Source organism: Ovis canadensis, chromosome 8, assembly GCF_042477335.2.
Source record: "Ovis canadensis isolate MfBH-ARS-UI-01 breed Bighorn chromosome 8, ARS-UI_OviCan_v2, whole genome shotgun sequence".
Classification (NCBI taxonomy): Eukaryota; Metazoa; Chordata; class Mammalia; order Artiodactyla; family Bovidae; genus Ovis; species Ovis canadensis.
Window position 1 is genome coordinate 8563476 of NC_091252.1, and position 69934 is coordinate 8633409.

Sequence of the window (69934 nt, forward strand, 5' to 3'; positions counted from 1 at the left end):
GTTTTCCCTTGAGTCTTTCCCACGAGGCTTTCCCCCAGGGCTGTCCCACGTGCACACGTGGTGGGAGTCGATCCTCGGCTTGAACGTCAAGGCAGTGCAGGGAAAACAGGTTCCTCTGGAATGGAATGACACATCTGGGGGACTCTTGGAATGGTGTCACGACCCTGGAGTTCCTCTCGCCTTTCCTGTGGAGAGCGCCTCCTCTTGAGATGCGACGGGAACGCCGGGAATTCTTTCCCTACGAAACAGGGAAAGGATCCCTCATCTCGAGGTAGGAGGCGGAAACGGGGCTCCCCTGGATGTGTGCGGGATCCCACGTGCTTCCTCTCGAGTGGAGACGGGTATGTCGGGGAACTTATTGAGTTGCAGCAATGGTGTGAAGGACCCTTTGGAAGTTCCAGTGGTTAGATGTGATTGGCCTCGAGAAGCCTCAGCGGAAATGGGCCTCATCTCGCCTGGAGGGCAAAACCTCCTGGATTTTCTCGAGTTGCGGCAGGTGATCTCGACTTAGGACGGGGACCTCAGGGACCCGCTCTGGTGGCCTCAGGAAAGGCCAGTCCCCATGCGAGTTCCTCGGGGGCGTCTCGGGATTCCTCTCCCGTCTATGCCGGGGCCTAAGACCTTGTGTGGAGTCGGGGCCGGAACCTGAGGATTCCTCTCCAGTGCTGACATGGATCTTGGGGTACTTCTGGAGTCTCCCCAGGGGAGTCAGTCCTCGTATCGAATGCGGGCATGCACTTGCGCTTTCCTCCAGAGCGGTAGCAGCAGTGTCACGCAGTCTGCCGCGTGGATCAAAGGATCTATGGTTTTCCCTCGAGTCTTTCCCACGAGGCTTTCCACGAGGCTTTCCCACAGGGCTGTCCCACGTGCACACGTGGTGGGAGTCGATCCTCGGCTTGAACGTCAAGGCAGTGCAGGGAAAACAAGTTCCTCTGGAATGGACTGACACAACTGGGGGACTCTTGGAATGGTGTCTCGACCCTGGAGTTCCTCTCGCCTTTCCTGTGGAGAGCGCCTCCTCTTGAGATGCGACGGGAACACCGGGAATTCGTTCCCTACGAAACAGGGAAAGGATCCCTCATCTCGAGCTAGGAGGCGGAAACGGGGCTCCCCTGGATGTGTGCGGGACACCATGTGCTTCCTCTCGAGTGGAGACGGGTATGTCGGGGAACTTCTTGAGTTGCAGCAAGGGTGTGAAGGACCCTTTGGAAGTTCCAGTGGTTAGATGTGATTGGCCTCGAGAAGCCTCAGCGGAAATGGGCCTCATCTCGCCTGGAGGGCAAAACCTCCTGGATTTTCTCGAGTTGCGGCAGGTGCTCTCGACTTACGACGGGGACCTCAGGGACCCGCTCTGGTGGCCTCAGGAAAGGCCAGTCCCCATGCGAGTTCCTCGGGGGCCTCTCGGTATTCCTCTCCCGTCGATGCCGGGGCCTAAGACCTTGTGTGGAGTCGGGGCCGGAACCTGAGGATTCCTCTCCAGTGCTGACATGGATCTTGGGGTACTTCTGGAGTCTCCCCAGGGGAGTCAGTCCTCGTCTCGAATGCGGGCATGCACTTGCGCTTTCCTCCAGAGCGGTAGCAGCAGTGTCACGCAGTCCGCCGCGTGGATCAAAGGATCTATGGTTTTCCCTCGAGTCTTTCCCACGAGGCTTTCCCACGAGGCTTTCCCACAGGGCTGTCCCAGGTGCACACGTGGTGGGAGTCGATCCTCGGCTTGAACGTCAAGGCAGTGCAGGGAAAACAGGTTCCTCTGGAATGGAATGACACATCTGGGGGACTCTTGGAATGGTGTCACGACCCTGGAGTTCCTCTCGCCTTTCCTGTGGAGAGCGCCTCCTCTTGAGATGCGACGGGAACGCCGGGAATTCTTTCCCTAGGAATCAGGGAAAGGATCCCTCATCTCGAGCTAGGAGGCGGAAACGGGGCTCCCCTGGATGTGTGCGGGACCCCACGTGCTTCCTCTCGAGTGGAGACGGGTATGTCGGGGAACTTCTTGAGTTGCAGCAAAGGTGTGAAGGACCCTTTGGAAGTTCCAGTGGTTAGATGTGATTGGCCTCGAGAAGCCTCAGCGGAAATGGGCCTCATCTCGCCTGGAGGGCAAAACCTCCTGGATTTTCTCGAGTTGCGGCAGGTGCTCTCGACTTACGACGGGGACCTCAGGGACCCGCTCTGGTGGCCTCAGGAAAGGCCAATCCCCATGCGAGTTCCTCGGGGGCGTCTCGGGATTCCTCTCCCGTCGATGCCGGGGCCTAAGACCTTGTGTGGAGTCGGGGCCGGAACCTGAGGATTCCTCTCCAGTGCTGACATGGATCTTGGGGTAATTCTGGAGTCTCCCCAGGGGAGTCAGTCCTCGTCTCGAATGCGGGCATGCACTTGCGCTTTCCTCCAGAGCGGTAGCAGCAGTGTCACGCAGTCCGCCTCGTGGATCAAAGGATCTATGGTTTTCCCTCGAGTCTTTCCCAGGAGGCTTTCCCACGAGGCTTTCCCACAGGGCTGTCCCACGTGCACACGTGGTGGGAGTCGATCCTCGGCTTGAACGTCAAGGCAGTGCAGGGAAAACAGGTTCCTCTGGAATGGACTGACACATCTGGGGGACTCTTGGAATGGTGTCTCGACCCTGGAGTTTCTCTCGCCTTTCCTGTGGAGAGCGCCTCCTCTTGAGATGCGACGGGAACGCCGGGAATTCTTTCCCTACGAAACAGGGAAAGGATCCCTCATCTCGAGCTAGGAGGCGGAAACGGGGCTCCCCTGGATGTGTGCGGGACCCCACGTGCTTCCTCTCGAGTGGAGACGGGTATGTCGGGGAACTTCTTGAGTTGCAGCAATGGTGTGAAGGACCCTTTGGAAGTTCCAGTGGTTAGATGTGATTGGCTTCGAGAAGCCTCAGCGGAAATGGGCCTCATCTCGCCTGGAGGGCAAAACCTCCTGGATTTTCTCGAGTTGCGGCAGGTGCTCTCGACTTACGACGGGGACCTCAGGGACCCGTTCTGGTGGCCTCAGGAAAGGCCAATCCCCATGCGAGTTCCTCGGGGGCCTCTCGGGATTCCTCTCCCGTCTATGCTGGGGCCTAAGACCTTGTGTGGAGTCGGGGCCGGAACCTGAGGATTCCTCCCCAGTGCTGACATGGATCTTGGGGTACTTCTGGAGTCTCCCCAGGGGAGTCAGTCCTCGTCTCGAATGCGGGCATGCACTTGCGCTTCCCTCCAGAGCGGTAGCAGCAGTGTCACGCAGTCCGCCGCGTGGATCAAAGGATCTATGGTTTTCCCTTGAGTCTTTCCCACGAGGCTTTCCCACAGGGCTGTCCCACGTGCACACGTGGTGGGAGTCGATCCTCGGCTTGAACGTCAAGGCAGTGCAGGGAAAACAGGTTCCTCTGGAATGGAATGACACATCTGGGGGACTCTTGGAATGGTGTCACGACCCTGGAGTTCCTCTCGCCTTTCCTGTGGAGAGCGCCTCCTCTTGAGATGCGACGGGAACGCCGGGAATTCTTTCCCTACGAAACAGGGAAAGGATCCCTCATCTCGAGCTAGGAGGCGGAAACGGGGCTCCCCTGGATGTGTGCTGGACCCCACGTGCTTCCTCTCGAGTGGAGACTGGTATGTCGGGGAACTTCTTGAGTTGCAGCAATGGTGTGAAGGACCCTTTGGAAGTTCCAGTGGTTAGATGTGATTGGCCTCGAGAAGCCTCAGCGGAAATGGGCCTCATCTCGCCTGGAGGGCAAAACCTCCTGGATTTTCTCGAGTTGCGGCAGGTGCTCTCGACTTACGACGGGGACCTCAGGGACCCGCTCTGGTGGCCTCAGGAAAGGCCAGTCCCCATGCGAGTTCCTCGGGGGCCTCTCGGGATTCCTCTCCCGTCGATGGCGGGGCCTAAGACCTTGTGTGGAGTCGGGGCCGGAACCTGAGGATTCCTCTCCAGTGCTGACATGGATCTTGGGGTACTTCTGGAGTCTCCCCAGGGGAGTCAGTCCTTGTCTCGAATGCGGGCATGCACTTGCGCTTTCCTCCAGAGCGGTAGCAGCAGTGTCACGCAGTCCGCCGCGTGGATCAAAGGATCTATGGTTTTCCCTCGAATCTTTCCCAGGAGGCTTTCCCACGAGGCTTTCCCACAGGGCTGTCCCACGTGCACACGTGGTGGGAGTCGATCCTCGGCTTGAACGTCATGGCAGTGCAGGGAAAACAGGTTCCTCTGGAATGGACTGACACATCTGGGGGACTCTTGGAATGGTGTCTCGACCCTGGAGTTCCTCTCGCCTTTCCTGTGGAGAGCGCCTCCTCTTGAGATGCGACGGGAACGCCGGGAATTCTTTCCCTACGAAACAGGGAAAGGATCCCTCATCTCGAGCTAGGAGGCGGAAACGGGGCTCCCCTGGATGTGTGCGGGACCCCACGTGCTTCCTCTCGAGTGGAGACGGGTATCACGGGGAACTTCTTGAGTTGCAGCAATGGTGTGAAGGACCCTTTGGAAGTTCCAGTGGTTAGATGTGATTGGCCTCGAGAAGCCTCAGCGGAAATGGGCCTCATCTCGCCTGGAGGGCAAAACCTCCTGGATTTTCTCGAGTTGCGGCAGGTGCTCTCGACTTACGACGGGGACCTCAGGGACCCGCTCTGGTGGCCTCAGGAAAGGCCAGACCCCATGCGAGTTCCTAGGGGGCGTCTCGGGATTCCTCTCCCGTCGATGCCGGGGCCTAAGACCTTGTGTGGAGTCGGGGCCGGAACCTGAAGATTCCTCTCCAGTGCTGACATGGATCTTGGGGTACTTCTGGAGTCTCCCCAGGGGAGTCAGTCCTCGTCTCGAATGCGGGCATGCACTTGCGCTTTCCTCCAGAGCGGTAGCAGCAGTGTCACGCAGTCCGCCTCGTGGATCAAAGGATCTATGGTTTTCCCTCGAGTCTTTCCCACGAGGCTTTCCCACGAGGCTTTCCCAAAGGGCTGTCCCACGTGCACACGTGGTGGGAGTCGATCCTCGGCTTGAACGTCAAGGCAGTGCAGGGAAAACAGGTTCCTCTGGAATGGACTGACATATCTGGGGGACTCTTGGAATGGTGCCGCGACCCTGGTGTTCCTCTCCCCTTTCCTGTGGAGAGCACCTCCTCTTGAGATGCGACGGGAACGCCGGGAATTCTTTCCCTACGAAACAGGGAAGGATCCCTCATCTCGAGCTAGGAGGTGGAAACGGAGCTCCCCTGGATGTGTGGGACCCCACGTGCTTCCTCTCGAGTGGAGACGGGTATGTCGGGGAACTTCTTGAGTTGCAGCAATGGTGTGAAGGACCCTTTGGAAGTTCCAGTGGTTAGATGTGATTGGCCTCGAGAAGCCTCAGCGGAAATGGGCCTCATCTCGCCTGGAGGGCAAAACCTCCTGGATTTTCTCGAGTTGCGGCAGGTGCTCTCAACTTACGACGGGGACCTCAGGGAACCGCTCTGGTGGCCTCAGGAAAGGCCAGTCCCCATGCGAGTTCCTCGGGGGCCTCTCGGGATTCCTCTCCCGTCGATGCCGGGGCCTAAGACCTTGTGTGGAGTCGGTGCCGGAACCTGAGGATTCCTCTCCAGTGCTGACATGGATCTTGGGGTACTCCTGGAGTCTCCCCAGGGGAGTCAGTCCTCGTCTCGAATGCGGGCATGCACTTGCACTTTCCTCCAGAGCGGTAGCAGCAGTGTCACGCAGTCCGCCGCATGGATCAAAGGATCTATGGTTTTCCCTCGAGTCTTTCCCACGAGGCTTTCCCACGAGGCTTTCCCACAGGGCTGTCCCACGTGCACACGTGGTGGGAGTCGATCCTCGGCTTGAACGTCAAGGCAGTGCAGGGAAAACAGGTTCCTCTGGAATGGACTGACACATCTGGGGGACTCTTGGAATGGTGGCACGACCCTGGAGTTCCTCTCGTCTTTCCTGTGGAGAGCGCCTCCTCTTGAGATGCGACGGGAACGCCGGGAATTCTTTCCCTACGAAACAGGGAAAGGATCCCTCATCTCGAGCTAGGAGGCGAAACGGGGTCCCCTGGATGTGTGCGGGACACCACGTGCTTTTTCTCGAGTGGAGACGGGTATGTCGGGGAACTTCTTGAGTTGCAGCAATGGTGTGAAGGACCCTTTGGAAGTTCCAGTGGTTAGATGTGATTGGCCTCCAGAAGCCTCAGCGGAAATGGGCCTCATCTCGCCTGGAGGGCAAAACCTCCTGGATTTTCTCGAGTTGCGGCAGGTGCTCTCGACTTACGACGGGGACCTCAGGGACCCGCTCTGGTGGCCTCAGGAAAGGCCAGTCCCCATGTGAGTTCCTCGGGGGCGTCTCGGGATTCCTCTCCCGTCGATGCCGGGGCCTAAGACCTTGTGTGGAATCGGGGCCGGAACCTGAGGATTCCTCTCCAGTGCTGACATGGATCTTGGGGTACTTCTGGAGTCTCCCCAGGGGAGTCAGTCCTCGTCTCGAATGCGGGCATGCACTTGCGCTTTCCTCCAGAGCGGTAGCAGCAGTGTCACGCAGTCCGCCGCGTGGATCAAAGGATCTATGGTTTTCCCTCGAGTCTTTCCCACGAGGCTTTCCCACGAGGCTTTCCCACAGGGCTGTCCCACGTGCACACGTGGTGGGAGTCGATCCTCGGCTTGAACGTCAAGGCAGTGCAGGGAAAACAGGTTCCTCTGGAATGGACTGACACATCTGGGGGACTCTTGGAATGGTGTCTCGACCCTGGAGTTCCTCTCGCCTTTCCTGTGGAGAGCACCTCCTCTTGAGATGCGACGGGAACGCCGGGAATTCTATCCCTACGAAACAGGGAAAGGATCCCTCATCTCGAGCTAGGAGGCGGAAACGGGGCTCCCCTGGATGTGTGCGGGACCCCAAGTGCTTCCTCTCGAGTGGAGACGGGTATGTCGGGGAACTTCTTGAGTTGCACAAGGGTGTGAAGGACCCTTTGGAAGTTCCAGTGGTTAGATGTGATTGGCCTTGAGAAGCCTCAGCGGAAATGGGCCTCATCTCGCCTGGAGGGCAAAACCTCCTGGATTTTCTCGAGTTGCGGCAGGTGCTCTCGACTTACGACGGGGACCTCAGGGACCCGCTCTGGTGGCCTCAGGAAAGGCCAGTCTCCATGCGAGTTCCTCGGGGGCGTCTCGGGATTCCTCTCCCGTCGATGCCGGGGCCTAAGACCTTGTGTGGAGTCGGGGCCGGAACCTGAGGATTCCTCTCCAGTGCTGACATGGATCTTGGGGTACTCCTGGAGTCTCCCCAGGGGAGTCAGTCCTCGTCTCGAATGCGGGCATGCACTTGCACTTTCCTCCAGAGCGGTAGCAGCAGTGTCACGCAGTCCGCCGCGTGGATCAAAGGATCTATGGTTTTCCCTCGAGTCTTTCCCACGAGGCTTTCCCACGAGGCTTTCCCACAGGGCTGTCCCACGTGCACACGTGGTGGGAGTCGATCCTCGGCTTGAACGTCAAGGCAGTGCAGGGAAAACAGGTTCCTCTGGAATGGACTGACACATCTGGGGGACTCTTGGAATGGTGGCACGACCCTGGAGTTCCTCTCGTCTTTCCTGTGGAGAGCGCCTCCTCTTGAGATGCGACGGGAACGCCGGGAATTCTTTCCCTACGAAACAGGGAAAGGATCCCTCATCTCGAGCTAGGAGGCGAAACGGGGTCCCCTGGATGTGTGCGGGACACCACGTGCTTTTTCTCGAGTGGAGACGGGTATGTCGGGGAACTTCTTGAGTTGCAGCAATGGTGTGAAGGACCCTTTGGAAGTTCCAGTGGTTAGATGTGATTGGCCTCGAGAAGCCTCAGCGGAAATGGGCCTCATCTCGCCTGGAGGGCAAAACCTCCTGGATTTTCTCGAGTTGCGGCAGGTGCTCTCGACTTACGACGGGGACTTCAGGGACCCGCTCTGGTGGCCTCAGGAAAGGCCAGTCCCCATGTGAGTTCCTCGGGGGCGTCTCGGGATTCCTCTCCCGTCGATGCCGGGGCCTAAGACCTTGTGTGGAATCGGGGCCGGAACCTGAGGATTCCTCTCCAGTGCTGACATGGATCTTGGGGTACTTCTGGAGTCTCCCCAGGGGAGTCAGTCCTCGTCTCGAATGCGGGCATGCACTTGCGCTTTCCTCCAGAGCGGTAGCAGCAGTGTCACGCAGTCCGCCGCGTGGATCAAAGGATCTATGGTTTTCCCTCGAGTCTTTCCCACGAGGCTTTCCCACGAGGATTTCCCACAGGGCTGTCCCACGTGCACACGTGGTGGGAGTCGATCCTCGGCTTGAACGTCAAGGCAGTGCAGGGAAAACAGGTTCCTCTGGAATGGACTGACACATCTGGGGGACTCTTGGAATGGTGGCACGACCCTGGAGTTCCTCTCGCCTTTCCTGTGGAGAGCGCCTCCTCTTGAGATGCGACGGGAACGCCGGGAATTCTTTACCTACGAAACAGGGGAAGGATCCCTCTTCTCGAGCTAGGAGGCGAAACGGGGTACCCTGGATGTGTGCGGGACACCACGTGCTTCCTCTCGAGTGGAGACGGGTATGTCGGGGAACTTCTTGAGTTGCAGCAAGCGTTTGAAGGACCCTTTGGAAGTTCCAGTGGTTAGATGTGATTGGCCTCGAGAAGCCTCAGCGGAAATGGGCCTCATCTCGCCTGGAGGGCAAAACCTCCTGGATTTTCTCGAGTTGCGGCAGGTGCTCTCGACTTACGACGGGGACCTCAGGGAACCGCTCTGGTGGCCTCAGGAAAGGCCAGTCCCCATGCGACTTTCTCTGGGGCGTCTCGGGATTCCTCTCCCGTCGATGCCGGGGCCTAAGACCTTGTGTGGAGTCGGGACCGGAACCTGAGGATTCCTCTCCAGTGCTGACATGGATCTTGGGGTACTTCTGGAGTCTCCCCAGGGGAGTCAGTCCTCGTCTCGAATGCGGGCATGCACTTGCGCTTTCCTCCAGAGCGGTAGCAGCAGTGTCACGCAGTCCGCCGCATGGATCAAAGGATCTATGGTTTTCCCTCGAGTCTTTCCCACGAGGCTTTCCCACGAGGCTTTCCCACAGGGCTGTCCCACGTGCACACGTGGTGGGACTCGATCCTCGGCTTGAACGTCAAGGCAGTGCAGGGAAAACAGGTTCCTCTGGAATGGACTGACACATCTGGGGGACTCTTGGAATGGTGGCAAGACCCTGGAGTTCCTCTCGCCTTTCCTGTGGAGAGCGCCTCCTCTTGAGATGCGACGGGAACGCCGGGAATTCTTTCCCTACGAAACAGGGAAAGGATCCCTCATCTCGAGCTAGGAGGCGGAAACGGGGCTCCCCTGGATGTGTACGGGACACCACGTGCTTCCTCTCGAGTGCAGACGGGTATGTCGGGGAACTTCTTGAGTTGCAGCAAGGGTGTGAAGGACCCTTTGGAAGTTCCAGTGGTTAGACGTGATTGGCCTTGAGAAGCCTCAGCGGAAATGGGCCTCATCTCGCCTGGAGGGCAAAACCTCCTGGATTTTCTCGAGTTGCGGCAGGTGCTCTCGACTTACGACGGGGACCTAAGGGACCAGCTCTGGTGGCCTCAGGAAAGGCCAGTCCCCATGCGAGTTCCTCGGGGGCCTCTCGGGATTCCTCTCCCGTCGATGCCGGGGCCTAAGACCTTGTGTGGAGTCGGGGCCGGAACCTGAGGATTCCTCTCCAGTGCTGACATGGATCTTGGGGTACTTCTGGAGTCTCCCCAGGGGAGTCAGTCCTCGTCTCGAATGCGGGCATGCACTTGCGCTTTCCTCCAGAGCGGTAGCAGCAGTGTCACGCAGTCCGCCGCGTGGATCAAAGGATCTATGGTTTTCCCTCGAGTCTTTCCCACGAGGCTTTCCCACGAGGCTTTCCCACAGGGCTGTCCCACGTGCACACGTGGTGGGGGTCGATCCTCGGCTTGAACGTCAATGCAGTGCAGGGAAAACAGGTTCCTCTGGAATGGACTGACACATCTGGGGGCTCTTGGAATGGTGTCTCGACACTGGAGTTCCTCTCGCCTTTCCTGTGGAGAGCGCCTCCTCTTGAAATGCGACGGGAACGCCGGGAATTCTTTCCCTACGAAACAGGGAAAGGATCCATCATCTCGAGCTAGGAGGCGGAAACGGGGCTCCCCTGGATGTGTGCGGGACCCCAAGTGCTTCCTCTCGAGTGGAGACGGGTATGTCGGGGAACTTCTTGAGTTGCACCAATGGTGTGAAGGACAATTTGGAAGTTCCAGTGGTTAGATGTGATTTGCCTGGAGAAGCCTCAGCGGAAATGGGCCTCATCTCGCCTGGAGGGCAAAACCTCCTGGATTTTCTCGAGTTGCGGCAGGTGCTCTCGACTTACGACGGGGACCTCAGGGACCCGCTCTGGTGGCCTCAGGAAAGGCCAGTCCCCAAGCGAGTTCCTCGGGGGCCTCTCGGGATTCCTCTCCCGTCTATGCCGGGGCCTAAGACCTTGTGTGGATTCGGGGCCGGAACCTGAGGTTTCCTCTCCAGTGATGACATGGATCTTGGGGTACTTCTGGAGTCTCCCCTGGGGAGTCAGTCGTCGTCTCGAATGCTGGCATGCACTTGCGCTTTCCTCCAGATTGGTAGCAGCACTGTCACGCAGTCCGCCGCGTGGATCAAAGGATCTATGGTTTTCCCTTGAGTCTTTCCCACGAGGCTTTCCCACGAGGCTTTCCCACAGGGCTGTCCCACGTGCACACGTGGTGGGAGTCGATCCTCGGCTTGAACGTCAAGGCAGTGCAGGGAAAACAGGTTCCTCTGGAATGGACTGACACATCTGGGGGACTCTTGGAATGGTGTCACGACCCTGGAGTTCCTCTCGCCTTTCCTGTGGAGAGCGCCTCCTCTTGAGATGTGACGGGAACGCCGGGAATTCTTTCCCTACGAAACAGGGAAAGGATCCCTCATCTCGAGCTAGGAGGCGGAAACGGGGCTCCCCTGGATGTGTGCGGGACACCACGTGCTTCCTCTCGAGTGGAGACGGGTATGTCGGGGAACTTCTTGAGTTGCAGCAATGGTGTGAAGGACCCTTTGGAAGTTCCAGTGGTTAGATGTGATTGGCCTCGAGAAGCCTCAGCGGAAATGGGCCTCATCTCGCCTGGAGGGCAAAACCTCCTGGATTTTCTCGAGTTGCGGCAGGTGCTCTAGACTTACGACGGGGACCTCAGGGAGCTGCTCTGGTGGCCTCAGGAAATGCCAGTCCCCATGCGAGTTCCTCGGGGGCCTCTCGGGATTCCTCTCCCGTCGATGCCGGGGCCTAAGACCTTGTGTGGAGTCGGGGCCGGAACCTGAGGATTCCTCTCCAGTGCTGACATGGATCTTGGGGTACTTCTGGAGTCTCCCCAGGGGAGTCAGTCCTCGTCTCGAATGCGGGCATGCACTTGCGTTTTCCTCCAGAGCGGTAGCAGCAGTGTCACGCAGTCCGCCGCGTGGATCAAAGGATCTATGGTTTACCCTCGAGTCTTTCCCACGAGGCTTTCCCACGAGGCTTTCCCACAGGGCTGTCCCACGTGCACACGTGGTGGGAGTCGATCCTCGGCTTGAACGTCAAGGCAGTGCAGGGAAAACAGGTTCCTCTGGAATGGACTGACACATCTGGGGGACTCTTGGAATGGTGTCTCGACCCTGGAGTTCCTCTCGCCTTTCCTGTGGAGAGCACCTCCTCTTGAGATGCGACGGGAACGCCGGGAATTCTATCCCTACGAAACAGGGAAAGGATCCCTCATCTCGAGCTAGGAGGCGGAAACGGGGCTCCCCTGGATGTGTGCGGGACCCCAAGTGCTTCCTCTCGAGTGGAGACGGGTATGTCGGGGAACTTCTTGAGTTGCACAAGGGTGTGAAGGACCCTTTGGAAGTTCCAGTGGTTAGATGTGATTGGCCTTGAGAAGCCTCAGCGGAAATGGGCCTCATCTCGCCTGGAGGGCAAAACCTCCTGGATTTTCTCGAGTTGCGGCAGGTGCTCTCGACTTACGACGGGGACCTCAGGGACCCGCTCTGGTGGCCTCAGGAAAGGCCAGTCTCCATGCGAGTTCCTCGGGGGCGTCTCGGGATTCCTCTCCCGTCGATGCCGGGGCCTAAGACCTTGTGTGGAGTCGGGGCCGGAACCTGAGGATTCCTCTCCAGTGCTGACATGGATCTTGGGGTACTTCTGGAGTCTCCCCAGGGAAGTCAGTCCTCGTCTCGAATGCGGGCATGCACTTGCGCTTTCCTCCAGAGCGGTAGAAGCAGTGTCACGCAGTGCGCCGCGTGGATCAAAGGATCTATGGTTTTCACTCGAGTCTTTCCCACGAGGCTTTCCCACGAGGCTTTCCCACAGGGCTGTCCCACGTGCACACGTGGTGGGAGTCGATCCTCGGCTTGAACGTCAAGGCAGTGCAGGGAAAACAGGTTCCTCTGGAATGGACTGACACATCTGGGGGACTCTTGGAATGGTGGCACGACCCTGGAGTTCCTCTCGCCTTTCCTGTGGAGAGCGCCTCCTCTTGAGATGCGACGGGAAAGCCGGGAATTCTTTCCCTACAAAACAGGGAAAGGATCCCTCATCTCGAGCTAGGAGGCGGAATCGGGGCTCCCCTGGATGTGTGCGGGACCCCACGTGCTTCCTCTCGAGTGGAGACGGGTATCACGGGGAACTTCTTGAGTTGCAGCAATGGTGTGAAGGACCCTTTGGAAGTTCCAGTGGTTAGATGTGATTGGCCTCGAGAAGCCTCAGCGGAAATGGGCCTCATCTCGCCTGGAAGGCAAAACCTCCTGGATTTTCTCGAGTTGCGGCAGGTGCTCTCGACTTACGACGGGGACCTCAGGGACCCGCTCTGGTGGCCTCAGGAAAGGCCAGTCCCCATGCGAGTTCCTCGGGGGCCTCTCGGGATTCCTCTCCCGTCGATGCCGGGGCCTAAGACCTTGTGTGGAGTCGGTGCCGGAACCTGAGAATTCCTCTCCAGTGCTGACATGGATCTTGGGGTACTCCTGGAGTCTCCCCAGGGGAGTCAGTCCTCGTCTCGAATGCGGGCATGCACTTGCACTTTCCTCCAGAGCGGTAGCAGCAGTGTCACGCAGTCCGCCGCGTGGATCAAAGGATCTATGGTTTTCCCTCGAGTCTTTCCCACGAGGCTTTCCCACGAGGCTTTCCCACAGGGCTGTCCCACGTGCACACGTGGTGGGAGTCGATCCTCGGCTTGAACGTCAAGGCAGTGCAGGGAAAACAGGTTCCTCTGGAATGGACTGACACATCTGGGGGACTCTTGGAATGGTGGCACGACCCTGGAGTTCCTCTCGTCTTTCCTGTGGAGAGCGCCTCCTCTTGAGATGCGACGGGAACGCCGGGAATTCTTTCCCTACGAAACAGGGAAAGGATCCCTCATCTCGAGCTAGGAGGCGAAACGGGGTCCCCTGGATGTGTGCGGGACACCACGTGCTTTTTCTCGAGTGGAGACGGGTATGTCGGGGAACTTCTTGAGTTGCAGCAATGGTGTGAAGGACCCTTTGGAATTTCCAGTGGTTAGATGTGATTGGCCTCGAGAAGCCTCAGCGGAAATGGGCCTCATCTCGCCTGGAGGGCAAAACCTCCTGGATTTTCTCGAGTTGCGGCAGGTGCTCTCGACTTACGACGGGGACTTCAGGGACCCGCTCTGGTGGCCTCAGGAAAGGCCAGTCCCCATGTGAGTTCCTCGGGGGCGTCTCGGGATTCCTCTCCCGTCGATGCCGGGGCCTAAGACCTTGTGTGGAATCGGGGCCGGAACCTGAGGATTCCTCTCCAGTGCTGACATGGATCTTGGGGTACTTCTGGAGTCTCCCCAGGGGAGTCAGTCCTCGTCTCGAATGCGGGCATGCACTTGCGCTTTCCTCCAGAGCGGTAGCAGCAGTGTCACGCAGTCCGCCGCGTGGATCAAAGGATCTATGGTTTTCCCTCGAGTCTTTCCCACGAGGCTTTCCCACGAGGATTTCCCACAGGGCTGTCCCACGTGCACACGTGGTGGGAGTCGATCCTCGGCTTGAACGTCAAGGCAGTGCAGGGAAAACAGGTTCCTCTGGAATGGACTGACACATCTGGGGGACTCTTGGAATGGTGGCACGATCCTGGAGTTCCTCTCGCCTTTCCTGTGGAGAGCGCCTCCTCTTGAGATGCGACGGGAACGCCGGGAATTCTTTACCTACGAAACAGGGGAAGGATCCCTCTTCTCGAGCTAGGAGGCGAAACGGGGTACCCTGGATGTGTGCGGGACACCACGTGCTTCCTCTCGAGTGGAGACGGGTATGTCGGGGAACTTCTTGAGTTGCAGCAAGCGTTTGAAGGACCCTTTGGAAGTTCCAGTGGTTAGATGTGATTGGCCTCGAGAAGCCTCAGCGGAAATGGGCCTCATCTCGCCTGGAGGGCAAAACCTCCTGGATTTTCTCGAGTTGCGGCAGGTGCTCTCGACTTACGACGGGGACCTCAGGGAACCGCTCTGGTGGCCTCAGGAAAGGCCAGTCCCCATGCGACTTTCTCTGGGGCGTCTCGGGATTCCTCTCCCGTCGATGCCGGGGCCTAAGACCTTGTGTGGAGTCGGGACCGGAACCTGAGGATTCCTCTCCAGTGCTGACATGGATCTTGGGGTACTTCTGGAGTCTCCCCAGGGGAGTCAGTCCTCGTCTCGAATGCGGGCATGCACTTGCGCTTTCCTCCAGAGCGGTAGCAGCAGTGTCACGCAGTCCGCCGCATGGATCAAAGGATCTATGGTTTTCCCTCGAGTCTTTCCCACGAGGCTTTCCCACGAGGCTTTCCCACAGGGCTGTCCCACGTGCACACGTGGTGGGACTCGATCCTCGGCTTGAACGTCAAGGCAGTGCAGGGAAAACAGGTTCCTCTGGAATGGACTGACACATCTGGGGGACTCTTGGAATGGTGGCAAGACCCTGGAGTTCCTCTCGCCTTTCCTGTGGAGAGCGCCTCCTCTTGAGATGCGACGGGAACGCCGGGAATTCTTTCCCTACGAAACAGGGAAAGGATCCCTCATCTCGAGCTAGGAGGCGGAAACGGGGCTCCCCTGGATGTGTACGGGACACCACGTGCTTCCTCTCGAGTGCAGACGGGTATGTCGGGGAACTTCTTGAGTTGCAGCAAGGGTGTGAAGGACCCTTTGGAAGTTCCAGTGGTTAGACGTGATTGGCCTTGAGAAGCCTCAGCGGAAATGGGCCTCATCTCGCCTGGAGGGCAAAACCTCCTGGATTTTCTCGAGTTGCGGCAGGTGCTCTCGACTTACGACGGGGACCTAAGGGACCAGCTCTGGTGGCCTCAGGAAAGGCCAGTCCCCATGCGAGTTCCTCGGGGGCCTCTCGGGATTCCTCTCCCGTCGATGCCGGGGCCTAAGACCTTGTGTGGAGTCGGGGCCGGAACCTGAGGATTCCTCTCCAGTGCTGACATGGATCTTGGGGTACTTCTGGAGTCTCCCCAGGGGAGTCAGTCCTCGTCTCGAATGCGGGCATGCACTTGCGCTTTCCTCCAGAGCGGTAGCAGCAGTGTCACGCAGTCCGCCGCGTGGATCAAAGGATCTATGGTTTTCCCTCGAGTCTTTCCCACGAGGCTTTCCCACGAGGCTTTCCCACAGGGCTGTCCCACGTGCACACGTGGTGGGGGTCGATCCTCGGCTTGAACGTCAATGCAGTGCAGGGAAAACAGGTTCCTCTGGAATGGACTGACACATCTGGGGGCTCTTGGAATGGTGTCTCGACACTGGAGTTCCTCTCGCCTTTCCTGTGGAGAGCGCCTCCTCTTGAAATGCGACGGGAACGCCGGGAATTCTTTCCCTACGAAACAGGGAAAGGATCCATCATCTCGAGCTAGGAGGCGGAAACGGGGCTCCCCTGGATGTGTGCGGGACCCCAAGTGCTTCCTCTCGAGTGGAGACGGGTATGTCGGGGAACTTCTTGAGTTGCACCAATGGTGTGAAGGACAATTTGGAAGTTCCAGTGGTTAGATGTGATTTGCCTGGAGAAGCCTCAGCGGAAATGGGCCTCATCTCGCCTGGAGGGCAAAACCTCCTGGATTTTCTCGAGTTGCGGCAGGTGCTCTCGACTTACGACGGGGACCTCAGGGACCCGCTCTGGTGGCCTCAGGAAAGGCCAGTCCCCAAGCGAGTTCCTCGGGGGCCTCTCGGGATTCCTCTCCCGTCTATGCCGGGGCCTAAGACCTTGTGTGGATTCGGGGCCGGAACCTGAGGTTTCCTCTCCAGTGATGACATGGATCTTGGGGTACTTCTGGAGTCTCCCCTGGGGAGTCAGTCGTCGTCTCGAATGCTGGCATGCACTTGCGCTTTCCTCCAGATTGGTAGCAGCACTGTCACGCAGTCCGCCGCGTGGATCAAAGGATCTATGGTTTTCCCTTGAGTCTTTCCCACGAGGCTTTCCCACGAGGCTTTCCCACAGGGCTGTCCCACGTGCACACGTGGTGGGAGTCGATCCTCGGCTTGAACGTCAAGGCAGTGCAGGGAAAACAGGTTCCTCTGGAATGGACTGACACATCTGGGGGACTCTTGGAATGGTGTCACGACCCTGGAGTTCCTCTCGCCTTTCCTGTGGAGAGCGCCTCCTCTTGAGATGTGACGGGAACGCCGGGAATTCTTTCCCTACGAAACAGGGAAAGGATCCCTCATCTCGAGCTAGGAGGCGGAAACGGGGCTCCCCTGGATGTGTGCGGGACACCACGTGCTTCCTCTCGAGTGGAGACGGGTATGTCGGGGAACTTCTTGAGTTGCAGCAATGGTGTGAAGGACCCTTTGGAAGTTCCAGTGGTTAGATGTGATTGGCCTCGAGAAGCCTCAGCGGAAATGGGCCTCATCTCGCCTGGAGGGCAAAACCTCCTGGATTTTCTCGAGTTGCGGCAGGTGCTCTAGACTTACGACGGGGACCTCAGGGAGCTGCTCTGGTGGCCTCAGGAAATGCCAGTCCCCATGCGAGTTCCTCGGGGGCCTCTCGGGATTCCTCTCCCGTCGATGCCGGGGCCTAAGACCTTGTGTGGAGTCGGGGCCGGAACCTGAGGATTCCTCTCCAGTGCTGACATGGATCTTGGGGTACTTCTGGAGTCTCCCCAGGGGAGTCAGTCCTCGTCTCGAATGCGGGCATGCACTTGCGTTTTCCTCCAGAGCGGTAGCAGCAGTGTCACGCAGTCCGCCGCGTGGATCAAAGGATCTATGGTTTACCCTCGAGTCTTTCCCACGAGGCTTTCCCACGAGGCTTTCCCACAGGGCTGTCCCACGTGCACACGTGGTGGGAGTCGATCCTCGGCTTGAACGTCAAGGCAGTGCAGGGAAAACAGGTTCCTCTGGAATGGACTGACACATCTGGGGGACTCTTGGAATGGTGGCACGACCCTGGAGTTCCTCTCGCATTTCCTGTGTAGAGGGCCTCCTCTTGAGATGCGACGGGAACTCCGGGAATTCTTTCCCTACGAAACAGGGAAAGAATCCCTCATCTCGAGCTAGGAGGCGGAAACGGGGCTCCCCTGGATGTGTGCGGGACACCACGTGCTTCCTCTCGAGTGCAGACGGGTATGTCGGGGAACTTCTTGAGTTGCAGCAAGGGTGTGAAGGACCCTTTGGAAGTTCCAGTGGTTAGACGTGATTGGCCTCGAGAAGCCTCAGCGGAAATGGGCCTCATCTCGCCTGGAGGGCAAAACCTCCTGGATTTTCTCGAGTTGCGGCAGGTGCTCTCGACTTACGACGGGGACCTCAGGGACCCGCTCTGGTGGACTCAGGAAAGGCCAGTCCCCATGCGAGTTCCTCGGGGGCCTCTCGGGATTCCACTCCCGTCGATGCCGGGGCCTAAGACCTTGTGTGGAGTCGGGGCCGGAACCTGAGGATTCCTCTCCAGTGCTGACATGGATCTTGGGGTACTTCTGGAGTCTCCCCAGGGGAGTTAGTCCTCGTCTCGAATGCGGGCATGCACTTGCGCTTTCCTCCAGAGCGGTAGCAGCAGTGTCACGCAGTCCGCCACGTGGATCAAAGGATCTATGGTTTTCCCTCGAGTCTTTCCCACGAGGCTTTCCCACGAGGCTTTCCCACAGGGCTGTCCCACGTGCACACGTGGTGGGAGTCGATCCTCGGCTTGAACGTCAAGGCAGTGCAGGGAAAACAGGTTCCTCTGGAATGGACTGACACATCTGTGGGACTCTTGGAATGGTGTCTCGACCCTGGAGTTCCTCTCGCCTTTCCTGTGGAGAGCGCCTCCTCTTGAGATGCGACGGGAACGCCGGGAATTCTTTCCCTACGAAACAGGGAAAGGATCCCTCATCTCGAGCTAGGAGGCGGAAACGGGGCTCCCCTGGATGTGTGCGGGACCCCACGTGCTTCCTCTCGAGTGGAGACGGGTATGTCGGGGAACTTCTTGAGTTGCAGCAAGGGTGTGAAGGACCCTTTGGAAGTTCCAGTGCTTAGATGTGATTGGCCTCGAGAAGCCTCAGCGGAAATGGGCTCATCTCGCCTGGAGGGCAAAACCTCCTGGATTTTTTCGAGTTGCGGCAGGTGCTCTCGACTTACGACGGGGACCTCAGGGACCCGCTCTGGTGGCCTCAGGAAAGGCCAGTCCCCATGTGAGTTCCTCGGGGGCGTCTCGGGATTCCTCTCCCGTCGATGCCGGGGCCTAAGACCTTGTGTGGAGTAGGGGCCGGAACCTGAGGATTCCTCTCCAGTGCTGACATGGATCTTGGGGTACTTCTGGAGTCTCCCCAGGGGAGTCAGTCCTCGTCTCGAATGCGGGCATGCACTTGCGCTTTCCTCCAGAGCGGTAGCAGCAGTGTCACGCAGTCCGCCGCGTGGATCAAAGGATCTATGGTTTTCCCTCGAGTCTTTCCCACGAGGCTTTCCCACGAGGCTTTCCCACAGGGCTGTCCCACGTGCACACGTGGTGGGACTCGATCCTCGGCTTGAACGTCAAGGCAGTGCAGGGAAAACAGGTTCCTCTGGAATGGACTGACACATCTGGGGGACTCTTGGAATGGTGGCAAGACCCTGGAGTTCCTCTCGCCTTTCCTGTGGAGAGCGCCTCCTCTTGAGATGCGACGGGAACGCCGGGAATTCTTTCCCTACGAAACAGGGAAAGGATCCCTCATCTCGAGCTAGGAGGCGGAAACGGGGCTCCCCTGCATGTGTGCGGGACACCACGTGCTTCCTCTCGAGTGGAGACGGGTATGTCGGGGAACTTCTTGAGTTGCAGCAAGGGTGTGAAGGACCCTTTGGAAGTTCCAGTGGTTAGACGTGATTGGCCTTGAGAAGCCTCAGCGGAAATGGGCCTCATCTCGCCTGGAGGGCAAAACCTCCTGGATTTTCTCGAGTTGCGGCAGGTGCTCTCGACTTACGACGGGGACCTAAGGGACCAGCTCTGGTGGCCTCAGGAAAGGCCAGTCCCCATACGAGTTCCTCGGGGGCCTCTCGGGATTCCTCTCCCGTCGATGCCGGGGCCTAAGACCTTGTGTGGAGTCGGGGCCGGAACCTGAGGATTCCTCTCCAGTGCTGACATGGATCTTGGGGTACTTCTGGAGTCTCCCCAGGGGAGTCAGTCCTCGTCTCGAATGCGGGCATGCATTGCGCTTTCCTCCAGAGCGGTAGCAGAAGTGTCACGCAGTCCGCCGCGTGGATCAAAGGATCTATGGTTTTCCCTCGAGTCTTTCCCACGAGGCTTTCCCACGAGGCTTTCCCACAGGGCTGTCCCACGTGCACACGTTGTGGGAGTCGATCCTCCGCTTGAATGTCAAGGCAGTGCAGGGAAAACTGGTTCCTCTGGAATGGACTGACACATCTGGGGAACTCTTGGAATGGTGTCACGACCCTGGAGTTCCTCTCGCCTTTCCTGTGGAGAGCCCCTCCTCTTGAGATGCGACGGGATCGCCGGGAATTCTTTCCCTACGAAACAGGGAAAGGATCCCTCATCTCGAGCTAGGAGGAGGAAACGGGGCTCCCCTGGATGTGTGCGGGACCCCACATGCTTCCTCTCGAGTGGAGACGGGTATGTCGGGGAACTTCTTGAGTTGCAGCAATGGTGTGAAGGACCCTTTGGAAGTTCCAGTGGTTAGATGTGATTGGCCTCGAGAAGCCTCAGCGGAAATGGGCCTCATCTCGCCTGGAGGGCAAAACCTCCTGGATTTTCTCGAGTTGCGGCAGGTGCTCTCGACTTACGACGGGGATCTCAGGGAACCGCTCTGGTGGCCTCAGGAAAGGCCAGTCCCCATGCGAGTTCCTCGGGGGCGTCTCGGGATTCCTCTCCCGTCGATGCCGGGGCCTCAGACCTTGTGTGGAGTCGGGGCCGGAACCTGAGGATTCCTCTCCAGTGCTGACATGGATCTTGGGGTACTTCTGGAGTCTCCCCAGGGGAGTCAGACCTCGTCTCGAATGCGGGCATGCACTTGCGCTTTCCTCGAGAGCGGTAGCAGCAGTGTCACGCAGTCCGCCGCATGGATCAAAGGATCTATGGTTTTCCCTCGAGTCTTTCCCACGAGGGTTTCCCACGAGGCTTTCCCACAGGGCTGTCCCACGTGCACACGTGGTGGGAGTCGATCCTCGGCTTGAACGTCAAGGAAGTGCAGGGAAAACAGGTTCCTCTGGAATGGACTGACACATCTGGGGGACTCTTGGAATGGTGGCACGACCCTGGAGTTCCTCTCGCCTTTCCTGTGGAGGGCGCCTCCTCTTGAGATGCGACGGGAACTCCGGGAATTCTTTCCCTACGAAACAGGGAAAGGATCCCTCATCTCGAGCTAGGAGGCGGAAACGGGGCTCCCCTGGATGTGTGCGGGACCCCACGTGCGTCCTCTCGAGTGGAGACGGGTATGTCGGGGAACTTCTTGAGTTGCAGCAAGGGTGTGAAGGACCCTTTGGAAGTTCCAGTGGTTAGACGTGATTGGCCTCGAGAAGCCTCAGCGGAAATGGGCCTCATCTCGCCTGGCGGGCAAAACCTCCTGGATTTTCTCGAGTTGCGGCAGGTGCTCTCGACTTACGACAGGGACCTCAGGGACCCGCTCTGGTGGCCTCAGGAAAGGCCAGTCCCCATGCGAGTTCCTCGGGGGCCACTCAGGGTTCCTCTCCCGTCGATGCCGGGGCCTAAGACCTTGTGTGGAGTCGGGGCCGGAACCTGAGGATTCCTCTCCAGTGCTGACATGGATCTTGGGGTACTTCTGGAGTCTCCCCAGGGGAGTCAGTCCTCGTCTCGAATGCGGGCATGCACTTGCACTTTCCTCCAGAGCGGTAGCAGCAGTGTCACTCAGTCCGCCGCGTGGATCAAAGGATCTATGGTTTTCCCTCGAGTCTTTCCCACGAGGCTTTCCCACGAGGCTTTCCCACAGGGCTGTCCCACGTGCACACGTGGTGGGAGTCGATCCTCAGCTTGAACGTCAAGGCAGTGCAGGGAAAACAGTTTTCTCTGCAATGGACTGACACATCTGGGGGACTCTTGGAATGGTGGCATGACCCTGGAGTTCCTCTCGCCTTTCCTGTGGAGAGCGCCTCCTCTTGAGATGCGACGGGAACGCCGGGAATTCTTTCACCACGAAACAGGGAAAGGATCCATCATCTCGAGCTAGGAGGCGGAAACGGGGCTCCCCTGGATGTGTGCGGGACAGCACGTGCTTCCTCTCGAGTGGAGACGGGTATGTCGGGGAACTTCTTGAGTTGCAGCAAGGGTGTGAAGGACCCTTTGGAAGTTCCAGTGGTTAGATGTGATTGGCCTCGAGAAGCCTCAGCGGAAATGGGCCTCATCTCGCCTGGAGGGCAAAACCTCCTGGATTTTCTCGAGTTGCGGCAGGTGCTCTCGACTTACGACGGGGACCACAGGGACCCGGTCTGGTGGCCTCAGGAAAGGCCAGTCCCCATGCGAGTTCCTCTGGGGCGTCTCGGGATTCCTCTCCCGTCGATACCGGGGCCTAAGACCTTGTGTGGAGTCGGGGCCGGAACCTGAGGATTCCTCTCCAGTGCTGACATGGATCTTGGGGTACTTCTGGAGTCTCCCCAGGGGAGTCAGTCCTCATCTCGAATGCGGACATGCACTTGAGCTTTCCTCCAGAGCGGTAGCAGCAGTGTCACGCAGTCCGCCGCGTGGATCAAAGGATCTATGGTTTTCCCTTGAGTCTTTCCCACGGGGCTTTCCCACGAGGCTTTCCCACAGGGCGGTCCCACGTGCACACGTGTTGGGACTCGATCCTCGGCTGGAACGTCAAGGCAGTGCAGGGAAAACAGGTTCCTCTGGAATGGACTGACACCTCTGGGGGACTCTTGGAATGGTGGCACGACCCTGGAGTTCCTCTCGCCTTTCCTGTGGAGAGCGCCTCCTCTTGAGATGCGACGGGAACGCCGGGAATTCTTTCCCTATGAAACAGGGAAAGGATCCCTCATCTCGAGCTAGGAGGCGGAAACGGGGCTCCCCTGGATGTGTGCGGGACACCACGTGCTTCCTCTCGAGTGCAGACGGGTATGTCGGGGAACTTCTTGAGTTGCAGCAAGGGTGTGAAGGACCCTTTGGAAGTTCCAGTGGTTAGACGTGATTGGCATCGACAAGCCTCAGCGGAAATGGGCCTCATCTCGCCTGGAGGGCAAAACCTCCTGGATTTTCTCGAGTTGCGGCAGGTGCTCTCGACTTACGACGGGGACCTCAGGGACACGCTCTGGTGGCCTCAGGAAAGGCCAGTCCCCATGCGAGTTCCTCGAGGGCCTCTCGGGATTCCTCTCCCGTCGATGCCGGGGCCTAAGACCTTGTGTGGAGTCGGGGCCGGAACCTGAGGATTCCTCTCCAGTGCTGACATGGATCTTGCGGTACTTCTGGAGTCTCCCCAGGGGAGTCAGTCCTCGTCTCGAATGCGGGCATGCACTCGCGCTTTCCTCCAGAGCGGTAGCAGCAGTGTCACGCAGTCCGCCGCGTGGATCAAAGGATCTATGGTTTTCCCTCGAGTCTTTCCCACGAGGCTTTCCCACGAGGCTTTCCCACAGGGCGGTCCCACGTGCACACGTGGTGGGAGTCGATCCTCGGCTTGAACGTCAAGGCAGTGCAGGGAAAACAGGTTCCTCTGGAATGGACTGACACATCTGGGGGACTCTTGGAATGGTGGCATGACCCTGGAGTTCCTCTCGCCTTTCCTGTGGAGAGCGCCTCCTCTTGAGATGCGACGGGAACGCCGGGAATTCTTTCCTTACGAAACAGGGAAAGGATCCCTCATCTCGAGCTAGGAGGCGGAAACGGGGCTCCCCTGGATGTGTGAGGGACCCCACGTGCTTCCTCTCGAGTGGAGACGGGTATGTCGGGGAACTTCTTGAGTTGCAGCAATGGTTTGAAGGACCCTTTGGAAGTTCCAGTGGTTAGACGTGATTGGCCTCGAGAAGCCTCAGCGGAAATGGGCCTCATCTCGCCTGGAGGGCAAAACCTCCTGGATTTTCTCGAGTTGCGGCAGGTGCTCTCGACTTACGACGGGGACCTCAGGGACCCGCTCTGGTGGCCTCTGGAAAGGCCAGTCCCCATGCGAGTTCCTCGGGGGCCTCTCGGGATTGCTCTCCCGTCGATGCCGGGGCCCAAGACCTTGTGTGGAGTCGGGGCCGGAACCTGAGGATTCCTCTCCAGTGCTGACATGGATCTTGGGTACTTCTGGAGTCTCCCCAGGGGAGTCAGTCCTCGTCTCGAATGCGGGAATGCACTTGCGCTTTCCTCCAGAGCGGTAGCAGCAGTGTCACGCAGTCCGCCGCGTGGATCAAAGGATCTATGGTTTTTCCTCGAGTCTTTCCCACGAGGCTTTCCCACGTGGCTTTCCCACAGGGCTGTCCCACGTGCACACGTGGTGGGAGTCGATCCTCGGCTTGAACGTCAAGGCAGTGCAGGGAAAACAGGTTCCTCTGGAATGGACTGACACATCTGGGGGACTCTTGGAATGGTGGCATGACCCTGGAGTTCCTCTCGCCTTTCCTGTGGAGAGCGCCTCCTCTTGAGATGCGCCGGGAACACCGGGAATTCTTTCCCTACGAAACAGGGAAAGGATCCCTCATCTCGAGATAGGAGGCGGAAACGGGGCTCCCCTGGATGTGTGCGGGACACCACGTGCTTCCTCTCGAGTGCAGACGGGTATGTCGGGGAACTTCTTGAGTTGCAGCAAGGGTGTGAAGGACCCTTTGGAAGTTCCAGTGGTTAGATGTGATTGGCCTCGAGAAGCCTCAGCGGAAATGGGCCTCATCTCGCCTGGAGGGCAAAACCTCCTGGATTTTCTCGAGTTGCGGCAGGTGCTCTCGACTTACGACGGGGACCTAAGGGACCCGCTCTGGTGGCCTCAGGAAAGGACAGTCCCCATGCGAGTTCCTCGGGGGCCTCTGGGGATTCCTCTCCCGTCGATGCCGGGGCCTAAGACCTTGTGTGGAGTCGGGGCCGGAACCTGAGGATTCCTCTCCAGTACTGACATGGATCTTGGGGTACTTCTGGAGTCTCCCCAGGGGAGTCAGTCCTCGTCTCGAATGCGGGCATGCACTTGCGCTTTCCTCCAGAGCGGTAGCAGCAGTGTCACGCAGTCCGCCGCGTGGATCAAAGGATCTATGGTTTTTCCTCGAGTCTTTCCCACGAGGCTTTCCCACGAGGCTTTCCCACAGGGCTGTCCCACGTGCACACGTGGTGGGAGTCGATCCTCGGCTTGAACGTCAAGGGAGTGCAGGGAAAACAGGTTCCTCTGGAATGGACTGACACATCTGGGGGACTCTTGGAATGGTGGCATGACCCTGGAGTTCCTCTCGCCTTTCCTGTGGAGAGCGCCTCCTCTTGAGATGCGACGGGAACGCCGGGAATTCTTTCCCTACGAAACAGGGAAAGGATCCCTCATCTCGAGATAGGAGGCGGAAACGGGCCTCCCCTGGATGTGTGCGGGACACCACGTGCTTCCTCTCGAGTGCAGACGGGTATGTCGGGGAACTTCTTGAGTTGCAGCAAGGGTGTGAAGGACCCTTTGGAAGTTCCAGTGGTTAGATGTGATTGGCCTCGAGAAGCCTCAGCGGAAATGGGCCTCATCTCGCCTGGAGGGCAAAACCTCCTGGATTTTCTCGAGTTGCGGCAGGTGCTCTCGACTTACGACGGGTGCTTAGGGACCAGCTCTGGTGGCCTCAGGAAAGGCCAGTCCCCATGCGAGTTCCTCGGGGGCCTCTCGGGATTCCTCTCCCGTCGATGCCGGGGCCTAAGACCTCGTGTGGAGTCGGGGCAGGAACCTGAGGATTCCTCTCCAGTGCTGACATGGATCTTGGGGTACTTCTGGAGTCTCCCCAGGGGAGTCAGTCCTCGTGTCGAATGCGGGCATGCACTTGCGCTTTCCTCCAGAGCGGTAGCAGCAGTGTCACGCAGTCCGCCGCGTGGATCAAAGGATCTATGGTTTTTCCTCGAGTCTTTCCCACTAGGCTTTCTCACGAGGCTTTCCCACTGGGCTGTCCCACGTGAACACGTGGTGGGAGTCGATCCTCGGCTTGAACGTCTAGGCAGTGCAGGGAAAACAGGTTCCTGTGGAATGGACTGACACATCTGGGGGACTCTTGGAATGGTGGCAAGACCCTGGAGTTCCTCTCGCCTTTCCTGTGGAGAGCGCCTCCTCTTGAGATGCGACGACAACGCCGGGAATTCTTTCCCTACGAAACAGGGAAAGGATCCCTCATCTCGAGCTAGGATGCGGAAACGGGGCTCCCCTGGATGTGTGCGGGACCCCACGTGCTTCATCCCGAGTGGAGACGGGTATGTCGGGGAACTTCTTGAGCTGCAGCAATGGTGTGAAGGACCCTGTGGAAGTTCCAGTGGTTAGATGTGATTGGCCTCGAGAAGCCGCAGCGGAAATGGGCCTCATCTCGCCTGGAGGGCAAAACCTCCTGGATTTTCTCGAATTGCGGCAGGTGCTCTCGACTTACGACAGGAACCTCAGGGACCCGCTCTGGTAGCCTCAGGAAAGGCCTGTCCCCATGCGAGTTCCTCGGGGGCCTCTCGGGATTCCTCTCCCGTCGATGCCGGGGCCTAAGACCTTGTGTGGAGTCGGGGCCGGAACCTGAGGATTCCTCTCCAGTGCTGACATGGATCTTGGGGTACTTCTGGAGTCTCCCCAGGGGAGTCAGTCCTCGTCTCGAATGCGGGCATGCACTTGCGCTTTCCTCCAGAGCGGTAGCAGCAGTGTCACGCAGTCCGCCGCGTGGATCAAAGGATCTATGGTTTGCCCTCGAGTCTTTCCCACGAGGCTTTCCCACGAGGCTTTCCCACAGGGCTGTCCCACGTGCACACGTGGTGGGAGTCGATCCTCGGCTTGAACGTCAAGGAAGTGCAGGGAAAACAGGTTCCTCTGGAATGGACTGACACATCTGGGGGACTCTTGGAATGGTGGCACGACCCTGGAGTTCCTCTCGCCTTTCCTGTGGAGAGCGCCTCCTCTTGAGATGCGACGGGAACGCCGGGAATTCTTTCCCTATGAAACAGGGAAAGGATCCCTCATCTCGAGCTAGGAGGCGGAAACGGGGCTACCCTGGATGTGTGCGGGACCCACGTGCTTCCTCTCGAGTGGAGACGGGTATGTTGGGGAACTTCTTGAGTTGCAGCAAGGGTGTGAAGGACCCTTTTTAAGTTCCAGTGGTTAGACGTGATTAGCCTCAAGAAGCCTCAGAGGAAATGGGCCTCATCTCGCCTGGAGGGCAAAACCTCCTGGATTTTCTCGAGTTGCGGCAGGTGCTCTCGACTTACGACGGGGACCTCAGGGACCCGCTCTGGTGGCCTCAGGAAAGGCCAGTCCCCATGGGAGTTCGTCGGGGGCCTCTGGGTATTCCTCTCCCGTCGATGCCGGGGCCTAAGACCTTGTGTGGAGTCGGGGCCGGAACCTGAGGATTCCTCTCCAGTACTGACATGGATCTTGGGGTACTTCTGGAGTCTCCCCAGGGGAGTCAGTCCTCGTCTCGAATGCGGGCATGCACTTGCGCTTTCCTCCAGAGCGGTAGCAGCAGTGTCACGCAGTCCGCCGCGTGGATCAAAGGATCTATGGTTTTCCCTCGAGTCTTTCCCACGAGGCTTTCCCACGAGGCTTTCCCACAGGACTGTCCCACGTGCACACGTGGTGGGAGTCGATCCTCGGCTTGAACGTCAAGGCAGTGCAGGGAAAACAGGTTCGTCTGGAATGGACTGACACATCTGGGGGACTCTAGGAATGGTGGCATGACCCTGGAGTTCCTCTCGCCTTTCCTGTGGAGAGCGCCTCCTCTTGAGATGCGACGGGAACTCCGGGAATTCTTTCCCTACGAAACAGGGAAAGGATCCCTCATCTCGAGATAGGAGGCGGAAACGGGCCTCCCCTGGATGTGTGCGGGACACCACGTGCTTCCTCTCGAGTGCAGACGGGTATGTCGGGGAACTTCTTGAGTTGCAGCAAGGGTGTGAAGGACCCTTTGGAAGTTCCAGTGGTTAGATGTGATTGGCCTCGAGAAGCCTCAGCGGAAATGGGCCTCATCTCGCCTGGAGGGCAAAACCTCCTGGATTTTCTCGAGTTGCGGCAGGTGCTCTCGACTTACGACGGGGGCTTAGGGACCAGCTCTGGTGGCCTCAGGAAAGGCCAGTCCCCATGCGAGTTCCTCGGGGGCCTCTCGGGATTCCTCTCCCGTCGATGCCGGGGCCTAAGACCTCGTGTGGAGTCGGGGCAGGAACCTGAGGATTCTTCTCCAGTGCTGACATGGATCTTGGGGTACTTCTGGAGTCTCCCCAGGGGAGTCAGTCTTCGTGTCGAATGCGGGCATGCACTTGCGCTTTCCTCCAGAGCGGTAGCAGCAGTGTCACGCAGTCCGCCGCGTGGATCAAAGGATCTATGGTTTTCCCTCGAGTCTTTCCCACTAGGCTTTCTCACGAGGCTTTCCCACTGGGCTGTCCCACGTGAACACGTGGTGGGAGTCGATCCTCGGCTTGAACGTCTAGGCAGTGCAGGGAAAACAGGTTCCTGTGGAATGGACTGACACATCTGGGGGACTCTTGGAATGGTGGCAAGACCCTGGAGTTCCTCTCGCCTTTCCTGTGGAGAGCGCCTCCTCTTGAGATGCGACGACAACGCCGGGAATTCTTTCCCTACGAAACAGGGAAAGGATCCCTCATCTCGAGCTAGGATGCGGAAACGGGGCTCCCCTGGATGTGTGCGGGACCCCACGTGCTTCATCCCGAGTGGAGACGGGTATGTCGGGGAACTTCTTGAGCTGCAGCAATGGTGTGAAGGACCCTGTGGAAGTTCCAGTGGTTAGATGTGATTGGCCTCGAGAAGCCGCAGCGGAAATGGGCCTCATCTCGCCTGGAGGGCAAAACCTCCTGGATTTTCTCGAATTGCGGCAGGTGCTCTCGACTTACGACAGGAACCTCAGGGACCCGCTCTGGTAGCCTCAGGAAAGGCCTGTCCCCATGCGAGTTCCTCGGGGGCCTCTCGGGATTCCTCTCCCGTCGATGCCGGGGCCTAAGACCTTGTGTGGAGTCGGGGCCGGAACCTGAGGATTCCTCTCCAGTGCTGACATGGATCTTGGGGTACTTCTGGAGTCTCCCCAGGGGAGTCAGTCCTCGTCTCGAATGCGGGCATGCACTTGCGCTTTCCTCCAGAGCGGTAGCAGCAGTGTCACGCAGTCCGCCGCGTGGATCAAAGGATCTATGGTTTTCCCTCGAGTCTTTCCCACGAGGCTTTCCCACGAGGCTTTCCCACAGGGCTGTCCCACGTGCACACGTGGTGGGAGTCGATCCTAGGCTTGAACGTCAAGGAAGTGCAGGGAAAACAGGTTCCTCTGGAATGGACTGACACATCTGGGGGACTCTTGGAATGGTGGCACGACCCTGGAGTTCCTCTCGCCTTTCCTGTGGAGAGCGCCTCCTCTTGAGATGCGACGGGAACGCCGGGAATTCTTTCCCTATGAAACAGGGAAAGGATCCCTCATCTCGAGCTAGGAGGCGGAAACGGGGCTACCCTGGATGTGTGCGGGACCCACGTGCTTCCTCTCGAGTGGAGACGGGTATGTTGGGGAACTTCTTGAGTTGCAGCAAGGGTGTGAAGGACCCTTTTTAAGTTCCAGTGGTTAGACGTGATTAGCCTCGAGAAGCCTCAGAGGAAATGGGCCTCATCTCGCCTGGAGGGCAAAACCTCCTGGATTTTCTCGAGTTGCGGCAGGTGCTCTCGACTTACGACGGGAACCTCAGGGACCAGCTCTGGTGGCCTCAGGAAAGGCCTGTCCCCATGCGAGTTCCTCGGGGGCCTCTCGGGATTCCTCTCCCGTCGATGCCGGGGCCTAAGACCTTGTGTGGTGTCGGGGCCGGAACCTGAGGATTCCTCTCCAGTGCTGACATGGATCTTGGGGTACTTCTGGAGTCTCCCCAGGGGAGTCAGTCCTCCTCTCGAATGCGGGCATGCACTTGCGCTTTCCTCCAGAGCGGTAGCAGCAGTGTCACGCAGTCCGCCGCGTGGATCAAAGGATCTATGGTTTTCCCTCGAGTCTTTCCCACGAGGCTTTCCAACGAGGCTTTCCCACAGGGCTGTCCCACGTGCACACGTGGTGGGAGTCAATCCTCGGCTTGAACGTCAAGGAAGTGCAGGGAAAACAGGTTCCTCTGGAATGGACTGACACATCTGGGGGACTCTTGGAATGGTGGCACGACCCTGGAGTTCCTCTCGCCTTTCCTGTGGAGAGCGCCTCCTCTTGAGATGCGACGGGAACGCCGGGAATTCTTTCCCTATGAAACAGGGAAAGGATCCCTCATCTCGAGATAGGAGGCGGAAACGGGCCTCCCCTGGATGTGTGCGGGACACCACGTGCTTCCTCTCGAGTGCACACGGGTATGTCGGGGAACTTCTTGAGTTGCAGCAAGGGTGTGAAGGACCCTTTGGAAGTTCCAGTGGTTAGATGTGATTGGCCTCGAGAAGCCTCAGCGGAAATGGGCCTCATCTCGCCTGGAGGGCAAAACCTCCTGGATTTTCTCGAGTTGCGGCAGGTGCTCTCGACTTACGACGGGTGCTTAGGGACCAGCTCTGGTGGCCTCAGGAAAGGCCAGTCCCCATGCGAGTTCCTCAGGGGCCTCTCGGGATTCCTCTCCCGTCGATGCCGGGGCCTAAGACCTCCTGTGGAGTCGGGGCAGGAACCTGAGGATTCCTCTCCAGTGCTGACATGGATCTTGGGGTACTTCTGGAGTCTCCCCAGGGGAGTCAGTCCTCGTGTCGAATGCGGGCATGCACTTGCGCTTTCCTCCAGAGCGGTAGCAGCAGTGTCACGCAGTCCGCCGCGTGGATCAAAGGATCTATGGTTTTCCCTCGAGTCTTTCCCACTAGGCTTTCTCACGAGGCTTTCCCACTGGGCTGTCCCACGTGAACACGTGGTGGGAGTCGATCCTCGGCTTGAACGTCTAGGCAGTGCAGGGAAAACAGGTTCCTGTGGAATGGACTGACACATCTGGGGGACTCTTGGAATGGTGGCACGACCCTGGAGTTCCTCTCGCCTTTCCTGTGGAGAGCGCCTCCTCTTGAGATGCGACGGGAACGCCTGGAATTCTTTCCCTATGAAACAGGGAAAGGATCCCTCATCTCGAGCTAGGAGGCGGAAACGGGGCTCCCCTGGATGTGTGCGGGACCCACGTGCTTCCTCTCGAGTGGAGACGGGTATGTTGGGGAACTTCTTGAGTTGCAGCAAGGGTGTGAAGGACCCTTTTTAAGTTCCAGTGGTTAGACGTGATTAGCCTCGAGAAGCCTCAGAGGAAATGGGCCTCATCTCGCCTGGAGGGCAAAACCTCCTGGATTTTCTCGAGTTGCGGCAGGTGCTCTCGACTTACGACGGGGACCTCAGGGACCCGCTCTGGTGGCCTCAGGAAAGGCCAGTCCCCATGGGAGTTCGTCGGGGGCCTCTGGGTATTCCTCTCCCGTCGATGCCGGGGCCTAAGACCTTGTGTGGAGTCGGGGCCGGAACCTGAGGATTCCTCTCCAGTACTGACATGGATCTTGGGGTACTTCTGGAGTCTCCCCAGGGGAGTCAGTCCTCGTCTCGAATGCGGGCATGCACTTGCGCTTTCCTCCAGAGCGGTAGCAGCAGTGTCACGCAGTCCGCCGCGTGGATCAAAGGATCTATGGTTTTCCCTCGAGTCTTTCCCACGAGGCTTTCCCACGAGGCTTTCCCACAGGACTGTCCCACGTGCACACGTGGTGGGAGTCGATCCTCGGCTTGAACGTCAAGGCAGTGCAGGGAAAACAGGTTCGTCTGGAATGGACTGACACATCTGGGGGACTCTAGGAATGGTGGCATGACCCTGGAGTTCCTCTCGCCTTTCCTGTGGAGAGCGCCTCCTCTTGAGATGCGACGGGAACTCCGGGAATTCTTTCCCTACGAAACAGGGAAAGGATCCCTCATCTCGAGATAGGAGGCGGAAACGGGCCTCCCCTGGATGTGTGCGGGACACCACGTGCTTCCTCTCGAGTGCAGACGGGTATGTCGGGGAACTTCTTGAGTTGCAGCAAGGGTGTGAAGGACCCTTTGGAAGTTCCAGTGGTTAGATGTGATTGGCCTCGAGAAGCCTCAGCGGAAATGGGCCTCATCTCGCCTGGAGGGCAAAACCTCCTGGATTTTCTCGAGTTGCGGCAGGTGCTCTCGACTTACGACGGGGGCTTAGGGACCAGCTCTGGTGGCCTCAGGAAAGGCCAGTCCCCATGCGAGTTCCTCGGGGGCCTCTCGGGATTCCTCTCCCGTCGATGCCGGGGCCTAAGACCTCGTGTGGAGTCGGGGCAGGAACCTGAGGATTCTTCTCCAGTGCTGACATGGATCTTGGGGTACTTCTGGAGTCTCCCCAGGGGAGTCAGTCTTCGTGTCGAATGCGGGCATGCACTTGCGCTTTCCTCCAGAGCGGTAGCAGCAGTGTCACGCAGTCCGCCGCGTGGATCAAAGGATCTATGGTTTTCCCTCGAGTCTTTCCCACTAGGCTTTCTCACGAGGCTTTCCCACTGGGCTGTCCCACGTGAACACGTGGTGGGAGTCGATCCTCGGCTTGAACGTCTAGGCAGTGCAGGGAAAACAGGTTCCTGTGGAATGGACTGACACATCTGGGGGACTCTTGGAATGGTGGCAAGACCCTGGAGTTCCTCTCGCCTTTCCTGTGGAGAGCGCCACCTCTTGAGATGCGACGACAACGCCGGGAATTCTTTCCCTACGAAACAGGGAAAGGATCCCTCATCTCGAGCTAGGAGGCGGAAACGGGGCTCCCCTGGATGTGTGCGGGACCCCACGTGCTTCCTCTCGAGTGGAGACGGGTATCACGGGGAACTTCTTGAGTTGCAGCAATGGTGTGAAGGACCCTTTGGAAGTTCCAGTGGTTAGATGTGATTGGCCTCGAGAAGCCTCAGCGGAAATGGGCCTCATCTCGCCTGGAAGGCAAAACCTCCTGGATTTTCTCGAGTTGCGGCAGGTGCTCTCGACTTACGACGGGGACCTCAGGGACCCGCTCTGGTGGCCTCAGGAAAGGCCAGTCCCCATGCGAGTTCCTCGGGGGCCTCTCGGGATTCCTCTCCCGTCGATGCCGGGGCCTAAGACCTTGTGTGGAGTCGGTGCCGGAACATGAGGATTCCTCTCCAGTGCTGACATGGATCTTGGGGTACTCCTGGAGTCTCCCCAGGGGAGTCAGTCCTCGTCTCGAATGCGGGCATGCACTTGCACTTTCCTCCAGAGCGGTAGCAGCAGTGTCACGCAGTCCGCCGCGTGGATCAAAGGATCTATGGTTTTCCCTCGAGTCTTTCCCACGAGGCTTTCCCACGAGGCTTTCCCACAGGGCTGTCCCACGTGCACACGTGGTGGGAGTCGATCCTCGGCTTGAACGTCAAGGCAGTGCAGGGAAAACAGGTTCCTCTGGAATGGACTGACACATCTGGGGGACTCTTGGAATGGTGGCACGACCCTGGAGTTCCACTCGTCTTTCCTGTGGAGAGCGCCTCCTCTTGAGATGCGACGGGAACGCCGGGAATTCTTTCCCTACGAAACAGGGAAAGGATCCCTCATCTCGAGCTAGGAGGCGAAACGGGGTCCCCTGGATGTGTGCGGGACACCACGTGCTTTTTCTCGAGTGGAGACGGGTATGTCGGGGAACTTCTTGAGTTGCAGCAATGGTGTGAAGGACCCTTTGGAAGTTCCAGTGGTTAGATGTGATTGGCCTCGAGAAGCCTCAGCGGAAATGGGCCTCATCTCGCCTGGAGGGCAAAACCTCCTGGATTTTCTCGAGTTGCGGCAGGTGCTCTCGACTTACGACGGGGACCTCAGGGAACCGCTCTGGTGGCCTCAGGAAAGGCCAGTCCCCATGCGACTTTCTCTGGGGCGTCTCGGGATTCCTCTCCCGTCGATGCCGGGGCCTAAGACCTTGTGTGGAGTCGGGGCCGGAACCTGAGGATTCCTCTCCAGTGCTGACATGGATCTTGGGGTACTTCTGGAGTCTCCCCAGGGGAGTCAGTCCTCGTCTCGAATGCGGGCATGCACTTGCGCTTTCCTCCAGAGCGGTAGCAGCAGTGTCACGCAGTCCGCCGCCCCATGGATCAAAGGATCTATGGTTTTCCCTCGAGTCTTTCCCACGAGGCTTTCCCACGAGGCTTTCCCACAGGGCTGTCCCACGTGCACACGTGGTGGGACTCGATCCTCGGCTTGAACGTCAAGGCAGTACAGGGAAAACAGGTTCCTCTGGAATGGACTGACACATCTGGGGGACTCTTGGAATGGTGGCAAGACCCTGGAGTTCCTCTCGCCTTTCCTGTGGAGAGCGCCTCCTCTTGAGATGCGACGGGAACGCCGGGAATTCTTTCCCTACGAAACAGTGAAAGGATCCCTCATCTCGAGCTAGGAGGCGGAAACGGGGCTCCCCTGCATGTGTGCGGGACACCACGTGCTTCCTCTCGAGTGGAGACGGGTATGTCGGGGAACTTCTTGAGTTGCAGCACGGGTGTGAAGGACCCTTTGGAAGTTCCAGTGGTTAGACGTGATTGGCCTTGAGAAGCCTCAGCGGAAATGGGCCTCATCTCGCCTGGAGGGCAAAACCTCCTGGATTTTCTCGAGTTGCGGCAGGTGCTCTCGACTTACGACGGGGACCTAAGGGACCAGCTCTGGTGGCCTCAGGAAAGGCCAGTCCCCATGCGAGTTCCTCGGGGGCCTCTCGGGATTCCTCTCCCGTCGATGCCGGGGCCTAAGACCTTGTGTGGAGTCGGGGCCGGAACCTGAGGATTCCTCTCCAGTGCTGACATGGATCTTGGGGTACTTCTGGAGTCTCCCCAGGGGAGTCAGTCCTCGTCTCGAATGCGGGCATGCATTGCGCTTTCCTCCAGAGCGGTAGCAGAAGTGTCACGCAGTCCTCCGCGTGGATCAAAGGATCTATGGTTTTCCCTCGAGTCTTTCCCACGAGGCTTTCCCACGAGGCTTTCCCACAGGGCTGTCCCACGTGCACACGTGGTGGGAGTCGATCCTCCGCTTGAACGTCAAGGCAGTGCAGGGAAAACTGGTTCCTCTGGAATGGACTGACACATCTGGGGAACTCTTGGAATGGTGTCACGACCCTGGAGTTCCTCTCGCCTTTCCTGTGGAGAGCGCCTCCTCTTGAGATGCGACGGGAACGCCGGGAATTCTTTCCCTACGAAACAGGGAAAGGATCCCTCATCTCGAGCTAGGAGGAGGAAACGGGGCTCCCCTGGATGTGTGCGGGACCCCACGTGCTTCCTCTCGAGTGGAGACGGGTATGTCGGGGAACTTCTTGAGTTGCAGCAAGGGTGTGAAGGACCCTTTGGAAGTTCCAGTGGTTAGATTGGATTGGCCTCGAGAAGCCTCAGCGGAAATGGGCCTCATCTCGCCTGGAGGGCAAAACCTCCTGGATTTTCTCGAGTTGCGGCAGGTGCTCTCGACTTACGACGGGGACCTCAGGGACCCGGTCTGGTGGCCTCAGGAAAGGCCAGTCCCCATGCGAGTTCCACTGGGGCGTCTCGGGATTCCTCTCCCGTCGATACCGGGGCCTAAGACCTTGTGTGGAGTCGGGGCCGGAACCTGAGGATTCCTCTCCAGTGCTGACATGGATCTTGGGGTACTTCTGGAGTCTCCCCAGGGGAGTCAGTCCTCATCTCGAATGCGGACATGCAGTTGAGCTTTCCTCCAGAGCGGTAGCAGCAGTGTCACGCAGTCCGCCGCGTGGATCAAAGGATCTATGGTTTTCCCTTGAGTCTTTCCCACGAGGCTTTCCCACGAGGCTTTCCCACAGGGCGGTCCCACGTGCACACGTGTTGGGACTCGATCCTCGGCTTGAACGTCAAGGCAGTGCAGGGAAAACAGGTTCCTCTGGAATGGACTGACACCTCTGGGGGACTCTTGGAATGGTGGCACGACCCTGGAGTTCCTCTCGCCTTTCCTGTGGAGAGCGCCTCCTCTTGAGATGCGACGGGAACGCCGGGAATTCTTTCCCTATGAAACAGGGAAAGGATCCCTCATCTCGAGCTAGGAGGCGGAAACGGGGCTCCCCTGGATGTGTGCGGGACAGCACGTGCTTCCTCTCGAGTGGAGACGGGTATGTCGGGGAACTTCTTGAGTTGCAGCAAGGGTGTGAAGGACCCTTTGGAAGTTCCAGTGGTTAGACGTGATTGGCATCGACAAGCCTCAGCGGAAATGGGCCTCATCTCGCCTGGAGGGCAACACCTCCTGGATTTTCTCGAGTTGCGGCAGGTGCTCTCGACTTACGACGGGGACCTCAGGGAACCGCTCTGGTGGCCTCAGGAAAGGACAGTCCCCATGCGAGTTCCTCGGGGGCCTCTCGGGATTCCTCTCCCGTCGATGCCGGGGCCTAAGACCTTGTGTGGAGTTGGGGCCGGAACCTGAGTATTCCTCTCCAGTGCTGACATGGACCTTGGGGTACTTCTGGAGTCTCCCCAGGGGAGTCAGTCCTCGTCTCGAATGCGGGCATGCCCTTGCGCTTTCCTCCAGAGCGGTAGCAGCAGTGTCACGCAGTCTGCCACGTGGATCAAAGGATCTATGGTTTTCCCTCGAGTCTTTCCCACGAGGCTTTCCCACGAGGCTTTCCCACAGGGCTGTCCCACGTGGAAACGTGGTGGGAGTCGATCCTCGGCTTGAACGTCAAGGCAGTGCAGGGAAAACAGGTTCCTCTTGAATGGACTGACACATCTGGGGGACTCTTGGAATGGTGGCACGACCCTGGAGTTCCTCTCGCCTTTCCTGTGGAGAGCGCCTCCTCTTGAGATTCGACGGGAACGCCGGGAATTCTTTCCTTATGAAACAGGGAAAGGATCCCTCATCTCGAGCTAGGAGGCGGAAACTGGGCTCCCCTGGATGTGTGCGGGACCCACGTGCTTCCTCTCGAGTGGAGACGGGTATGTTGGGGAACTTCTTGAGTTGCAGCAAGGGTGTGAAGGACCCTTTTTAAGTTCCAGTGGTTAGACGTGATTAGCCTCGAGAAGCCTCAGAGGAAATGGGCCTCATCTCGCCTGGAGGGCAAAACCTCCTGGATTTTCTCGAGTTGCGGCAGGTGCTCTCGACTTACGACGGGGACCTCAGGGACCCGCTCTGGTGGCCTCAGGAAAGGCCAGTCCCCATGGGAGTTCGTCGGGGGCCTCTGGGGATTCCTCTCCCGTCGATGCCGGGGCCTAAGACCTTGTGTGGAGTCGGGGCCGGAACCTGAGGATTCCTCTCCAGTGCTGACATGGATCTTGGGGTACTTCTGGAGTCTCCCCAGGGGAGTCAGTCCTCGTCTCGAATGCGGGCATGCACTTGCGCTTTCCTCCAGAGCGGTAGCAGCAGTGTCACGCAGTCCGCCGCGTGGATCAAAGGATCTATGGTTTTCCCTCGAGTCTTTCCCACGAGGCTTTCCCACGAGGCTTTCCCACAGGGCTGTCCCACGTGCACACGTGGTGGGAGTCGATCCTCAGCTTGAACGTCAAGGCAGTGCAGGGAAAACAGTTTCCTCTGCAATGGACTGACACATCTGGGGGACTCTTGGAATGGTGGCATGACCCTGGAGTTCCTCTCGCCTTTCCTGTGGAGAGCGCCTCCTCTTGAGATGCGACGGGAACGCCGGGAATTCTTTCACCACGAAACAGGGAAAGGATCCATCATCTCGAGCTAGGAGGCGGAAACGGGGCTCCCCTGGATGTGTGCGGGACCCCACGTGCTTCCTCTCGAGTGGAGACGGGTATGTCGGGGAACTTCTTGAGTTGCAGCAAGGGTGTGAAGGACCCTTTGGAAGTTCCAGTGGTTAGATTGGATTGGCCTCGAGAAGCCTCAGCGGAAATGGGCCTCATCTCGCATGGAGGGCAAAACCTCCTGAATTTTCTCGAGTTGCGGCAGGTGCTCTCGACTTACGACGTGGACCTCAGGGACCCGGTCTGGTGGCCTCAGGAAAGGCCAGTCCCCATGCGAGTTCCTCTGGGGCGTCTCGGGATTCCTCTCCCGTCGATACCGGGGCCTAAGACCTTGTGTGGAGTCGGGGCCGGAACCTGAGGATTACTCTCCAGTGCTGACATGGATCTTGGGGTACTTCTGGAGTCTCCCCAGGGGAGTCAGTCCTCATCTCGAATGCGGACATGCACTTGAGCTTTCCTCCAGAGCGGTAGCAGCAGTGTCACGCAGTCCGCCGCGTAGATCAAAGGATCTATGGTTTTCCCTTGAGTCTTTCCCACGAGGCTTTCCCACGAGGCTTTCCCACAGGGCGGTCCCACGTGCACACGTGTTGGGACTCGATCCTCGGCTTGAACGTCAAGGCAGTGCAGGGAAAACAGATTCCTCTGGAATGGACTGACACCTCTGGGGGACTCTTGGAATGGTGGCACGACCCTGGAGTTCCTCTCGCCTTTCCTGTGGAGAGCGCCTCCTCTTGAGATGCGACGGGAACGCCGGGAATTCTTTCCCTATGAAACAGGGAAAGGATCCCTCATCTCGAGCTAGGAGGCGGAAACGGGGCTCCCCTGGATGTGTGCGGGACACCACGTGCTTCCTCTCGAGTGCAGACGGGTATGTCGGGGAACTTCTTGAGTTGCAGCAAGGGTGTGAAGGACCCTTTGGAAGTTCCAGTGGTTAGATGTGATTGGCCTCGAGAAGCCTCAGCGGAAATGGGCCTCATCTCGCCTGGAGGGCAAAACCTCCTGGATTTTCTCGAGTTGCGGCAGGTGCTCTCGACTTACGACGGGGGCTTAGGGACCAGCTCTGGTGGCCTCAGGAAAGGCCAGTCCCCATGCGAGTTCCTCGGGGGCCTCTCGGGATTCCTCTCCCGTCGATGCCGGGGCCTAAGACCTCGTGTGGAGTCGGGGCAGGAACCTGAGGATTCCTCTCCAGTGCTCACATGGATCTTGGGGTACTTCTGGAGTCTCCCCAGGGGAGTCAGTCCTCGTCTCGAATGCGGGCATGCACTTGCGCTTTCCTCCAGAGCGGTAGCAGCAGTGTCACGCAGTCCGCCGCATGGATCAAAGGATCTATGGTTTTCCCTCGAGTCTTTCCCACTAGGCTTTCTCACGAGGCTTTCCCACTGGGCTGTCCCACGTGCACACGTGGTGGGAGTCGATCCTCGGCTTGAACGTCTAGGCAGTGCAGGGAAAACAGGTTCCTGTGGAATGGACTGACACATCTGGGGGACTCTTGGAATGGTGGCAAGACCCTGGAGTTCCTCTCGCCTTTCCTGTGGAGAGCGCCTCCTCTTGAGATGCGACGACAACGCCGGGAATTCTTTCCCTACGAAACAGGGAAAGGATCCCTCATCTCGAGCTAGGATGCGGAAACGGGGCTCCCCTGGATGTGTGCGGTACCCCACGTGCTTCATCCCGAGTGGAGACGGGTATGTCGGGGAACTTCTTGAGCTGCAGCAATGGTGTGAAGGACCCTGTGGAAGTTCCAGTGGTTAGATGTGATTGTCCTCGAGAAGCCGCAGCGGAAATGGGCCTCATCTCGCCTGGAGGGCAAAACCTCCTGGATTTTCTCGAATTGCGGCAGGTGCTCTCAACTTACGACGGGAACCTCAGGGACCCGCTCTGGTGGCCTCAGGAAAGGCCTGTCCCCATGCGAGTTCCTCGGGGGCCTCTCGGGATTCCTCTCCCGTCGATGCCGGGGCCTAAGACCTTGTGTGGAGTCGGGGCCGGAACCTGAGGATTCCTCTCCAGTGCTGACATGGATCTTGGGGTACTTCTGGAGTCTCCCCAGGGGAGTCAGTCCTCGTCTCGAATGCGGGCATGCACTTGCGCTTTCCTCCAGAGCGGTAGCAGCAGTGTCACGCAGTCCGCCGCGTGGATCAAAGGATCTATGGTTTTCCCTCGAGTCTTTCCCACGAGGCTTTCCCACGAGGCTTTCCCACAGGGCTGTCCCAGGTGCACACGTGGTGGGAGTCGATCCTCGGCTTGAACGTCAAGGCAGTGCAGGGAAAACAGGTTCCTCTGGAATGGACTGACACATCTGGGGGACTCTTGGAATGGTGGCACGACCCTGGAGTTCCTCTCGCCTTTCCTGTGGAGAGCGCCTCCTCTTGAGATGCGACGGGAACGCCGGGAATTCTTTCCCTACGAAACAGGGAAAGGATCCCTCATCTCGAGCTAGGAGGCGGAAACGGGGCTCCCCTGGATGTGTGCGGGACCCACGTGCTTCCTCTCGAGTGGAGACGGGTATGTCGGGGAACTTCTTGAGTTGCAGCAAGGGTGTGAAGGACCCTTTGGAAGTTCCAGTGGTTAGACGTGATTAGCCTCGATAAGCCTCAGCGGAAATGGGTCTCATCTCCCCTGGAGGGCAAAACCTCCTGGATTTTCTCGAGTTGCGGCAGGTGCTCTTGACTTATGACGGGGACCTCAGGAACCCGCTCTGGTGGCCTCAGGAAAGGCCAGTCCCCATGCGAGTTCCTCGGGGGCCACTCGGGATTCCTCTCCCGTCGATGCCGGGGCCTAAGACCTTGTGTGGAGTCGGGGCCGGAACCTGAGGATTCCTCTCCAGTGCTGACATGGATCTTGGGGTACTTCTGGAGTCTCCCCAGGGGAGTCAGTCCTCGTCTCGAATGCGGGCATGCACTTGCGCTTTCCTCCAGAGCGGTAGCAGCAGTGTCACACAGTCCGCCGCGTGGATCAAAGTATCTATGGTTTTCCCTCGAGTCTTTCCCACGAGGCTTTCCCACGAGGCTTTCCCACAGGGCTGTCCCACGTGCACACGTGGTGGGAGTCGATCCTCGGCTTGAACGTCAAGGCAGTTCATGGAAAACAGGTTCCTCTGGAATGGACTGACACATCCGGGGGACTCTTGGAATGGTGGCAAGACCCTGGAGTTTCTCTCGCCTTTCCTGTGGAGAGCGCCTCCTCTTGAGATGCGACGGGAACGCCGGGAATTCTTTCCCTACGAAACAGGGAAAGGATCCCTCATCTCGAGCTAGGAGGCGGAAACGGGGCTCCCCTGGATGTGTGCGGGACCCACGTGCTTCCTCTCGAGTGGAGACGGGTATGTCGGGGAACTTCTTGAGTTGCAGCAAGGGTGTGAAGGACCCTTTGGAAGTTCCAGTGGTTAGACGTTATTAGCCTAGCGAAGCCTCAGCGGAAATGGGCCTCATTTCGCCTGGAGGGCAAAACCTCCTGGATTTTCTCGAGTTGCGGCAGGTGCTCTCGACTTACGACGGGGACCTCAGGGACCCGCTCTGGTGGCCTCAGGAAAGGCCAGTCCCCATGCGAGTTCCTCGGGGGCCTCTGGGGATTCCTCTCCCGTCGATGCCATGGCCTAAGTCCTTGTGTGGAGTCGGGGTCGGAACTTGAGGATTCCTCTCCAGTGCTGACATGGATCTTGGGGTACTTCTGGAGTCTCCCCAGGGGAGTCAGTCTTCGTCTCGAATGCGGGCATGCACTTGCGCTTTCCTCCAGAGCGGTAGCAGCAGTGTCACGCAGTCCGCCGCGTGGATCAAAGAATCTATGGTTTTCCCTCGAGTCTTTTCCACGAGGCTTTCCCACGAGGCTTTCCCACAGGGCTGTCCCACGTGCACACGTGGTGGGAGTCGATCCTTGGCTTGAACGTCAAGGCAGTGCAGGGAAAACAGATTCCTCTGGAATGGACTGACACATCTGGGGGACTCTTGGAATGGTGGCACGACCCTGGAGTTCTGCTCGCTTTTCCTGTGGAGAGCTCCTCCTCTTGAGATGCGACGGGAACGCCGGGAATTCTTTCCCTACGAAACAGGGAAAGGATCCCTCATCACGAGCTAGGAGTCGGAAACGGAGCTCCCCTGGATGTGGGCGGGACACCACGTGCTTCCTCTCGAGTGGAGACGGGTATGTCGGGGAACTTCTTGAGTTGCAGCAAGGGTGTGAAGGACCCTTTGGAAGTTCCAGTGGTTTGACGAGATTAGCCTCGAGAAGCCTCAGCGGAAATGGGCCTCATCTCGCCTGGAGGGCAAAACCTCCTGGATTTTCTCGAGTTGCGGCAGGTGCTCTCGACTTACGACGGGGACCTCAGGGACCCGCTCTGGTGGCCTCAGGAAAGGCCAGTCCCCATGCGAGTTCCTCGGGGGCCTCTGGGGATTCCTCTCCCGTCGATGCCGGGGCCTAAGTCCTTGTGTGGAGTCGGGGTCGGAACCTGAGGATTCCTCTCCAGTGCTGACATGGATCTTAGGGTACTTCTGGAGTCTCCCCAGGGGAGTCAGTCCTCGTCTCGAATGCGGGCATGCACTTGCGCTTTCCTCCAGAGCGGTAGCAGCAGTGTCACGCAGTCCGCCGCGTGGATCAAAGGATCTATGGTTTTCCCTCGAGGCTTTCCCACGAGGCTTTCCCACAGGGCTGTCCCACGTGCACACGTGGTGGGAGTCGATCCTCGGCTTGAACGTCAAGGCAGTTCATGGAAAACAGGTTCCTCTGGAATGGACTGACACATCTGGGGGACTCTTGGAATGGTGGCACGACCCTGGAGTTCCTCTCGCCTTTCCTGTGGAGAGCGCCTCCTCTTGAGATGCGACGGGAACGCCGGGAATTCTTTCCCTACGAAACAGGGAAAGGATCCCTCATCTCGAGATAGGAGGCGGAAACGGGGCTCCCCTGGATGTGTGCGGGACCCCACGTGCTTCCTCTCGAGTGGAGACGGGTATGTCGGGGACCTTCTTGAGTTGCAGCAAGGGTGTGAAGGACCCTTTGGAAGTTCCAGTGCTTAGATGTGATTAGCCTCGAGAAGCCTCAGCGGAAATGGGCCTCATCTCGCCTGGAGGGCAAAACCTCCTGGATTTTCTCGAGTTGCGGCAGGTGCTCTCGACTTACGACGGGGACCTCAGGGACCCGCTCTGGTGGCCTCAGGAAAGGCCAGTCCCCATGCGAGTTCCTCGGGGGCCTCTCGGGATTCCTCTCCCGTCGATGCCGGGGCCTAAGACCTTGTGTGGAGTCGGGGCCGGAACCTGAGGATTCCTCTCCAGTGCTGACATGGATCTTGGGGTACTTCTGGAGTCTCCCCAGGGGAGTCAGTCCTCGTCTCGAATGCGGGCATGCACTTGCGCTTTCCTCCAGATCGGTAGCAGCAGTGTCACGCAGTCCGCCGCGTGGATCAAAGGATCTATGGTTTTCCCTCGAGGCTTTCCCACGAGGCTTTCCCACGAGGCTTTCCCACAGGGCTGTCCCACGTGCACACGTGGTGGGAGTCGATCCTCGGCTTGAACGTCAAGGCAGTGCAGGGAAAACAGGTTCCTCTGGAATGGACTGACACATCTGGGGACTCTTGGAATGGTGGCACGACCCTGGAGTTACTCTCGCCTTTCCTGTGGAGAGCGCCTCCTCTTGAGATGCGACGGCAACGCCGGGAATTCTTTCCCTACGAAACAGGGAAAGGATCCCTCATCTCGAGCTAGGAGGCGAAACGGGGCTCCCCTGGATGTGTGCGGGACACCACGTGCTTCCTCTCGAGTGGAGACGGGAATGTCGGGGAACTTCTTGAGTTGCAGGAATGGTGTGAAGGACCCTTTGGAAGTTCCAGTGGTTAGATGTGATTGGCCTCGAGAAGCCTCAGCGGAAATGGGCCTCATCTCGCCTGGAGGGCAAAACCTCCTGGATTTTCTCGAGTTGCGGCAGGTGCTCTCGACTTACGACGGGGACCTCAGGGACCCGCTCTGGTGGCCTCAGGAAAGGCCAGTCCCCATGCGAGTTCCTCGGGGGCGTCTCGGGATTCCTCTCCGTCGATGCCGGGGCCTAAGACCTTGTGTGGAGTCGGGGCCGGAACCTGAGGATTCCTCTCCAGTGCTGACATGGATCTTGGGGTACTTCTGGAGTCTCCCCAGGGGAGTCAGTCCTCGTCTCGAATGCGGGCATGCACTTGCACTTTCCTCCAGAGCGGTAGCAGCAGTGTCACGCAGTCCGCCGCGTGGATCAAAGGATCTATGGTTTTCCCTCGAGTCTTTCACACGAGGCTTTCCCACAGGGCTGTTCCACGTGCACACGTGGTGGGAGTCGATCCTCGGCTTGAACGTCAAGGCAGTGCAGGGAAAACAGGTTCCTCTGGAATGGACTGACACATCTGGGGGACTCTTGGAATGGTGGCACGACCCTGGAGTTCCTCTCGCCTTTCCTGTGGAGAGCGCCTCCTCTTGAGATGCGACGAGAACGCCGGGAATTCTTTCCCTACGAAACAGGGAAAGGATCCCTCATCTCGAGCTAGGAGGCGGAAACGGGGCTCCCCTGGTTGTGTGCGGGACCCACGTGCTTCCTCTCGAGTGGAGACGGGTATGTCGGGGAACTTCTTGAGTTGCAGCAAGGGTGTGAAGGACCCTTTGGAAGTGCCAGTGGTTAGACGTGATTAGCCTCGAGAAGCCTCAGCGGAAATGGGCCTCATCTCGCCTGGAGGGCAAAACCTCGTGGATTTTCTCGAGTTGCGGCAGGTGCTCTCGACTTACAACGGGGACCTCAGGGACCCGCTCTGGTGGCCTCAGGAAAGGCCAGTCCCCATGCGAGTTCCTCGGGGGCCTCTCGGGATTCCTCTCCCGTCGATGCCGGGGCCTAAGACCTTGTGTGGAGTCGGGGCCGGAACCTGAGGATTCCTCTCCAGTGCTGACATGGATCTTGGGGTACTTCTGGAGTCTCCCCAGGGGAGTCAGTCCTCGTTTCGAATGCGGACATGCACTTGCGCTTTCCTCCAGAGCGGTAGCAGCAGTGTTACGCAGTCTGCCGCGTGGATCAAAGGATCTATGGTTTTCCCTCGAGTCTTTCCCACGAGGCTTTCCCACGAGGTTTTCCCACAGGGCTGTCCCACGTGCACACGTGGTGGGAGTCGATCCTCGGCTTGAACGTCAAGGCAGTACAGGGAAAACAGGTTCCTCTGGAATGGACTGACACATCTGGGGGACTCTTGGAATGGTGGCACGACCCTGGAGTTCCTCTCGCCTTTCCTGTGGAGAGCGCCTCCTCTTGAGATGCGACGGGAACGCCGGGAATTCTTTCCCTACGAAACAGGGAAAGGATCCCTCATCTCGAGCTAGGAGGCGAAACGGGGCTCCCCTGGATGTGTGCGGGACACCACGTGCTTCCTCTCGAGTGGAGACGGGTATGTCGGGGAACTTCTTGAGTTGCAGCAATGGTGTGAAGGACCCTTTGGATGTTCCAGTGGTTAGATGTGATTGGCCTCGAGAAGCCTCAGCGGAAATGGGCCTCATCTCACCTGGAGTGCAAAACCTCCTGGATTTTCTTGAGTTGCGGCAGGTGCTCTCGACTTACGACGGGGACCTCAGGGAGCCGCTCTGGTGGCCTCAGGAAAGGCCAGTCCCCATGCGAGTTCCTCGGGGGTCTCTCGGGATTCCTCTCCCGTCGATGCCGGGGCCTAAGTCCTTGTGTGGAGTCGGGGCCGGAACCTGAGGATTTCTCTCCAGTGCTGACATGGATCTTGGGGTACTTCTGGAGTCTCCCCAGGGGAGTCAGTCCTCGTCTCGAATGCGGGCATGCACTTGCGCTTTCCTCCAGAGCGGTAGCAGCAGTGTCACGCAGTCCGCCGCGTGGATCAAAGGATCTATGATTTTCCCTCGAGTCTTTCCCACGAGGCTTTCGCACAGGGCTGTCCCACGTGCACACGTGGTGGGAGTCGATCCTCGGCTTGAACGTCAAGGCAGTGCAGGGAAAACAGGTTCCTCTGGAATGGACTGACACATCTGGGGGACTCTTGGAATGGTGTCACGACCCTGGAGTTCCTCTCGCCTTTCCTGTGGAGAGTGCCTCCTCTTGAGATGCATCGGGAACGCCGGGAATTCTTTCCCTACGAAACAGGGAAAGGATCCCTCATCTCGAGGTAGGAGGCGGAAACGGGGCTCCCCTGGATGTGTGCGGGACACCACGTGATTCCTCTCGAGTGGAGACGTTTATGTCGGGGAACTTCTTGAGTTGCAGCAAGGGTGTGAAGGACCCTTTGGAAGTTCCAGTGGTTAGATGTGATTGGCCTCGAGAAGCCTGAGCGGAAATGGGCCTCATCTCGCCTGGAGGGCAAAACCTCCTGGATTTTCTCGAGTTGCGGCAGTTGCTCTAGACTTACGACGGGGACCTCAGGGACCCGCTCTGGTGGCCTCAGGAAAGGCCAGTCCCCATGCGAGTTCCTCGGGGCCCTCTCGGGATTCCTCTCCCGTCTATGCCGGGGCCTAAGACCTTGTGTGGAGTCGGGGCCGGAACCTGAGGATTCCTCTCCAGTGCTGACATGGATCTTGGGGTACTTCTGGAGTCTCCCCAGGGGAGTCAGTCCTCGTCTCGAATGCGGGCATGCACTTGCGCTTTCCTCCAGAGCGGTAGCAGCAGTTTCACGCAGTCCGCCGCGTGGATCAAAGGATCTATGGTTTTCCCTCGAGTCTTTCCCATGAGGCTTTCCCACAGGGCTGTCCCACGTGCACACGTGGTGGGAGTCGATCCTCGGCTTGAACGTCAAGGCAGTGCAGGGAAAACAGGTTCCTCTGGAATGGACTGACACATCTGGGGGACTCTTGGAATGGTGGCACGACCCTGGAGTTCCTCTCGCCTTTCCTGTGGAGAGCGCCTCCTCTTGAGATGCGACGAGAACGCCGGGAATTCTTTCCCTACGAAACAGGGAAAGGATCCCTCATCTCGAGCTAGGAGGCGGAAACGGGGCTCCCCTGGTTGTGTGCGGGACCCACGTGCTTCCTCTCGAGTGGAGACGGGTATGTCGGGGAACTTCTTGAGTTGCAGCAAGGGTGTGAAGGACCCTTTGGAAGTGCCAGTGGTTAGACGTGATTAGCCTCGAAAAGCCTCAGCGGAAATGGGCCTCATCTCGCCTGGAGGGCAAAACCTCCTGGATTTTCTCGAGTTGCGGCAGGTGCTCTCGACTTACGACGGGGACCTCAGGGACCCATTCTGGTGGCCTCAGGAAAGGCCAGTCCCCATGTGAGTTCCTCGGGGGCCTCTCGGGATTCCTCTCCCGTCGATGCCGGGGCCTAAGACCTTGTGTGGAGTCGGGGCCGGAACCTGAGGATTCCTCTCCAGTGCTGACATGGATCTTGGGGTACTTCTGGAGTCTCCCCAGGGGAGTCAGTCCTCGTCTCGAATGCGGGCATGCACTTGCGCTTTCCTCCAGAGCGGTAGCAGCAGTGTCACGCAGTCCGCCGCGTGGATCAAAGGATCTACGGTTTTCCCTCGAGTCTTTCCCACGAGGCTTTCCCACGAGGCTTTCCCACAGGGCTGTCCCACGTGCACACGTGGTGGGAGTCGATCCTCGGCTTGAACGTCAAGGCAGTGCAGGGAAAACAGGTTCCTCTGGAATGGACTGACACATCTGGGGGACTCTTGGAATGGTGGCACGACCCTGGAGTTCCTCTCGCCTTTCCTGTGGAGAGCGCCTCCTCTTGAGATGCGACGGGAACGCCGGGAATTCTTTCCCTACGAAACAGTGAAAGGATCCCTCATCTCGAGCTAGGAGGCGAAACGGGGCTCCCCTGGATGTGTGCGGGACACCACGTGCTTCCTCTCGAGTGGAGACGGGTATGTCGGGGAACTTCTTGAGTTGCAGCAATGGTGTGAAGGACCCTTTGGAAGTTCCAGTGGTTAGATGTGATTGGCCTCGAGAAGCCTCAGCGGAAATGGGCCTCATCTCACCTGGAGGGCAAAACCTCCTGGATTTTCTCGAGTTGCGGCAGGTGCTCTCGACTTACGACGGGGACCTCAGGGACCCGCTCTGGTGGCCTCAGGAAAGGCCAGTCCCCATGCGAGTTCCTCGGGGGTCTCTCGGGATTCCTCTCCCGTCGATGCCGGGGCCTAAGACCTTGTGTGGAGTCGGGGCCGGAACCTGAGGATTCCTCTCCATTGCTGACATGGATCTTGGGGTTCTTCTGGAGTCTCCCCAGGGGAGTCAGTCCTCGTCTCGAATGCGGGCATGCACTTGCCCTTTCCTCCAGAGCGGTAGCAGCAGTGTCACCCAGTCCGCCGCGTGGATCAAAGGATCTATGGTTTTCCATCGAGTCTTTCCCACGAGGCTTTCCCACGAGGCTTTCCCACAGGGCTGTCCCACGTGCACACGTGGTGGGAGTCGATCCTCGGCTTGAACGTCAAGGCAGTGCAGGGAAAACAGGTTCCTCTGGAATGGACTGACATATCTGGGGGACTCTTGGAATGGTGGCACGACCCTGGAGTTCCTCTTGCCTTTCCTGTGGAGAGCGCCTCCTCTTGAGATGCGACGGGAACGCCGGGAATTCTTTCCTTACGAAACAGGAAAGGATCCCTCATCTCGAGCTAGGAGGCGGAAAGGGGCTCCCCTGGATGTGTGCGGGAACGCGCGTGCTTCCTCTCGAGTGGAGACGGGTATGTCGGGGAACTTCTTGAGTTGCAGCAAGGGTGTGAAGGACCCTTTGAAGTTCCAGTGGTTAGATGTGATTGGCCTCGAGAAGCCTCAGCGGAAATGGGCCTCATCTCGCCTGGAGGGCAAAACCTCCTGGATTTTCTCGAGTTGCGGCAGGTGCTCTCGACTTACGACGGGGACCTCAGGGACCCGCTCTGGTGGCCTCAGGAAAGGCCAGTCCCCATGCGAGTTCCTCGGGGGCCTCTCGGGATTCCTCTCCCGTCGATGCCGGGGCCTAAGACCTTGTGTGGAGTCGGGGCCGGAACCTGAGGATTCCTCTCCAGTGCTGACATGGATCTTGGGGTACTTCTGGAGTCTCCCCAGGGGAGTCAGTCCTCGTCTCGAATGCGGGCATGCACTTGCGCTTTCCTCCAGAGCGGTAGCAGCAGTGTCACCCAGTCCGCAGCGTGGATCAAAGGATCTATGGTTTTCCCTCGAGCCTTTCCCACGAGGCTTTCCCACGAGGCTTTCCCACAGGGCTGTCCCACGTGCACACGTGGTGGGAGTCGATCCTCGGCTTGAACGTCAAGGCAGTGCAGGGAAAACAGGTTCCTCTGGAATGGACTGAAACATCTGGGGGAGTCTTGGAATGGTGTCACGACCCTGGAGTTCCTCTCGCCTTTCCTGTGGAGAGCGCCTCCTCTTGAGATGCGACGGGAACGCCGGGAATTCTTTCCCTGCGAAACAGGGAAAGGATCCCTCATCTCGAGCTAGGAGGCGGAAACGGGGCTCCCCTGGATGTGTGCGGGAACGCACGTGCTTCCTCTCGAGTGGAGACGGGTATGTCGGGGAACTTCTTGAGTTGCAGCAAGGGTGTGAAGGACCCTTTGAAGTTCCAGTGGTTAGATGTGATTGGCCTCGAGAAGCCTCAGCGGAAATGGGCCTCATCTCGCCTGGAGGGCAAAACCTCCTGGATTTTCTCGAGTTGCGGCAGGTGCTCTCGACTTACGACGGGGACCTCAGGGACCCGCTCTGGTGGCCTCAGGAAAGGCCAGTCCCCATGCGAGTTCCTCGGGGGCGTCTCGGGATTCCTCTCCGTCGATGCCGGGGCCTAAGACCTTGTGTGGAGTCGGGGCCGGAACCTGAGGATTCCTCTCCAGTGCTGACATGGATCTTGGGGTACTTCTGGAGTCTCCCCAGGGGAGTCAGTCCTCGTCTCGAATGCGGGCATGCACTTGCGCTTTCCTCCAGAGCGGTAGCAGCAGTTTCACGCAGTCCGCCGCGTGGATCAAAGGATCTATGGTTTTCCCTCGAGTCTTTCCCATGAGGCTTTCCCACAGGGCTGTCCCACGTGCACACGTGGTGGGAGTCGATCCTCGGCTTGAACGTCAAGGCAGTGCAGGGAAAACAGGTTCCTCTGGAATGGACTGACACATCTGGGGGACTCTTGGAATGGTGGCACGACCCTGGAGTTCCTCTCGCCTTTCCTGTGGAGAGCGCCTCCTCTTGAGATGCGACGAGAACGCCGGGAATTCTTTCCCTACGAAACAGGGAAAGGATCCCTCATCTCGAGCTAGGAGGCGGAAACGGGGCTCCCCTGGTTGTGTGCGGGACCCACGTGCTTCCTCTCGAGTGGAGACGGGTATGTCGGGGAACTTCTTGAGTTGCAGCAAGGGTGTGAAGGACCCTTTGGAAGTGCCAGTGGTTAGACGTGATTAGCCTCGAAAAGCCTCAGCGGAAATGGGCCTCATCTCGCCTGGAGGGCAAAACCTCCTGGATTTTCTCGAGTTGCGGCAGGTGCTCTCGACTTACGACGGGGACCTCAGGGACCCATTCTGGTGGCCTCAGGAAAGGCCAGTCCCCATGCGAGTTCCTCGGGGGCCTCTCGGGATTCCTCTCCCGTCGATGCCGGGGCCTAAGACCTTGTGTGGAGTCGGGGCCGGAACCTGAGGATTCCTCTCCAGTGCTGACATGGATCTTGGGGTACTTCTGGAGTCTCCCCAGGGGAGTGAGTCCTCGTCTCGAATGCGGGCATGCACTTGCGCTTTCCTCCAGAGCGGTAGCAGCAGTGTCACGCAGTCCGCCGCGTGGATCAAAGGATCTACGGTTTTCCCTCGAGTCTTTCCCACGAGGCTTTCCCACGAGGCTTTCGCACAGGGCTGTCCCACGTGCACACGTGGTGGGAGTCGATCCTCGGCTTGAACGTCAAGGCAGTGCAGGGAAAACAGGTTCCTCTGGAATGGACTGACACATCTGGGGGACTCTTGGAATGGTGGCACGACCCTGGAGTTCCTCTCGCCTTTCCTGTGGAGAGCGCCTCCTCTTGAGATGCGACGGGAACGCCGGGAATTCTTTCCCTACGAAACAGGGAAAGGATCCCTCATCTCGAGCTAGGAGGCGGAAACGGGGCTCCCCTGGATGTGTGCGGGACCCACGTGCTTCCTCTCGAGTGGAGACGGGTATGTCGGGGAACTTCTTGAGTTGCAGCAAGGGTGTGAAGGACCCTTTGGACGTGCCAGTGGTTAGACGTGATTAGCCTCGAAAAGCCTCAGCGGAAATGGGCCTCATCTCGCCTGGTGGGCAAAACCTCCTGGATTTTCTCGAGTTGCGGCAGGTGCTCTCGACTTACGACGGGGACCTCAGGGACCCATTCTGGTGGCCTCAGGAAAGGCCAGTCCCCATGCGAGTTCCTCGGGGGCCTCTCGGGATTCCTCTCCCGTCGATGCCGGGGCCTAAGACCTTGTGTGGAGTCGGGGCCGGAACCTGAGGATTCCTCTCCAGTGCTGACATGGATCTTGGGGTACTTCTGGAGTCTCCCCAGGGGAGTCAGTCCTCGTCTCGAATGCGGGCATGCACTTGCGCTTTCCTCCAGAGCGGTAGCAGCAGTGTCACGCAGTCCGCCGCGTGGATCAAAGGATCTACGGTTTTCCCTCGAGTCTTTCCCACGAGGCTTTCCCACGAGGCTTTCCCACAGGGCTGTCCCACGTGCACACGTGGTGGGAGTCGATCCTCGGCTTGAACGTCAAGGCAGTGCAGGGAAAACAGGTTCCTCTGGAATGGACTGACACATCTGGGGGACTCTTGGAATGGTGGCACGACCCTGGAGTTCCTCTCGCCTTTCCTGTGGAGAGCGCCTCCTCTTGAGATGCGACGGGAACGCCGGGAATTCTTTCCTTACGAAACAGGAAAGGATCCCTCATCTCGAGCTAGGAGGCGGAAAGGGGCTCCCCTGGATGTGTGCGGGAACGCACGTGCTTCCTCTCGAGTGGAGAAGGGTATGTCGGGGAACTTCTTGAGTTGCAGCAAGGGTGTGAAGGACCCTTTGGAAGTTCCAGTGGTTAGACGTGATTAGCCTCGATAAGCCTCAGCGGAAATGGGTCTCATCTCCCCTGGAGGGCAAAACCTCCTGGATTTTCTCGAGTTGCGGCAGGTACTCTCGACTTACGACGGGGACCTCAGGGACCCGCTCTGGTGGCCTCAGGAAAGGCCAGTCCCCATGCGAGTTCCTCGGGGGCCTCTCGGGATTCCTCTCCCGTCGATGCCGGGGCCTAAGACCTTGTGTGGAGTCGGGGCCGGAACCTGAGGATTCCTCTCCAGTGCTGACATGGATCTTGGGGTACTTCTGGAGTCTCCCCAGGGGAGTCAGTCCTCGTCTCGAATGCGGGCATGCACTTGCACTTTCCTCCAGAGCGGTAACAGCAGTGTCACGCAGTCCTCCGCGTGGATCAAAGGATCTATGGTTTTCCCTCGAGTCTTTCCCACGAGGCTTTCCCACGAGGCTTTTCCACAGGGCTGTCCCACGTGCACACGTGGTGGGAGTCGATCCTCGGCTTGAACGTCAAGGCAGTGCATGGAAAACAGGTTCCTCTGGAATGGACTGACCCATCTGGGGGACTCTTGGAATGGTGGCACGACCCTGGAGTTCCTCTCGCCTTTCCTGTGGAGAGCGCCTCCTCTTGAGATGCGACGGGAACGCCGGGAATTCTTTCCCTACGAAACAGGGAAAGGATCCCTCATCTCGAGCTTGGAGGTGGAAACAGGGCTCCCCTGGATGTGTGCGGGACACCACGTGCTTCCTCTCGAGTGGAGACGGGTATGTCGGGGGAACTTCTTGAGTTGCAGCAATGGTGTGAAGGACCCTTTGGAAGTTCCAGTGGTTAGATGTGATTGGCCTCGAGAAGCCTCAGCGGAAATGGGCCTCATCTCACCTGGAGGGCAAAACCTCCTGGATTTTCTCGAGTTGCGGCAGGCGCTCTCGACTTACGACGGGGACCTCAGGGACCCGCTCTGGTGGCCTCAGGAAAGGCCAGTCCCCATGCGAGTTCCTCGGGGGTCTCTCGGGATTCCTCTCCCGTCGATGCCGGGGCCTAAGACCTTGTGTGGAGTCGGGGCCGGAACCTGAGGATTCCTCTCCAGTGCTGACATGGATCTTGGGGTACTTCTGGAGTCTCCCCAGGGGAGTCAGTCCTCGTCTCGAATGCGGGCATGCACTTGCGCTTTCCTCCAGAGCGGTAGCAGCAGTGTCACGCAGTCCGCCGCGTGGATCAAAGGATCTATGGATTTCCCTCGAGTCTTTCCCACGAGGCTTTCCCACAGGGCTGTCCCACGTGCAGACGTGGTGGGAGTCGATCCTCGGCTTGAACGTCAAGGCAGTGCAGGGAAAACAGGTTCCTCTGGAATGGACTGACACATCTGGTGGACTCTTGGATTGGTGACACGACCCTGGAGTTCCTCTCGCCTTTCCTGTGGAGAGCGCCTCCTCTTGAGATGCGACGGGAACGCCGGGAATTCTTTCCCTACGAAACAGGGAAAGGATCCCTCATCTCGAGCTAGGAGGCGCAAACGGGGCTCCCCTGGATGTGTGCGGGAACCCATGTGCTTCCTCTCGAGTGGAGACGGGTATGTCGGGGAACTTCTTGAGTTGCAGCAATGGTGTGAAGGACCCTTTGGAAGTTCCAGTGGTTAGATGTGATTGGCCTCGAGAAGCCTCAGCGGAAACGGGCCTCATCTCGCCTGGAGGGCAAAACCTCCTGGATTTTCTCGAGTTGCGGCAGGTGCTCTCGACTTACGACGGGGACCTCAGGGACCCGCTCTGGTGGCCTCAGGAAAGGCCAGTACCCATGCGAGTTCCTCGGGGGTCTCTCGGGATTCCTCTCCCGTCGATGCCGGGGCCTAAGACCTTGTGTGGAGTCGGGGCCGGAACCTGAGGATTCCTCTCCAGTGCTGACATGGATCTTGGGGTACTTCTGGAGTCTCCCCAGGGGAGTCAGTCCTCGTCTCGAATGCGGACATGCACTTGCGCTTTCCTCCAGAGCGGTAGCAGCAGTGTTACGCAGTCCGCCGCGTGGATCAAAGGATCTATGGTTTTCCCTCGAGTCTTTCCCACGAGGCTTTCCCACGAGGTTTTCCCACAGGGCTGTCCCACGTGCACACGTGGTGGGAGTCGATCCTCGGCTTGAACGTCAAGGCAGTACAGGGAAAACAGGTTCCTCTGGAATGGACTGACACATCTGGGGGACTCTTGGAATGGTGGCACGACCCTGGAGTTCCTCTCGCCTTTCCTGTGGAGAGCGCCTCCTCTTGAGATGCGACGGGAACGCCGGGAATTCTTTCCCTACGAAACAGGGAAAGGATCCCTCATCTCGAGCTAGGAGGCGAAACGGGGCTCCCCTGGATGTGTGCGGGACACCACGTGCTTCCTCTCGAGTGGAGACGGGTATGTCGGGGAACTTCTTGAGTTGCAGCAATGGTGTGAAGGACCCTTTGGATGTTCCAGTGGTTAGATGTGATTGGCCTCGAGAAGCCTCAGCGGAAATGGGCCTCATCTCACCTGGAGTGCAAAACCTCTTGGATTTTCTCGAGTTGCGGCAGGTGCTCTCGACTTACGACGGGGACCTCAGGGAGCCGCTCTGGTGGCCCCAGGAAAGGCCAGTCCCCATGCGAGTTCCTCGGGGGTCTCTCGGGATTCCTCTCCCGTCGATGCCGGGGCCTAAGTCCTTGTGTGGAGTCGGGGCCGGAACCTGAGGATTCCTCTCCAGTGCTGACATGGATCTTGGGGTACTTCTGGAGTCTCCCCAGGGGAGTCAGTCCTCGTCTCGAATGCGGGCATGCACTTGCGCTTTCCTCCAGAGCGGTAGCAGCAGTGTCACGCAGTCCGCCGCGTGGATCAAAGGATCTATGATTTTCCCTCGAGTCTTTCCCACGAGGCTTTCCAAAGAGGCTTTCCCACAGGGCTGTCCCACGTGCACACGTGGTGGGAGTCGATCCTCGGCTTGAACGTCAAGGCAGTGCAGGGAAAACAGGTTCCTCTGGAATGGACTGACATATCTGGGGGACTCTTGGAATGGTGTCTCGACCCTGGAGTTCCTCTCGCCTTTCCTGTGGAGAGCGCCTCCTCTTGAGATGCGACGGGAACGCCGGGAATTCTTTCCCTACGAAACAGGGAAAGGATCCCTCATCTCGAGCTAGGAGGCGGAAACGGGGCTCCCCTGGATGTTTGCGGGAACCCACGTGCTTCCTCTCGAGTGGAGACGGGTATGTCGGGGAACTTCTTGAGTTGCAGCAAGGGTGTGAAGGACCCTTTGGAAGTTCCAGTGGTTAGACGTGATTAGCCTCGAGAAGCAACAGCGGAAATGGGCCTCATCTCGCCTGGAGGGCAAAACCTCCTGGATTTTCTCGAGTTGCGGCAGGTGCTCTCGACTTACGACGGGGACCTCAGGGACCCGCTCTGGTGGCCTCAGGAAAGGCCAGTCCCCATGCGAGTTCCTCGGGGGCCTCTCGGGATTCCTCTCCCGTCGATGCCGGGGCCTAAGACCTTGTGTGGAGTCGGGGCCGGAACCTGAGGATTCCTCTCCAGTGCTGACATGGATCTTGGGGTACTTCTGGAGTCTCCCCAGGGGAGTCAGTCCTCGTCTCGAATGCGGGCATGCACTTGCGCTTTCCTCCAGAGCGGTAGAAGCAGTGTCACGCAGTCCGCCGCGTGGATCAAAGGATCTATGGTTTTCCCTCGAGTCTTTCCCACGAGGCTTTCCCACGAGGCTTTCCCACAGGGCTGTCCCACGTGCACACGTGGTGGGAGTCGATCCTCGGCTTGAACGTCAAGGCAGTGCAGGGAAAACAGGTTCCTCTGGAATGGACTGACATATCTGGGGGACTCTTGGAATGGTGGCACGACCCTGGAGTTCCTCTCGCCTTTCCTGTGGAGAGCGCCTCCTCTTGAGATGCGACGGGAACGCCGGGAATTCTTTCCCTACGAAACAGGGAAAGGATCCCTCATCTCGAGCTAGTAGGCGGAAAGGGGCTCCCCTGGATGTGTGCGGGAACGCACGTGCTTCCTCTCGAGTGGAGACGGGTATGTCGGGGAACTTCTTGAGTTGCAGCAAGGGTGTGAAGGACCCTTTGAAGTTCCAGTGGTTAGATGTGATTGGCCTCGAGAAGCCTCAGCGGAAATGGGCCTCATCTCGCCTGGAGGGCAAAACCTCCTGGATTTTCTCGAGTTGCGGCAGGTGCTCTCGACTTACGACGGGGACCTCAGGGACCCGCTCTGGTGGCCTCAGGAAAGGCCATTCCCCATGCGAGTTCCTCGGGGGCCTCTCGGGATTCCTCTCCCGTCGATGCCGGGGCCTAAGACCTTGTGTGGAGTCGGGGCCGGAACCTGAGGATTCCTCTCCAGTGCTGACATGGATCTTGGGGTACTTCTGGAGTCTCCCCAGGGGAGTCAGTCCTCGTCTCGAATGCGGGCATGCACTTGCGCTTTCCTCCAGAGCGGTAGCAGCAGTGTCACCCAGTCCGCAGCGTGGATCAAAGGATCTATGGTTTTCCCTCGAGTCTTTCCCACGAGGCTTTCCCACGAGGCTTTCCCACAGGGCTGTCCCACGTGCACACGTGGTGGGAGTAGATCCTCGGCTTGAACGTCAAGGCAGTGCAGGGAAAACAGGTTCCTCTGGAATGGACTGATACATCTGGGGGACTCTTGGAATGGTGTCACGACCCTGGAGTTCCTCTCGCCTTTCCTGTGGAGAGCACCTCCTCTTGAGATGCGACGGGAACGCCGGGAATTCTTTCCCTGCGAAACAGGGAAAGGATCCCTCATCTCAAGCTAGGAGGCGGAAACGGGGCTCCCCTGGATGTGTGCGGGAACGCACGTGCTTCCTCTCGAGTGGAGACGGGTATGTCGGGGAACTTCTTGAGTTGCAGCAAGGGTGTGAAGGACCCTTTGAAGTTCCAGTGGTTAGATGTGATTGGCCTCGAGAAGCCTCAGCGGAAATGGGCCTCATCTCGCCTGGAGGGCAAAACCTCCTGGATTTTCTCGAGTTGCGGCAGGTGCTCTCGACTTACGACGGGGACCTCAGGGACCCGCTCTGGTGGCCTCAGGAAAGGCCAGTCCCCATGCGAGTTCCTCGGGGGCCTCTCGGGATTCCTCTCCCGTCGATGCCGGGGCCTAAGACCTTGTGTGGAGTCGTGGCCGGAACCTGAGGATTCCTCTCCAGTGCTGACATGGATCTTGGGGTACTTCTGGAGTCTCCCCAGGGGAGTCAGTCCTCGTCTCGAATGCGGGCATGCACATGCGCTTTCCTCCAGAGCGGTAACAGCAGTGTCACGCAGTCCGCCGCGTGGTCAAAGGATCTATGGTTTTCCCTCGAGTCTTTCCCACGAGGCTTTCCAAAGAGGCTTTCCCACAGGGCTGTCCCACGTGCACACGTGGTGGGAGTCGATCCTCGGCTTGAACGTCAAGGCAGTGCAGGGAAAACAGGTTCCTCTGGAATGGACTGACATATCTGGGGGACTCTTGGAATGGTGTCTCGACCCTGGAGTTCCTCTCGCCTTTCCTGTGGAGAGCGCCTCCTCTTGAGATGCGACGGGAACGCCGGGAATTCTTTCCCTACGAAACAGGGAAAGGATCCCTCATCTCGAGCTAGGAGGCGGAAACGGGGCTCCCCTGGATGTTTGCGGGAACCCACGTGCTTCCTCTCGAGTGGAGACGGGTATGTCGGGGAACTTCTTGAGTTGCAGCAAGGGTGTGAAGGACCCTTTGGAAGTTCCAGTGGTTAGACGTGATTAGCCTCGAGAAGCAACAGCGGAAATGGGCCTCATCTCGCCTGGAGGGCAAAACCTCCTGGATTTTCTCGAGTTGCGGCAGGTGCTCTCGACTTACGACGGGGACCTCAGGGACCCGCTCTGGTGGCCTCAGGAAAGGCCAGTCCCCATGCGAGTTCCTCGGGGGCCTCTCGGGATTCCTCTCCCGTCGATGCCGGGGCCTAAGACCTTGTGTGGAGTCGGGGCCGGAACCTGAGGATTCCTCTCCAGTGCTGACATGGATCTTGGGGTACTTCTGGAGTCTCCCCAGGGGAGTCAGTCCTCGTCTCGAATGCGGGCATGCACTTGCACTTTCCTCCAGAGCGGTAACAGCAGTGTCACGCAGTCCTCCGCGTGGATCAAAGGATCTATGGTTTTCCCTCGAGTCTTTCCCACGAGGCTTTCCCACGAGGCTTTTCCACAGAGCTGTCCCACGTGCACACGTGGTGGGAGTCGATCCTCGGCTTGAACGTCAAGGCAGTGCATGGAAAACAGGTTCCTCTGGAATGGACTGACCCATCTGGGGGACGCTTGGAATGGTGGCACGACCCTGGAGTTCCTCTCGCCTTTCCTGTGGAGAGCGCCTCCTCTTGAGATGCGACGGGAACGCCGGGAATTCTTTCCCTACGAAACAGGGAAAGGATCCCTCATCTCGAGCTTGGAGGTGGAAACAGGGCTCCCCTGGATGTGTGCGGGACACCACGTGCTTCCTCTCGATTGGAGACGGGTATGTCGGGGAACTTCTTGAGTTGCAGCAATGGTGTGAAGGACCCTTTGGAAGTTCCAGTGGTTAGATGTGATTGGCCTCGAGAAGCCTCAGCGGAAATGGGCCTCATCTCACCTGGAGGGCAAAACCTCCTGGATTTTCTCGAGTTGCGGCAGGCACTCTCGACTTACGACGGGGACCTCAGGGACCCGCTCTGGTGGCCTCAGGAAAGGCCAGTCCCCATGCGAGTTCCTCGGGGGCCTCTCGGGATTCCTCTCCCGTCGATGCCGGGGCCTAAGACCTTGTGTGGACTCGGGGCCGGAACCTGAGGATTCCTCTCCAGTGCTGACATGGATCTTGGGGTTCTTCTGGAGTCTCCCCAGGGGAGTCAGTCCTCGTCTCGAATGCGGGCATGCACTTGCGCTTTCCTCCAGAGCGGTAGCAGCAGTGTCACCCAGTCCGCCGCGTGGATCAAAGGATCTATGGTTTTCCCTCGAGTCTTTCCCACGAGGCTTTCCCACGAGGCTTTCCCACAGGGCTGTCCCATGTGCACACGTTGTGGGAATCGATCCTCGGCTTGAACGTCAAGGCAGTGCAGGGAAAACAGGTTCCTCTGGAATGGACTGACATATCTGGGGGACTCTTGGAATGGTGGCACGACCCTGGAGTTCCTCTCGCCTTTCCTGTGGAGAGCGCCTCCTCTTGAGATGCGACGGGAACGCCGGGAATTCTTTCCCTACGAAACAGGGAAAGGATCCCTCATCTCGAGCTAGGAGGCGGAAACGGGGCTCCCCTGGATGTGTGCGGGACCCACGTGCTTCCTCTCGAGTGGAGACGGGTATGTCGGGGAACTTCTTGAGTTGCAGCAAGGGTGTGAAGGACCCTTTGAAGTTCCAGTGGTTAGATGTGATTGGCCTCGAGAAGCCTCAGCGGAAATGGGCCTCATCTCGCCTGGAGGGCAAAACTTCCTGGATTTTCTCGAGTTGCGGCAGGTGCTCTCGACTTACGACGGGGACCTCAGGGACCCGCTCTGGTGGCCTCAGGATAGGCCAGTCCCCATGCGAGTTCCTCGGGGGCCTGTCGGGATTCCTCTCCCTTCGATGCCGGGGCCTAAGACCTTGTGTGGAGTCGGTGCCGGAACCTGAGGATTCCTCTCCAGTGCTGACATGGATCTTGGGGTACTTCTGGAGTCTCCCCAGGGGAGTCAGTCCTCGTCTCGAATGCGGGCATGCACTTGCGCTTTCCTCCAGAGCGGTAGCAGCAGTGTCACGCAGTCCTCAGCGTGGATCAAAGGATCTATGGTTTTCCCTTGAGTCTTTCCCACGAGGCTTTCCCACGAGGCTTTCCCACAGGGCTGTCCCACGTGCACACGTGGTGGGAGTCGATCCTCGGCTTGAACGTCAAGGCAGTGCAGGGAAAACAGGTTCCTCTGGAATGGACTGACACATCTGGGGGACTCTTGGAATCGTGTCACGACCCTGGAGTTCCTCTCGCCTTTCCTGTGGAGAGCGCCTCCTCTTGAGATGCGACGGGAACGCCGGAAATTCTTTCCCTGCGAAACAGGGAAAGGATCCCTCATCTCGAGATAGGAGGCGGAAACGGGGCTCCCCTGGATGTGTGCGGGAACGCACGTGCTTCCTCTCTAGTGGAGACGGGTATGTCGGGGAACTTCTTGAGTTGCAGCAAGGGTGTGAAGGACCCTTTGAAGTTCCAGTGGTTAGATGTGATTGGCCTCGAGAAGCCTCAGCGGAAATGGGCCTCATTTCGCCTGGAGGGCAAAACCTCCTGGATTTTCTCGAGTTGCGGCAGGTGCTCTCGACTTACGACGGGGACCTCAGGGACCCGCTCTGGTGGCCTCAGGAAAGGCCAGTCCCCATGCGAGTTCCTCGGGGGCCTCTCGGGATTCCTCTCCCGTCGATGCCGGGGCCTAAGACCTTGTGTGGAGTCGTGGCCGGAACCTGAGGATTCCTCTCCAGTGCTGACATGGATCTTGGGGTACTTCTGGAGTCTCCCCAGGGGAGTCAGTCCTCGTCTCCAATGCGGGCATGCACATGCGCTTTCCTCCAGAGCGGTAGCAGCAGTGTCACGCAGTCCGCCGCGTGGATCAAAGGATCTATGGTTTTCCCTCGAGTCTTTCCCACGAGGCTTTCCCACGAGGCTTTCCCACATGGCTGTCCCACGTGCACACGTGGTGGGAGTCGATCCTCGGCTTGAACGTCAAGGCAGTGCAGGGAAAACAGGTTCCTCTGGAATGGACTGACATATCTGGGGGACTCTTGGAATGGTGTCTCGACCCTGGAGTTCCTCTCGCCTTTCCTGTGGAGAGCGCCTCCTCCTGAGATGCGACGGTAACGCCGGGAATTCTTTCCCTACGAAACAGGGAAAGGATCCCTCATCTCGAGCTAGGAGGCGGAAACGGGGCTCCCCTGGATGTTTGCGGGAACCCACGTGCTTCCTCTCGAGTGGAGACGGGTATGTCGGGGAAATTCTTGAATTGCAGCAATGTTGTGAAGGACCCTTTGGAAGTTCCAATGGTTAGATGTGATTGGCCTCGAGAAGCCTCAGCGGAAACGGGCCTCATCTCGCCTGGAGGGCAAAACCTCCTGGATTTTCTCGAGTTGCGGCAGGTGCTCTCGACTTACGACGGGGACCTCAGGGACCCGCTCTGGTGGCCTCAGGAAAGGCCAGTCCCCATGCGAGTTCCTCCGGGGCCTCTCGGGATTCCTCTCCCGTCGATGCCGGGGCCTAAGACCTTGTGTGGAGTCGGGGCCGGAACCTGAGGATTCCTCTCCAGTGCTGACATGGATCTTGGGGTACTTCTGGAGTCTCCCCAGGGGAGTCAGTCCTCGTCTCGAATGAGGGCATGCACTTGCGCTTTCCTCCAGAGCGGTAGCAGCAGTGTCACGCAGTCCGCAGCGTGGATCAAAGGATCTATGGTTTTCCCTCGAGTCTTTCCCACGAGGCTTTCCCACGAGGCTTTCCCACAGGGATATCCCACATGCACACGTGGTGGGAGTCGATCGTCGGCTTGAACGTCAATGCAGTGCAGGGAAAACAGGTTCCTCTGGAATGGACTGACACATCTGGGGGACTCTTGGAATGGTGGCATGACCCTGGAGTTCCTCTCGCCTTTCCTGTGGAGAGCGCCTCCTCTTGATATGCGACGGGAACGCCGGGAATTCTTTCCCTACGAAACAGGGAAAGGATCCCTCATCTCGAGCTAGGAGGCGGAAACGGGGCTCCCCTGGATGTGTGCGGGACCCCACGTGCTTCCTCTCGAGTGCAGACGGGTATGTCGGGGAACTTCTTGAGTTGCAGCAAGGGTGTGAAGGACCCTTTGGAAGTTCCAGTGGTTAGATGTGATTGGCCTCGAGATGCCTCAGCGGAAATGGGCCTCATCTCGCCTGGAGGGCAAAACCTCCTGGATTTTCTCGAGTTGCGGCAGGTGCTCTCGACTTACGACGGGAACCTCAGGGACCCGCTCTGGTGGCCTCAGGAAAGGCCAGTCCCCATGCGAGTTCCTCGGGGGCCTCTCGGGATTCTTCTCCCGTCGATGCCGGGGCCTAAGAACTTGTGTGGAGTCGGGGCCGGAACCTGAGGATTCCTCTCCAGTGCTGACATGTATCTTGGGGTACTTCTGGAGTCTCCCCAGGGGAGTCAGTCCTCGTCTCGAATGCGGGCATGCACTTGCGCTTTCCTCCAGAGCGGTAGCAGCAGTGTCACGCAGTCCGCCGCGTGGATCAAAGGATCTATGGTTTTCCCTCGAGTCTTTCCCACGAGGCTTTCCCACGAGGCTTTCCCCCAGGGCTGTCCCACGTGCACACGTGGTGGGAGTCGATCCTCGGCTTGAACGTAAAGGCAGTGCAGGGAAAACAGGTTCTTCTGGAATGGACTGACACATCTGGGGGACTCTTGGAATGGTGTCACGACCCTGGAGTTCCTCTCGCCTTTCCTGTGGAGAGCGCCTCCTCTTGAGATGCGACGGGAAGGCCGGGAATTCTTTCCCTACGAAACAGGGAAAGGATCCCTCATCTCGAGCTAGGAGGCGGAAACGGGACTCCCCTGGATGTGTGCGGGACCTCACGTGCTTCCTCTCGAGTGGAGACGGGTATGTCGGGGAACTTCTTGAGTTGCAGCAAGGGTGTGAAGGACCCTTTGGAAGTTCCAGTGGTTTGATGTGATGGGCCTCGAGAAGCCTCAGCGAAAATGGGCCTCATCTCGCCTGGAGGGCAAAACCTCCTGGATTTTCTCGAGTTGCGGCAGGTGCTCTCGACTTACGACGGGGACCTCAGGGACCCGCTCTGGTGGCCTCAGGAAAGGCCAGTCCCCATGCGAGTTCCTCGGGGGCCTCTCGGGATTCCTCTCCCATCGATGCCGGGGCCTAAGACCTTGTGTGGAGTCGGGGCCGGAACCTGAGGATTCCTCTCCAGTGCTGACATGGATCTTGGGGTACTTCTGGAGTCTCCCCAGGGGAGTCAGTCCTCGTCTCGAATGCGGGCATGCACTTGCGCTTTCCTCCAGAGCGGTAGCAGCAGTGTCACGCAGTCCGCCGCGTGGATCAAAGGATCTATGGTTTTCCCTCGAGTCTTTCCCACGAGGCTTTCCCACGAGGTTTTCCCACAGGGCTTTCCCACGTGCACACGTGGTGGGAGTCGATCCTCGGATTGAACGTCAAGGCAGTGCAGGGAAAACAGGTTCCTCTGGAATGGACTGACACATCTGGGGGACTCTTGGAATGGTGGCACGACCCTGGAGTTCCTCTCGCCTTTCCTGTGGAGAGCGCCTCCTCTTGAGATGCGACGGGATCGCCGGGAAATCTTTCCCTACGAAACAGGGAAAGGATCCCTCATCTCGAGCTATGAGGCGGAAACGGGGCTCCCCTGGATGTGTGCGGGACCCCACGTGCTTCCTCTCGAGTGGAGACGGGTATGTTGGGGAACTTCTTGAGTTGCAGCAAGGGTGTGAAGGACCCTTTGGAAGTTCCATTGGTTAGATGTGATTGGCCTCGAGAAGCCTCAGCGGAAATGGGCCTCATCTCGCCTGGAGGGCATAACCTCCTGGATTTTCTCGAGTTGCGGCAGGTGCTCTCGACTTACGACGGGGACCTCAGGGACCCGCTCTGGTGGCCTCAGGAAAGGCCAGTCCCCATGCGATTTCCTCGGGGGCCTCTCGGGATTCCTCTCCCCTCGATGCCGTGGCCTAAGACCTTGTGTTGAGTCGGGGCCGGAACATGAGGATTCCTCTCCAGTGCTGACATGGATCTTGGGGTACTTCTGGTGTCTCCCCAGGGGAGTCAGTCCTCGTCTCGAATGCGGGCATGCACTTGCGCTTTCCTCCAGAGCGGTAGCAGCAGTGTCACGCAGTCCGCCGCATGGATCAAAGGATCTATGGTTTTCCCTCGAGTCTTTCCCACGAGGCTTTCCCACGAGGCTTTCCCACAGGGCTGTCCCACGTGCACACGTGGTGGGAGTCGATCCTCGGCTTGAACGTCAAGGCAGTGCAGGGAAAACAGGTTCCTCTGGAATGGACTGACACATCTGGGGGACTCTTGGAATGGTGTCACGACCCTGGAGTTCCTCTCGCCTTTCCTGTGGAGAGCGCCTCCTCTTGAGATGCGACGGGAACGCCGGGAATTCATTCCCTACGAAACAGGGAAAGGATCCCTCATCTCGAGCTAGGAGGCGGAAACGGGCCTCCCCGGGATGTGTGCGGGACCCCACGTGCTTCCTCTCGAGTGGAGACGGGTATGTCGGGGAACTTCTTGAGTTGCAGCAATGGTTTGAAGGACCCTTTGGAAGTTCCAGTGGTTAGACGTGATTGGCCTCGAGAAGCCTCAGCGGAAATGGGCCTCATCTCGCCTGGAGGGCAAAACCTCCTGGATTTTCTCGAGTTGCGGCAGGTGCTCTCGACTTACGACGGGGACCTCAGGGACCCGCTCTGGTGGCCTCAGGAAAGGCCAGTCCCCATGCGAGTTCCTCGGGGGCCTCTCGGGATTCCTCTCCCGTCGATGCCGGGGCCTAAGACCTTGTGTGGAGTTGGGGCCGGAACCTGAGGATTCCTTTCCAGTGCTGACATGGATCTTGGGGTACTTCTGGAGTCTCCCCAGGGGAGTCAGTCCTCGTCTCGAATGCGGGCATGCACTTGCGCTTTCCTCCAGAGCGGTAGCAGCAGTGTCACGCAGTTCGTCGCGTGGATCAAAGGATCTATGGTTTTCCCTCGAGTCTTTCCCACGAGGCTTTCCCACGAGGCTTTCCCACAGGGCTGTCCCACGTGCACACGTGGTGGGAGTCGATCCTCGGCTTGAACGTAAAGGCAGTGCAGGGAAAACAGGTTCCTCTGGAATGGACTGACACATCTGGGGGACTCTTGGAATGGTGGCATGACCCTGGAGTTCCTCTCGCCTTTCCTGTGGAGAGCGCCTCCTCTTGAGATGCGACGGGAACGCCGGGAATTCTTTCCCTACGAAACAGGGAAAGGATCCCTCATCTCGAGCTAGGAGGCGGAAACGGGGCTCCCCTGGATGTGTGCGGGACACCACGTGCTGCCTCTCGAGTGTAGACGCGTATGTCGGGGAACTTCTTGAGTTGCAGCAAGGGTGTGAAGGACCCTTTGGAAAGTCCAGTGGTTAGATGTGATTGGCCTGGAGAAGCTTCAGCGGAAATGGGCCTCATCTCGCCTGGAGGGCAAAACCTCCTGGATTTTCTCGAGTTGCGGCAGGTGCTCTCGACTTACGACGGGGACCACAGGGACCCGCTCTGGTGGCCTCAGGAAAGGCCAGTCCCCATGCGAGTTCCTCGGGGGCTTCTCGGGATTCCTCTCCCGTCGATGCCGGGGCCTAAGACCTTGTGTGGAGTCGGGGCTGGAACCTGAGGATTCCTCTCCAGTGCTGACATGGATCTTGGGGTACTTCTGGAGTCTCCCCAGGGGAGTCAGTCTTCGTCTCGAATGCGGGCATGCATTGCGCTTTCCTCCAGAGCGTTAGCAGCAGTGTTACGCAGTCCGCCGCGTGGATCAAAGGATCTATGGTTTTCCCTCGAGTCTTTCCCACAAGGCTTTCCCACGAGGCTTTCCCACAGGGCTGTCCCACGTGCACACGTGGTGGGAGTCGATCCTCGGCTTGAACGTCAAGGCAGTGCAGGGAAAACAGGTTCCTCTGGAATGGACTGACTCATCTGGGGGACTCTTGGAATGGTGGCACGACCCTGGAGTTACTCTCGCCTTTCCTGTGGAGAGCGCCTCCTCTTGAGATGCGACGGGAACGCCGGGAATTCTTTCCCTACGAAACAGGGAAAGATCCCTCATCTCGAGCTAGGAGGCGGAAACGGGGCTCCCCTGGATGTGTGCAGGACACCACGTGCTTCCTCTCGAGTGCAGACGGGTATGTCTGGGAACTTCTTGAGTTGCAGCAATGGTGTGAAGGACCCTTTGGAAGTTCCAGTGGTTAGATGTGATTGGCCTCGAGAAGCCTCAGCGGAAATGGGCCTCATCTCGCCTGGAGGGCAAAACCTCCTGGATTTTCTCGAGTTGCGGCAGGTGCTCTCGACTTACGACGGGGACCTCAGGGAACCGCTCTGGTGGCCTCAGGAAAGGCCAGTCCCCATGCGAGTTCCTCGGGGGCCTCTCGGGATTCCTCTCCCGTCGATGCCGGGGCCTAAGACCTTGTGTGGAGTCGGGGCCGGAACCTGAGGATTCCTCTCCAGTGCTGACATGGATCTTGGGGTACTTCTGGAGTCTCCCTAGGGGAGTCAGTCCTCGTCTCGAATGCGGGCATGCACTTGCGCTTTCCTCCAGAGCGGTAGCAGTAGTGTCACTCAGTCCGCCGCGTGGATCAAAGGATGTTTGGTTTTCCCTCGAGTCTTTCCCACGAGGCTTTCCCACGAGGCTGTCCCACGTGCACACGTGGTGGGAGTCGATCCTCGGCTTGAACGTCAAGGCAGTGCAGGGAAAACAGGTTCCTCTGGAATGGACTGACACATCTGGGGGACTCTTGGAATGGTGGCACGACCTTGGAGTTCCTCTCGCCTTTCCTGTGGAGAGCGCCTCCTCTTGAGATGCGACGGGAACGCTGGGAATTCTTTCCCTACGAAACAGGGAAAGGATCCCTCATCTCGAGCTAGGAGGCGGAAACGGGGCTCCCCTGGATGTGTGCGGGACCCCACGTGCTTCCTCTCGAGTGGAGACGGGTATGTCGGGGAACTTCTTGAGTTGCAGCAAGGGTGTGAAGGACCCTTTGGAAGTTCCAGTGGTTAGACGTGATTAGCCTCGAGAAGCCTCAGCGGAAATGGGCCTCATCTCGCCTGGAGGGCAAAACCTCGTGGATTTTCTCGAGTTGCGGCAGGTGCTCTCGACTTACGACGGGGACCTCAGGGACCCGCTCTGGTGGCCTCAGGAAAGGCCAGTCCCCATGCGAGTTCCTCGGGGGCCTCTCGGGATTCCTCTCCCATCGATGCCGGGGCCTAAGACCTTGTGTGGAGTCGGGGCCGGAACCTGAGGATTCCTCTCCAGTGCTGACATGGATCTTGGGGTACTTCTGGAGTCTCCCCAGGGGAGTCAGTCCTCGTCTCGAATGCGGGCATGCACTTGCGCTTTCCTCCAGAGCGGTAGCAGCAGTGTCACGCAGTCCGCCGCGTGGATCAAAGGATCTATGGTTTTCCCTCGAGTCTTTCCCACGAGGCTTTCCCACGAGGTTTTCCCACAGGGCTTTCCCACGTGCACACGTGGTGGGAGTCGATCCTCGGATTGAACGTCAAGGCAGTGCAGGGAAAACAGGTTCCTCTGGAATGGACTGACACATCTGGGGGACTCTTGGAATGGTGGCACGACCCTGGAGTTCCTCTCGCCTTTCCTGTGGAGAGCGCCTCCTCTTGAGATGCGACGGGATCGCCGGGAAATCTTTCCCTACGAAACAGGGAAAGGATCCCTCATCTCGAGCTATGAGGCGGAAACGGGGCTCCCCTGGATGTGTGCGGGACCCCACGTGCTTCCTCTCGAGTGCAGACGGGTATGTCGGGGAACTTCTTGAGTTGCAGCAATGCTGTGAAGGTCCCTTTGGAAGTTCCAGTGGTTAGATGTGATTGGCCTCGAGAAGCCTCAGCGGAAATGGGCCTCATCTCGCCTGGAGGGCAAAACCTCCTGGATTTTCTCGAGTTGCGGCAGGTGCTCTCGACTTACGACGGGGACCTCAGGGACCCGCTCTGGTGGCCTCAGGAAAGGCCAGTCCCCATGCGAGTTCCTCGGGGGCCTCTCGGGATTCCTCTCCCGTTGATGCCGGGGCCTAAGACCTTGTGTGGAGTCGGTGCCGGAACCTGAGGATTCCTCTCCAGTGCTGACATGGATCTTGGGGTACTTCTGGAGTCTCCCCAGGGGAGTCAGTCCTCGTCTCGAATGCGGGCATGTATTGCGCTTTCCTCCAGAGCGTTAGCAGCAGTGTCACGCAGTCCGCCGCGTGGATCAAAGGATCTATGGTTTTCCCTCGAGTCTTTCCCACGAGGCTTTCCCACGAGGCTTTCCCACAGGGCTGTCCCACGTGCACACGTGGTGGGAGTCGATCCTCGGCTTGAACGTCAAGGCAGTGCAGGGAAAACAGGTTCCTCTGGAATGGACTGACACATCTGGGGGACTCTTGGAATGGTGGCACGACCCTGGAGTTCCTCTCGCCTTTCCTGTGGAGAGCGCCTCCTCTTGAGATGCGACGGGAACGCCTGGAATTCTTTCCCAACGAAACAGGGAAAGGATCCCTCATCTCGAGCTAGGAGGCGGAAACGGGGCTCCCCTGGATGTGTGCGGGACACCACGTGCTTCCTCTCGAGTGGAGACGGGTATGTCGGGGAACTTCTTGAGTTGCAGCAAGGGTGTGAAGGACCCTTTGGAAGTTCCAGTGGTTAGATGTGATTGGCCTCGAGAAGCCTCAGCGGAAATGGGCCTCATCTCGCCTGGAGGGCATAACCTCCTGGATTTTCTCGAGTTGCGGCAGGTGCTCTCGACTTACGACGGGGACCTCAGGGACCCGCTCTGGTGGCCTCAGGAAAGGCCAGTCCCCATGCGATTTCCTCGGGGGCCTCTCGGGATTCCTCTCCCCTCGATGCCGTGGCCTAAGACCTTGTGTTGAGTCGGGGCCGGAACATGAGGATTCCTCTCCAGTGCTGACATGAATCTTGGGGTACTTCTGGAGTCTCCCCAGGGGAGTCAGTCCTCGTCTCGAATGCGGGCATGCACTTGCGCTTTCCTCCAGAGCGGATTGCAGCAGTGTCACGCAGTCCGCCGCGTGGATCAAAGGATCTATGGTTTTCCCTCGAGTCTTTCCCACGAGGCTTTCCCACGAGGCTTTCCCACAGGGCTGTCCCACGTGCACACGTGGTGGGAGTCGATCCTCGGCTTGAACGTCAAGGCAGTGCAGGGAAAACAGGTTCCTCTGGAATGGACTGACACATCTGGGGGACTCTTGGAATGGTGGCATGACCCTGGAGTTCCTCTCGCCTTTCCTGTGGAGAGCGCCTCCTCTTGAGATGCGACGGGAACGCCGGGAATTCTTTCCCTACGACACAGGGAAAGGATCCCTCATCTCGAGCTAGGAGGCGGAAACGGGGCTCCCCTGGATGTGTGCGGGACCCACGTGCTTCCTCTCGAGTGGAGACGGGTATGTCGGGGAACATCTTGAGTTGCAGCAAGGGTGTGAAGGACCCTTTGGAAGTTCCAGTGGTTAGACGTGATTGGCCTCGAGAAGCCTCAGCGGAAATGGGTCTCATCTCGCCTGGAGGGCAAAACCTCCTGGATTTTCTCGAGTTGAGGCAGGTACTCTCGACTTACGACGGGGACCTCAGGGAACCGCTCTGGTGGCCTCAGGAAATTCCAGTCCCCATGCGAGTTCCTCGGGGTCCTCTCGGGATTCCTCTCCCGTCGATGCCGGGGCCTAAGACCTTGTGTGGAGTCGGGGCCGGAACCTGAGGATTCCTCTCCAGTGCTGACATGGATCTTGGGGTACTTCTGGAGTCTCCCCAGGGGAGTCAGTCCTCGTCTCGAATGCGGGCATGCACTTGCGCTTTCCTCCAGAGCGGTAGCAGCAGTGTCACGCAGTCCGCCGCGTGGATCAAAGGATCTATGGTTTTCCCTCGAGTCTTTCCCACGAGGCTTTCCCACGAGGCTTTCCCACAGGGCTGTCCCACGTGCACACGTGGTGGGAGTCGATCCTCGGCTTGAACGTCAAGGCAATGCAGGGAAAACAGGTTCCTCTGGAATGGACTGACACATCTGGGGGACTCTTGGAATGGTGTCACGACCCTGGAGTTCCTCTCGCCTTTGTGGAGAGCGCCTCCTCTTGAGATGCGAAGGGAACGCCGGGAATTCTTTCCCTATGAAACAGGGAAAGGATCCCTCATCTCGAGCTAGGAGGCGGAAAAGGGGCTCCCCTGGATGTGTGCGGGACACCACGTGCTTCCTCTCGAGTGGAGACGGGTATGTCGGGGAACTTCTTGAGTTGCAGCAATGGTGTGAAGGACCCTTTGGAAGTTCCAGTGGTTAGATGTGATTGGCCTCGAGAAGCCTCAGCGGAAATGGGCCTCATCTCGCCTGGAGGGCAAAACCTCCTGGATTTTCTCGAGTTGCGGCAGGTGCTCTCGACTTACGATGGGGACCTCAGGGAACCGCTCTGGTGGCCTCAGGAAAGGCCAGTCCCCATGCGAGTTCCTCGGGGGCGTCTCTGGATTCCTCTCCCGTCGATGCCGGGGCCTAAGACCTTGTGTGGAGTCGGTGCCGGAACCTGAGGATTCCTCTCCAGTGCTGACATGGATCTTGGGGTACTTCTGGAGTCTCCCCAGGGGAGTCAGTCCTCGTCTCGAATGCGGGCATGCACTTGCGCTTTCCTCCAGAGCGGTAGCAGCAGTGTCACGCAGTCCGCCGCGTGGATCAAAGGATCTATGGTTTTCCCTCGAGTCTTTCCCACGAGGCTTTCCCACGAGGCTTTCCCACAGGGCTGTCCCCCGTGCACACGTGGTGGGAATCGATCCTCTGCTTGAACGTCAAGGCAGTGCAGGAAAAACAGGTTCCTCTGGAATGGACTGACACATCTGGGGGACTCTTGGAATGGTGTCACGACCCTGGAGTTCCTCTCGCCTTTCCTGTGGAGAGCGCCTCCTCTTGAGATGCGACGGGAACGCCGGGAATTCTTTCCCTACGAAACAGGGAAAGGATCCCTCATCTCGAGCTAGGAGGCGGAAACAGGGCTCCCCTGGATGTGTGCGGGACCCCACGTGCTTCCTCTCGAGTGCAGACGGGTATGTCGGGGAACTTCTTGAGTTGCAGCAATGGTGTGAAGGACCCTTTGGAAGTTCCAGTGGTTAGATGTGATTGGCCTCGAGAAGCCTCAGCGGAAATGGGCCTCATCTCGCCTGGAGGGCAAAACCTCCTGGATTTTCTCGAGTTGCGGCAGGTGCTCTCAACTTACGACGGGGACCTCAGGGAACCGCTCTGGTGGCCTCAGGAAAGGCCAGTCCCCATGCGAG